Genomic DNA, 72,089 nt, shown 5'->3' with positions numbered 1-72,089 from the left:
CAGTGAGTTGGCCTGCCTCCACTAAGACAGCCTTGGCAGCCACAGTTTTATATTCTACCAAGCCAATCAACCCCAGCTAAAACGCATACTTTGTTCCAAGAGTTCCAGCTGAAGTCCTGGCATTAGCATTGACCAAGACTGCTTGGGTCATGAGCTCATCTCCATACCAGTGACTGTAGCCAGGGATATGGAATATGGTGATCACGCAAGCCTGATCCTTCTGACACCCTCTGGAACTAGGAGAGCAATCAGGCCCACCTCAATCACAGGAACTGCAAGTGGAAAGGGAAGACTCAGAAAAGGAAAACCTAGGTCTCCTACCAGAGAAGAGGAACAGTAGGTATTTGTTATATCTTTTACTCTGAGACTTCAAATAAACTTTTTCCCCATAGAACAGCATTTCTCTAACCATGGCTAATGGAACCAAATTTTATCACAGCTTTCAAAAGAGGGTCTGTTATCATGCTTTCACTTTTTCAAACCACTTGAACTAAGAAAGGGCATAAAAGAAAATTTTTTTCAAAAAAATTTGTTTTTTCCCCTATAACATGCTATAAAGAAGAAAGGGTGCATTTTTTTCCTCTATTGAATGATTTCTTTAAGCACTCTGCTTTTTTGTTTCAATTCCAAAATTCAAATTAACATTCTATACTTCTGGCTGACAAGAGGAAAGATATTCCCAAGTTGAAGAACATACATTTGATATATGTTTGATATATTTGATAGATGTTATTTATTACATACTTCTAGACTCTTGCCCCACATTGGGCTCCCCGCTCAGGAGGGAGTCCACTTCTCCCTTTCCCTCTGTCCTTCCCCCTTGCTTATGCTCTCTCTCTCTCTCTCTCTCTCTCTCTCTCTCTCTCTTTTAAATAAATAAAATATTTAAAAAGAAAAGAAGAAAATAGACTCTTCCTGGTATACAAAACTTTTTTTCTATACACCAAAATTTTTCAGATTTTAATTTTTTAACATATGAACTATTATTACTTTTTACCACATTTAATCTCCAAATTAATCAACTCTACCCTGGATAATTGAGAGTTGGCGCTTTTTTAATAAAGCAAAATAAAATTATAGGTGTCTAAATTGAATCTTCAGATGTTCCTGAAAATGTTCTCATACTCTTTCTTTCAATAATCATTCAACAAATACACATTGTAAGCCAATCACTGTTCCAGGCACTATGGATATAGCTAAAACAAATGTCTTACGCTGTGGACCTTACATTTAGTAGGGCAAACAGAGCAAATAAATAAATACATCATAACAAGTACTGTAATTATTACAAGAAAAACAAAGCAAGGCAAAGGATCAGAGAATGAAAGGGATATTTTAGGTAGAATGGTCAGATATAGGGGTACTCCATAAATAATAAACTCAAGTTGTGTTTCAACTGAGAAAAAAGCAAATAGGAAATAAAATATCACCTTTTTTTTATAACACTGATTGTGGAAAATGTGTCTGATATCTGTGGACAAGCAGAATCCCTAATATTAAAGTGCACAATTAGACAGACCTGCCAACCCAGTAATCATCAGAAAACTGCAGGCTTCCTCATAGAGTTAAACCTCCCTCACAGCAACATAGCACATAGGACGGGGAACTCCTGCAGGCAGTCAGATGCCAAGGAGGATGATGGAAATGTTCCCAATAGCCCCTTTCAATCTCTCAAATAAATAAAGTCACATCTCCTCTACTGCCATGTAAATAAGAAGCTGGAGACAGGACAGGTATGCTATTAAAGCCCCTACACATGGAAGAAAAGAGGAGGAGAGGGATAAGAAACATCTTCATGAAAAGTTGTGTTTCTCCAGTGGCTCAGGTGCAGATACAAAATGGGTGGACAGAGAGTTGCTTGTGTTTAACCAAGGATACAATCTCATGAGTGTTATAGAAGGCAGGGGTGCAGAGGAGAAAGTGAGAGGGGGTGTTGAGAGTGTCTGTGCCATCAAATATAAATTGGATAAGGAGAAAAGTGAGTCTATTACAACAGTAATACACAATGCATAAGTAGTATATTAAATGAATTAGATCCAAATGTAATCAAATAATGACAAAGACAGAATAAGTAAATGACCTGGAAATATAAGATAGTTGATCTGACAGAAGAAAATAATAGTCCACTGAAGACGTTCACATACCAATCCGCTGAACCTGTAAATATGTTACCTTATATGGCAAAAAGGACTTTGTAGATGTGATTAAGTTAATTATCCTGAAATGGGGAGATTTCCCTGGATTATCCAGGTGGGCCAAATATAATTACAAGGGCCATGACAAGAGGAAAGCAGAAAAATCATAGACAAATAAGAGATGTGATGACAGAAACAGAGAGTCAAATTCAGAGAGATTTGAAGATGCCATGGTTCTGGTTTTGAACGGGAAGGAAGGAAGGAAGTGAAGGAAGGAAGGAAGGAAGGAAGGAAGGCAGGCAGGCAGGCAGGCAGGCATCCCAAACCACAGAAAGTAGGTGGTCTCTAAAAGCTAGAAGAGGCAAAGAAACATATTCTTCCAGAGGGTCTCCAGAAGGAATGCTGCTCTATTGGTATTTTGCTTTTAGCCTCTAAAACCCATTTCAGACTTCTTACTTCCAGAAATACAAGATAAAACAATGGTGTTGTGTAAGCCACTAAGATCATTATAGCAGCAATAGTAAATACAATCGGTTAAAGAGTAGAATGTTCAAATTCAGTATGTTGAAGGTGGGGTACCTATTGGTAATGACAAAGTTCAGCACATAGACTATAATATGATCAGGAAAACTGAGGTCAAGAAGCTCATAGGGGTTGAGTGTGATCATCCACAAGGTTATTGAAGTCATCAATAATGAAAACAGTGATTCAGCTTTTCAAATCTTCAATGAGGTTTATAGACTACCAAGAAGGGAAATACAGTAATCTAGAAAAAAAACAATGAAACAGGAGAACATCTACCTCATCTCCAGTCTCCACTATATGTGGGAGGTGAGATTTTAAAATTGTAACCAGTAAAAAAAACTAGATGAGTATCAATATCCTCAAGAATGACCAGGTTTCAGGCACCTGGGTGGCCTAGTCAGTGAAGCATCTGCCTTTAGCTCAGGCCATGATTGCAGGGTCCTGAGATCTAGCCCTGAGTCGGGCTTCCTGCTCAGTGAGGAGTCCGCTTCTCCCTCTCCCACCCCCCTGCTTGTGTTCCTTTCTGTCTCTATCTCTCTCAAATAAATAAAATCTTAAAAAAAAAATGACTAGGTTTCAGTTAAAGAAAAAGGGTAAAGGGAATAATGAGAAGAGAGCTGCAGATATCAAGGACTTCAGATTTTCATGACACACTGTAAAAGCACAGTGAAAGAATTTGAAGTACAGTGTGGAGGCAAATGACTTGGTCATATCAGGAGATATTTGAAGCTTATGGAGCATGAGACCAGGTGATGATCTATGAATTGAAATTTTGGGGCTTCTGAAGGTGACTTAGATAAACATGAGAGTAAAGTGTAATGGGATTTGTCCTGATTTTTTTTAGAAGGGTAAGCAGTTCTAAATGCAGCATTTTTTGATGATTATTACCTTGGATACTTGTAATCATAAGATAAATGAAGAGTGATTGCCTTACCAGCAAAAAGTGAGGTCTCTGGGCTTCCTTCCCTTAAGCTTCTCTTAGTGAGATAGACTCAACAAATACACAGAGCTGGGAGGTCTTGCTGAAATCTAGCAGCCCATGGAACCCTCAGGCCTCCTTTGCAAATGCCAGAGAGTGGACCGTGGCTATGGGAGAGGCACTGAAGCTGTGGACCTCTCAGCGATCTGCTGTGGAACCTGTTGAGATCATGGTGGAGAGCGGGACAAGCCAAGAAAGTTAATGTAATCATATGAGGGTTTTCCTAGATCTGCAGTCCTATTATTTCTATGAACTCAAGTATCTTCAGTAAATATTCTATCTAGAAACAGAATCCGATATTCGGAGAAGGAATAATTTATAAGAAAAACTGAATAGGTTAAAACAATTGGAACAACGAAAATGAAAAAGAGAAAACACTGCAAATGAGAAACCGCACATATTGAAATGGCTTTCACAAACACAGAAATGAGAATGACTTTTTACAACCTATGAATGTTTGGGCAATCTTAAAAGCACAAACAGCGGTGGAAAAAAAATCCCTATTCACCAGAGAAAAAATATATTCATCAAATTTGTTCTAAAAGTGAATTCTGCTTCTTTATAACCAATAGAGCTACCCCAGGAGGACAGCTTAAAATTTTAGTTTGCACATTAAATTTACACATTTTAGTTAATATTGAAAGAAATTGTTAGTACTTTATTCCATAAGGTACAAAGAACTGTATACAAATTGTTCTCTTTGGGACAGGGGTTCTTAGCATGGATTCAGAATGCCTATGAAGCCAGTGAAATTTTATGTGAAATTACATGATAGGATGGATGTCAGTAAATACAGGATGAGGGTCCTCAGCTTCCTTGAAATCCTCAAAATGGTTTCATCTTAAAAACAAAACACCACATATACTGCTCTAGGACCTTATAATGTAAAACAAATTAATCTAAATATTGTTAATAGCATAAACAGATAAATCATAAAACATTGTGTTAAAATGTTAGACTTTCATTCTCAAAATAGTGAATGGAGAGGGGTGGGAGTTTGGTGGGTATCAAAGGAGAGGGGAGGGAAGGACGAATCAGAAGACAGAGGATTGTTAAGGCAGTGAAAGTATTCTGAATGATACTCTGGTGGTGGATACATACCATTATACATAAATCAAAACCCAAAGAATGTGGGGGGAGGAGTCAAGATGGCGGAGAAGTAGCAGGCTGAGACTACTTCAGGTAGCAGAAGATCAGCTAGATAGCTTATCTAAAGATTGCAAACACCTACAAATCCAACGGGAGATCGAAGAGAAGAACAACAACTCTAGAAACAGAAAATCAACCACTTTCTGAAAGGTAGGACTGGCGGAGAAGTGAATCCAAAGCGACGGGAAGATAGACCGCAGGAGGAGGGGCCGGCTCCCGGCAAGCTGCGGAGCAATGGAGCACAAAATCAGGACTTCTAAAAGTCTGTTCCACTGAGGGACATCGCTCCAGAGGCTTAACCAGGGTGAAGCCCACGCAGGGTCACAGAAGGATCGGGGGTGTCTGAGTGTCGCAGAGCTTACAGGTATTAGAACAGGGAAGCTGGCTACAGAGACAGAGCCGAGGAGTGAGCTCTAATCTCGGGGTTACCTTGAACCGGTCGCAGGCTCGGTCAGCTCGGAGCGCGGCCGGAGGCCAGGGTGACGGGAGTAATTGGGCGCTGTTCTCTGAGGGCGCACTGAGGAGTGGGGCCCTGGGCTCTCAGCTCCTCCAGGCCAGAGACCGGGAGGCCGCCATCTTCATTCCCGCCCTCCGGAACTCTACGGAAAGCAAGCGCTCAGGGAACAAAAGCTCCCGAAAGCAAACCCCAGCGGATTACTCAGACGGGCCCGGGTAAGGGCGGTGCAACTCCGCCTGGGGCAAAGACATTGAGAATCACTACAACAGGCCCCTCCCCCAGAAGATCAACAAGAAGCCCAGCCAGGACCAAGTTCACCTACCAAGGAGTGCAGTTTCAATACCAAGGAGAACAGCGGAATTCCAGAGGAGGAGAAAGCAAAGCACGGAACTCATGGCTTTCTCCCCATGATTCTTTAGCCTTGCAGTTAATTTAATTTTTTTTTCTTTTTCAATTTTTTGTCTTCTGCTGCTAAATTTTTTTAACTTTCACCCTTTTCTTTTTTAACGTTTTTTAACTAGTTTATCTAATATATATATATTTTTTCCTTTTTATATTTTTTCTTTATTGGTTTTCTTTTTTTAATTCTTTCTTTTTTTTTTTTTTTTTTCTTTCTGAACCTCTTTTTATCCCCTTTCTCCCACCTCACGATTTGGGATCTCTTCTGATTTGGCTAAAGCATATTTTCCTGGGGTTATTGCCACCCTTTTAGTATTTTACTTGCTCCTTCATATACTCTTCTCTGGACAAAATGACAAGGCAGAAAAATTCACCACAAAAAAAAGAACAAGAGGCAGTACCAAAGGCTAGGGACCTAATCAATACAGACGTTGGTAATATGTCAGATCTAGAGTTCAGAATGACGATTCTCAAGGTTCTAGTCGGGCTCGAAAAAGGCATGGAAGATATTAGAGAAACACTCTCAGGAGATATAAAAGCCCTTTCTGGAGAAATAAAAGAACTAAAATCTAACCACGTTGAAATAAAAAAAGCTATTAATGAGGTGCAATCAAAAATGGAGGCTCTGACTGCTAGGATAAATGAGGCAGAAGAAAGAATTAGCGATATAGAAGACCAAATGACAGAGAATAAAGAAGCTGAGCAAAAGAGGGACAAACAGCTACTGGACCACGAGGGGAGAATTCGAGAGATAAGTGACACCATAAGATGAAACAACATTAGAATAATTGGGATTCCAGAAGAAGAGGAAACAGAGAGGGGAGCAGAAGGTATATTGGAGAGAATTATTAGAGAGAATTTCCCCAATATGGCAAAGGGAACAAGCATCAAATTCCAGGAGGTTCAGAAAACCCCACTCAAAATCAATAAGAATAGGTCCACACCCCATCACCTAATAGTAAAATTTATAAGTCTTAGTGACAAAGAGAAGATCCTGAAAGCAGCCCGGGAAAAGAAGTCTGTAACATACAATGGTAAAAATATTAGATTGGCAGCAGACTTATCCACAGAGACCTGGCAGGCCAGAAAGAGCTGGCATGATATATTCAGAGTACTAAACGAGAAAAGCATGCAGCCAAGAATACTATATCCAGCTAGGCTATCATTGAAAATAGAAGGAGAGATTAAAAGATTCCAGGACAAACAAAAACTGAAAGAATTTGCAAATACCAAACCAGCTCTACAGGAAATATTGAAAGGGGTCCTCTGAGCAAAGAGAGACCCTAAAAGTAGTAGATCAGAAAGAAACAGAGACAATATACAATAACAGTCACCTTACAGGCAATACAATGGCACTAAATTCATGTCTCTCAATACTTACCCTGAATGTGAATGGGCTAAATGCCCAAATCAAAAGACACAGGGTATCAGAATGGATAAAAAAACAAAACCCATCTATATGTTGCCTACAAGAAACTCATCTTAAACCCAAAGACACCTCCAGATTTAAAGTGAGGGGGTGGAAAAGAATTTACCATGCTAAGGACATCAGAAGAAAGCAGGAGTGGCAATCCTTATATCAGATCAATTAGATTTTAAGCCAAAGACTATAATAAGAGATGAGGAAGGACACTATATCATACTCAAAGGAACTGTCCAACAAGAAGATCTAACAATTTTAAATATCTATGCCCCTAACGTGGGAGCAGCCAACTATATAAACCAATTAATAACAAAATCAAAGAAATATATCGACAATAATACAATAATAGTAGGGGACTTTAACACTCTCCTCACTGAAATGGACAGATCATCCAAGCAAAAGATCAACAAGGAAATAAAGGCCTTAAATGACACACTGGACCAGATGGACATCACAGATATATTCAGAACATTTCATCCCAAAGCAACAGAATACACATTCTTCTCTAGTGCACATGGAACATTCTCCAGAATAGATCACATCCTCAGTCCTAAATCAGGTCTCAACTGGTATCAAAAGATTGGGATCATTCCCTGCATATTTTCAGACCACAATGCTCTGAAGCTAGAACTCAATCACAAGAGGAAATTTGGAAAGTACCCAAATACATGGAGACTAAACAGCATCCTTCTAAAGAATGAATGGGTCAACCAGGAAATTAAAGAAGAATTGAAAAAATTCATGGAAACAAATGATAATGAAAACACAACGGTTCAAAATCTGTGGGTCACAACGAAGGCAGTCCTGAGAGGAAAATATATAGCGGTACAAGCCTTTCTCAAGAAACAAGAAAGGTCTCAGGACACAACCTAACCCTACACCTAAAGGAGCTGGAGAAAGAACAAGAAAGAAACCCTAAACCCAGCAGGAGAAGAGAAATCATAAAGATCAGAGCAGAAATCAATGAAATAGAAACCAAAAAAACAATAGAACAAATCAATGAAACTAGGAGCTGGTTCTTTGAAAGAATTAATAAGATCGATAAACCCCCTGGCCAGACTTATCAAAAAGAAAAGAGAAAGGACCCAAATAAATAAAATCATGAATGAAAGAGGAGAGATCACAACAAACACCAAAGAAATACAGACAATTATAAGAACATACTATGAGCAACTCTACGCCAACAAATTTGACAATCTGGAAGAAATGGATGCATTCCTAGAGACATATAAACTACCACAACTGAACCAGGGAGAAAGAGAAAGCCTGAACAGACCCATAAGCAGTAAGGAGATTGAAACAGTCATCAAAAATCTCCAAACAAACAAAAGCCCAGGGCCAGATGGCTTCCCAGGGGAATTCTACCAAACATTTAAAGAAGAACTAATTCCTATTCTCCTGAAACTGTTCCAAAAAATAGAAATGGAAGGAAAACTTCCAAACTCATTTATGAGGCCAGCATCACCTTGATCCCAAAACCAGACAAGGATCCCATCAAAAAAGAGAACAGACCAATATCCTTGATGAACACAGATGCAAAAATTCTCGCCAAAATACTAGCCAATAGGATTCAACAGTACATTAAACGGATTATTCACTATGACCAAGTGGGATTTATTCCAGGGCTGCAAGGTTGGTTCAACATCCGCAAATCAATCAATGTGATACAACACATTAATAAAAGAAAGAACAAGAACCATATGATACTCTCCATAGATGCTGAAAAAGCATTTGACAAAGTACAGCATCCCTTCCTGATCAAAACTCTTCAAAGTGTAGGGATAGAGGGCACATACCTCAATATTATCAAAGCCATCTATGAAAAACCCACCACAAATATCATTCTCAATGGAGAAAAACTGAAAGCTTTTCCGCTAAGGTCGGGAACACGGCAGGGATGTCCGTTATCACCACTGCTATTCAACATAGTACTAGAAGTCCTAGCCTCAGCAATCAGACAACAAAAGGAAATTAAAGGCATCCAAATCGGCAAAGAAGAAGTCAAACTATCACTCTTCGCAGATGATATGATACTATATGTGGAAAACCCAAAAGACTCCACTCCAAAACTGCTAGAACTTGTACAGGAATTCAGTAAAGTGTCAGGATATAAAATCAATGCACAGAAATCAGCTGCATTTCTCTACACCAACAACAAGACAGAAGAAAGAGAAACTAAGGAGTCAATCCCATTTACAATTGCACCCAAAACTATAAGATACCTAGGAATAAACCTAACCAAAGAGACTAAGAATCTATACACAGAAAACTATAAAGTACTCATGAAAGAAATTGAGGAAGACACAAAGAAATGGAAAAATGTTCCATGCTCCTGGATTGGAAGAATAAATATTGTGAAAATGTCTATGCTACCTAAAGCAATCTACACATTTAATGCAATTCCTATCAAAGTACCATCCATTTTTTTCAAAGAAATGGAACAAATAATCCTAAAATTTATATGGAACCAGAAAAGACCTCGAATAGCCAAAGGAATATTGAAAAAGAAAGCCAAAGTTGGTGGCATCACAATTCCGGACTTCAAGCTCTATTACAAAGCTGTCATCATCAAGACAGCATGGTACTGGCACAAAAACAGACACATAGATCAATGGAACAGAATAGAGAGCCCAGAAATAGACCCTCAACTCTATGGTCAACTAATCTTCGGCAAAGTAGGAAAGAATGTCCAATGGAAAAAAGACAGCCTCTTCAATAAATGGTGTTGGGAAAATTGGACAGCCACATGCAGAAAAATGAAATTGGATCATTTCCTTACACCACACACGAAAATAGACTCAAAATGGATGAAGGATCTCAATGTGAGAAAGGAATCCATCAAAATCCTTGAGGAGAACACAGGCAGCAACCTCTTCGACCTCAGCCACAGCAACATCTTCCTAGGAACATCGCCAAAGGCAAAGGAAGCAAGGGCAAATATGAACTATTGGGATTTTATCAAGATCAAAAGCTTTTGCACAGCAAAGGAAACAGTTAACAAAACCAAAAGACAACTGACAGAATGGGAGAAGATATTTGCAAACGACATATCAGATAAAGGGCTAGTGTCCAAAATCTATAAAGAACTTAGCAAACTCAACACCCAAAGAACAAATAATCCAATCAAGAAATGGGCAGAGGTCATGAACAGACATTTCTGCAAAGAAGACATCCAGATGGCCAACAGACACATGAAAAAGTGCTCCACATCACTTGGCATCAGGGAAATACAAATCAAAACCACAATGAGATATCACCTCACACCAGTCAGAATGGCTAAAATTAACAAGTCAGGAAATGACAGATGCTGGCGAGGATGCGGAGAAAGGGGAACCCTCCTACACTGTTGGTGGGAATGCAAGCTGGTGCAACCACTCTGGAAAACAGCATGGAGGTTCCTCAAAATGTTGAAAATAGAACTACCCTATGACCCAGCAATTGCACTGCTGGGTATTTACCCTAAAGATACAAACGTAGGGATCCGAAGGGGCACGTGCACCCGAATGTTTATAGCAGCAATGTCTACAATAGCCAAACTATGGAAAGAACCTAGATGTCCATCAATAGACGAATGGATAAAGAAGATGTGGTATATATACACAATGGAATACTATGCAGCCATCAAAAGAAATGAAATCTTGCCATTTGCGACAACGTGGATGGAACTAGAGGGTATCATGCTTAGCGAAGTAAGTCAATCGGAGAAAGACAACTATCATATGATCTCCCTGATATGAGGGAGAGGAGATGCAACATGGGGAGGTAAGGGGGTAGGAGAAGAGTAAATGAAACAAGATGGGATTGGGAGGGAGACAAACCATAAGTGACTCTTAATCTCACAAAACAAACTGAGGGTTAATGGGGGGAGGGGGGTTGGGGGGGTGGGATTATGGACATTGGGGAGGGTATGTGCTATGGTGAGTGCTGTGAAGTGTGTAAACCTGGCGATTCACAGACCTGTACCCCTGGGGATAAAAATATATTATATGTTTATAAAAAATAAAATTAAAAAAAAAAAACAAAGAATGTACACTACAAAGAGAAAACTCTTAACATAACACTATGAATTTTAGTATAATTTAGTATAATATAATATTTAGAATAATAATGTATCAATTACACCTCACCAACTGTAATAAGTATAGCACAAAAATGCAAGACATTAATAATAGGGGAAACCACTGGGTTCAGGGAGGTACATGGGAACTCTGTACTTTCTACACAATTTTTCTATAAACGTAAAACTGCTCTGAAAAATAAATCCATTGAGAAAAAAAGAAGATGATGCTGATCACTTTAAATTAAATGGACTGGAGTAGAGCTAGAATGGAAGAAGGAGTCCAATTAGGAGACTTCTGCAATCAAGAGATGATAATAAATTGGACTAGTATAGATAGGAACCAAAAGGGAAGAATCGGAATTATTGAGGGGGGTTGGTATGAGAATTAGCAGTAATTTGAATATGGGTTAAAAGGGAGGGAGATGTACTGATAAATGACATACATTTTTGGCTGTGTACTAGAAAACAAGTAAAATTCCAAAGTACAGATTTTTGAGAGATAGATGCTTTCTGAAGCCAGTAGGATGGGTCCATGGCAGCTAGGGATTTGTGAAAGGTAGTTAGTTCGAAAGAATGTTCATAAAAGAAGCAAAGAGAGTAATATTTTATATCCTACAATTGTTTTGATATTCTCATCCTATCCTAGTCAACTCGGGCTGCTAGAACAAAATACCATAAAGTAGGTGGCTTAAATAAAACATTTATTTCTTAAGATCTGGAGGCTGAGGAACCCAAGATCAAGGTGCTAGCAGATAAGCTTCCTGGTAAGAGCCAGCTTTCTGGCTTGCAGCAGGCTGCCTTCTCACTGAGTTTTCATGGAGGTGGGGGGAAGCACTCCAGTCTCTCTTCAAGCCCTCTTCCCCGTAGAGGATGTTAATCCCTCATAAGCCCCCCCACCCCCCACCCTCATGACCTCAGTTAAACCTAATGACTTCCCAAAGTCCTTAGCTACAAATAAGGTCTACCAGAAGGTGGGGGAGGAACAGAAAACTATCCCCCAAACTGAAGAGGTACTTTGAGACTGAAAAACAAAGCAGGTGACCCTCTACAGTTTACAATTTTATTCAGGGTAACTTACTGCCAGGATAGACTGGGCGGGTGATGACCTACCCTGCACAGTTATTCTCTGCAAAGTCTGGACCTTAGTCTATAAATTTTATAGAGCAAGGGGACAGATGGTGGGGCAAGGGTGGGGGGCTCTACAGTAAGATAAAAGAGTTTGCATGCATTTCAGAGGGTTGGCATACCTATGTGACAGCTAAACTTTATTAGATCTTATGGGCCACCTGTGAGTCAGGATTAAAAAAAAAACTCTTATCTCTAACAGATTCATGGAAGCCTGAAGCAAGCCTCCCTCCATCCCAGCCTCAATGGTTATTTCTAAGGTAATCTCCAAGAGGCTCAGAACATGTAACCCCAACGTTGTCAGCACTCCTACACTATCATCTTCAAGACAGGCTTCAGCATAGGAATTCTGAGGAGACACAAACATTCAGTCTGTAACACGCCTCTAGCCCTAAGCCAGGACCACATTATTGTATAACATAAATTTAACTCCATACAAATTAAGTACAAGATTATATATATAAAACAATACTTGACATTTTAAAAGCAACCAGTTATTTAAAATAATTTAAATATTTAACATTTTGGAATAAAACTTCCTCTCTCAAAGAAAGCCCAGTGTTAACAGATGCTGTTTGCAGTATTTTTATGTCCACCCCGTCTCTCTCTCTCTACCCCCTGCCCCAAAAGCTGACTTCCTAATAAGCAAGGACTCATGTAACCTATTCTCCAATTTCCATCAAAGTAATCTGAAAACCAGCAGCAAAAATGCCCCAGAACTCTAAATTTATAATGATCACATTAGGGGAGAATAAAGCAACCAAGATCCAGATAATTTTGGACTTTATAGTCCGCAGTCAACACCTTAAATCTCATCTGGAATCAGAGCAGATCACAGAGCAGTGATGTAATAGCTAATGAAAACATTATCACAGCTTGATTATGTAGTAATATGATGCATTTCTCATGCTGCTTTCATTAAAATAGCATCATACCCACAAAACTTTTGAATAGACCATCTCCAGAGAGAGTAGTTCAAAATTACCATCTTATTAAAAATATAACTCCTGCTTTGGTTGCTCTTACTTGCTTTCTTTAAAGTCTCAAACTATGGCGTATGTAGCCAGGAGAACATGGATTATCCCTGAGACCTAACGGAACAGGGCCTTATATTACACAGAGGCCCAAGAGTCTATTTACTAAGCTGCTGCTTCAAAATATATCCCCTTCACCTACTACCCGTCCATTCTATCCCCAGGGCATCAGCTTCTGAGTTAGAGTTGAGATGAACACTCCAGCTTTTATGCCTGGCCCAACCTCATTCACTTTAAGTCAGTTTTTTCGTTTTTGTTTTTGTTTGGTTTTTTCTTCTTTTAATCACCTCCTTTCTGTCACAGAGCCTCAGAGAGTTCTGCACCCCAGTGTCATGACTCGTCATGACCTAAGCTTGTGAGCTGGGAGAAATGGATGAGGCCAGCAGAAAGTCAGGAAAAAAACCTATGGATTAAAAAAAAAAAAAAAAAGATGGAAGAAGAGGAGGATATTCAGTTTTCCTCAACCTCTCATTTCCCCAAAAATACATCCACCGCCTGACAACTGTTGATCTCCCTTCATTTAACATTCACCGATCACAAGGATTTCAGGCAGAACGCAGGGGAAAGTTAGAGCTGTGAAAGGTCATTAGTCTTCTCCACATGGGAAGAGAAGGAATGTGTAGTCATCCCCTCATCCTCAGTGACCTGTTATAAATGATGATTTTTATGTCAAACTGAAATTTTCTTCATTCTTTCTTGTATAAATGTATAAGGGCTATTCTACACTAAGATGGGTCACCAAGGTAGCTTATAGATTTTCCTTCCCTTGAGACCTTTAAAGAAGATAAATATCAAACCGTCTTTGAAGGATGACATGGAATCCTTATCACAGGCTGAAGAATGAATTAAAAAACCTTGGCTGTCCCTAGTGCCTATGAGTAAAGGAAAAGCAAAATGAAACAAAACATTAGCTATCTTCACAATATAAAACAATTCCTTTAAACACTTTTTATTTCCAATACAGCAATTTTTCTTTTTTAAATGTAACTCTCTGCCACCCTGACATTAAATGTCAAAGTAGCACCAACTCTGTCCAGTTGAGCTACAAAATTAATTGACTACTATGAAAAATACCAATGTAGCATAAGGAGCCACAGAAAACCCATATCAATACTAAATTAGAAGACATAACTGCCTTTGAGAACTCAGTTATGCCCAAGTCTGCAGTGTCTAATAATTAATGCAGGGTGACTGGAATGTTTATTAAAAGTACTGGGATATCTGACATCTTCTGAGTAGACGTAGACTCTAAGAGAAAGATAAGGTCATCTCTTTAGAACTCCCAAGTACTAAGAGCTGATGAGTCTTAAAATAGCAACAGGTTACCAATGTCTGGTATATAGTAACTAAATGTTGAATAAATGGACTATATTTGTTTCTTCTATCCTTTGTTTTTTTTTTAAGATTTTATTTATTTATTTGACAGAGAGAGATACAGTGAGAGAGGGAACACGAGCAGGGGGAGTGGGAGAGGGAGAAGCAGGCTTCCCACCAAGCGGGGAGCCTGATGCGGAACTGGATTTCAGGACTCTAGGATCATGACCTGAGCTGAAGGCAGGTGCCCAATAACTGAGCAACCCAGGTAAGATGACTATTTACTGCCCTTCACAATATGCTCAGACCTTTCTCTCCTTCCAGTATGAAACTGGAATTAATACATCTTGCTTTCTTTTTCATTCAGAGTATAATTGCCTGGATAGCTACATGTACAAGAAGGAAAATGGACCACTATCTTACACCATATACAAAAATAAACTCAAAATGGATTAAAGACTTGAATGTAAGACCTGAAACTATAAACCTCTTAGAAGAAAACATAGGTAGCAAGTTCTTCGACATTGGTCTTAGCAATATTTTTTTGATTAGTGCCCTCAGGCAAAGGCAAAAAATGCTAAAATAAACAACTGGGATGGCATCTAACTAAAGAACTTTGCATAGCAAAGGAAACCACCAACAAAACATAAATGCAGCCTATTGAATGAGAAAAGATATTTGCAAATCATACATCTGATAAGGAGTTAATATCCAAAATACATAAAAACGTACATAAGTTATATCATAAAACAACCTGATTATAGACAAAGGGCTTGAAAAGACATTTTTCCAGAAAAGACATACAGATGGCCAACATACAAATGCTCAACATCACTAATCAGGGAAATGCAAATCAAAACCACAATGAGACATCACTTCACACCTGTCAGATCGGCTATTATCAAAAAGACAAAAATAACAAGTGTTGGTGAGGATGTGGAGAAAAGCTGGCCCTCGTACACTGTTGGTGGGAATACAAATTGGTACAACTACTATAGAAAACAGTATGGACGTTCCTTAAAAAATTAAAAATAGAACTACTACACAACCGAAAAATTCCACTCCTGTGTATTTACCGGAAGAAAACAAAAATACCAATTCAAAGAGACACATGCACCCCTATGTTCACTACAGCATTATTTACAATAGCCAAGATATGGAAGCAACCTAAGTTTCCATCAACAAATAAATGGATAAAGAAGATGTGTTTGTACGTACAATGTAGTATTACCCAGCCATAAAAAAAAATAATAAAATAAAATCTTGCCATATGTGACAACAAGGATGGACCTTAGTATAATGCTAAGTGGAATAAATCAGACATGATTCCACTATAGGTAGAATCTAAAAAACAAAACAAACAAAACAGAGATAGACTCATAGATACAGGAAAAAAACTGTTGGTTCCCAGAGTGGTAAGGGGTTAACCGATGAGTGAAGGAGTGTAAAAGGTACAAACTCCCAGTTAGAAAATAAGTAAGTCATGGGGATGTAATGAAGAGCATAGGGAAGGGGCTGCCTGGGTGGCTCAGTGGGTTAAGCCTCTGCCTTCGGCTCGGGTCATGATCTCAGGGTCCTGGGATCGAGTCCCACATCGGGCTCTCTGCTAGGCAGAGAGCCTGCTTCCTCCTCTCTCACTCTCTACTTGTGATCTCTCTGTCAAATAAATAAAATCTTTAAAAAAAAAAAAAAAAGAGCATAGGGAATATAGTCAATAATAACTGTAATAATTTTGTATGGTGACAGACAGTAACAGGACTTACGGTGATCCTCTCATAATATATAAAAACATCAAATCACTATGATATACACCTGAAACTAGTAGGATGTTGTATGTCAATTCTACTTCAATTTTAAAAAGTATAATTGTGGGCCACATGGGTGGCTCTGTCAGTTAAGTTTCCGACTCTTGATTTTTGGCTCAGGTCATGATCTCAGGGTCATGAGATCAACCCTTCCCTCCTAGCAGGCTCCAAGCTGAGCAGGGAGTCTGCTTGAGATTCTCTCCCTCTACCCCTCACCCCACTTATGCACATTCTCTCCCTCTAAAATAAATCTTTTTTAAAAAGTGTGATTGCGTATATCTAGATTCTTACTGGGTTATTTTATGCAGCTGAGGTTATGTTACCTTTGTTAAATCTTGAAATCAGTATGAATCTCAGCAGATCTTTCAATCATTGCTGAAATACATTTTGAGAGTTCAGCAAGCATATAAATTTTCTTTTCTAAATTGTCCACCATTTCCATCTCAACTAGAAACTGAACAAGTGGAGTATGAGTTAGACTAGGCCCAGATCCCACTGATAATTTCTAGCATTCATACATCAGTCTATAGTATTCAACCCTTGTTGGTTTGGTTTTTTGTGTGTGATTTTATTTATTTATTTTTTATTTTTTTATTTATTTATTTTTTTTGGTGTTCCAAGATTCATTGTTTATGCACCACCACTCTGAGAATTCTTTATAATAATTTAGCTGTAATAAAAATTTGCCAAGGTGTAAGCAGAGATATTTCTACTGCTAAATTTCTAGGGCTATGATCTGGATATCTATCTGGATAACCAAGTTCCAAGAATCTGATTCTGACATACCACAGCAATGTGAAGAATCATGTTACCAGATCTTCCCTTAATTCAGCTTTTATGAAGGACAGTCACCTAAAAGATAGAATGTTAGTGATTTGGGGGGGCTTCTTGTGGTTCTAAGATCCTGATGGAGAAAAAAATGAGGAATGCCATGAGCTTTCGGGCTTTTCTTAGTAGGTGACCTAGTATAATCAAGAAATGTTTCCACTGACTTGACGTCTACTACAAAATTTCACTTCCAAAGTTGACTTTATTTTGAAAAGCTAACATGAAACCAAAAAGATTATTTCTAAAGTAGTTCCTTTAGATACAGCCTTAATACTGAATGCCCAACATTCATTTATTTTATTCCCTCTCACTTAAAACTAATAGGAGATATAATTCTCAATTTTTCTAGGGTTATCACAAAATAAACAAAAGATGTTATATTAAAAAAATTTTTGATCTAATTCTCTAATGCAATGAAAATTTATAAAAACAGTGCCCCATAAGAGCACTATTCCTTTTATCAATTTGTCAATTAATCTACTAATATTTAAAGTTAATTTTAGGTTAGCTATTTTGTTTAAGTTGGTTTTCTTTCTTTTTTTTTTAAATGGATTTATTTCTTAAAAATTGCAAAGAATGAAACAGTCCATTAAAGACAGCTCACAGATATGTTCCACAAAATTATATAATCTAAAGTAGGAAATAATTTTAGCCCAAATCAACAAATGGAAACTTCGTACTTTGTATTTAGAAGACATTTTACAGCATTTTTGTCTTTCTTTCTCAAACTTTCCCAAAGCCCTTATTCTAAGAACTAATTTCCTCTCCCCTAAAGTGAAAAGTCCATCTTTTCATGTAGAATATAAAACAGGATCTAGATTTCTCTAATATGGTAATTTATGACTTAAAAACCCCTAGATTCAGTTGTTTCAATAGCAACAGCTATAATTACATCCTCTTTTTGACACTGCTTTCCTGATTTGATCCTATTTAAGCCTTTCAAGAACCAACATAGTGACAACTTGTTCATTCAGAAGAAATCAAGAAAAGTAGGATTATACTCAGATAAACATAAACTCATGTCATGTTCAACGAAATACTCTGGAAGCATTGAATGTTTTCTAAAATGTTAAATATTTCATGGTCACAAAGATAAACTTCTCTGTGTCATTCTAAGAATTGGGTTTGTTTGTTTCTACAATGCCTGTGCACCCTCTTATGGTCATTTTAGGATTTGCTTTATTGGGAGATTCAATTTATTCAAGGCTATTCAAAGGTTTCATCTTGTAAATTTGAATCTTTATTAGAATAATGACATTTACACACTTCACACCTTTAAATCTGTGATTTCATAATCCCAAATATTAATTGAAGCTCACACCTCTTCACACTGCTGAGAAAACCAAAGTAGATAGAGTTGAGGTTACCAGGATAATAATGAGGAAGCACTCCATACTTTCCAATTATGTCTGACATATTAACAAGCTAATAAGAATTTTAGATTCTGCCTCCTAGGCATAAAACAATTCAACAGAAAGGCCATGATCAGGTATCACAGTCCTTATTTCCTGAAACTGATATGACAAAAATCAACCTAGAGTTTGTTTGGGCCTGTTTATACACAGAATGAAAATGACTTCTGTAAGACAATAGTCTAAAAAGAACAGCAGTAACGTGGCTGTTTTTCATTAAAAAGTAGCAATAGCAAAATTAAACCCATACACACACACACACACACACACACATTTTATAGTTTAATTGACTCGTATGTTGTCTTGTAAACCTTAAATTCCTTTAAGCCTAGAGATCATAAAAAAACTAATGATCAACTGTTACCTATTATGCTTAATTTTTGACACCCATAATAAAAAGAAAGACTGCTTATTCCTTTCCTGACTTAAAATCTCTTTCTTTCTATTACTTGAAGTTCCATGTTTAGAAAACATTTAGGAAAAAAATATGAAAAATTATAATGATAAGCCTTATTTCGGTGTTCATGCTACTGCTAGTGATAAGGATATCGGCTTTGAGGTGAGGAGAAGCAACCGTTCAAACTCTACATGTGGCAGAAAAACTACTATTTAAAATATTTGTGAGAATTGTTGCATTTCCATATATTTTTCTCTTACTGAGGTGACTGCCTCACATTGTGTATTTTTAACTTAAAGTGTAACTTGAGCACTGTTACACTTTTTTTAAGTTCCTAAGTTATATATTTTGGATTTTAAGTTCCTAAGTTATATTACATTCATATTTTTGTCAGAAAAGTACTTTAGAACCAATAGATATATCTATAAATCAATAACTTTGATTTCAAAATACAACTAACATTTTTAAGGGCACAAAAGTGCACTAACCAAGAGTGCAAGAAATTCCACAACTGAAAAACACTTCAGGAGATAGAAAACACAGTTTCATCAAGCTAAAGTCAGATATTACACAGGATAATGTCCCAAATTTATAAGATTCTGTTAATTCCCAAATTACAAATGAAATCTAAAAATAAAATTTGGTGTGGATGAACTGAAAAATGCAATTATTTCTCACAGTAGATAACAGCACTTAAAAAGATCCCCAATGCCTGTAAGGTATCAATCCGTAAGTTTCCAGTATATTATTCAGTGTGTCAGATGTGTTCACAGAAAATACACACTTCAGAGCATTAGGTTATTGCCAGTTCCAGAAATGTTCTTTATAATTATACTTCCAAAGAATCTAAAATCCTACAAGTCATCTCTCTTACAATACAACCATGTGCATTGTCTAACATATCTTGTTCATGGGTCATAAACACCAAAACACCTGATAGGAAGTTGCCAAGTGAACCCTACCAGCACCTCCTTGGGTATGCATTCTTTCACAATAATAATAACCTTGGGCAACTGGAATATACCTTATAAAATATGTGTGTCTTTTTTTTAAAGAGTGAGTATGTCTTGCTAACGAGCATTGCGAATGTATTCTGTTCTATAAAAGTCTGATGTGTCCTACAAAATCTGATAATTTAATTGTGCATTCAAGGATACAAAACAGTTAAAATCTACTGGCTCCAACAACCACCTAGGAAGCCAGTAATGAGGGTTGTTGGAAAGCAGAGTAACCCAGGGGTCCTCAACTACTTAGCATAAAATTCCAGGCCCTCAAAATCAGCCATAGGACACTACTTTTCGTTTCTTCAGCACTCTTCCTTTGCACATCACAGTGGTTACACATTTAGCTCCTTCTAGCAGAAATAATGCCCTCCCTTATTGCAGTACATCTATATGTATTGGGACTTATCACATGGTAATGCAAATGATTTGCTTGAATGCCTAGCACTCCCAACGGACTACCATATGTAATTTCTTAAAGACCTTAGGAACTGAACTGATTTATTTTTATATTTCCCAGTACCTGAAAAGTACTAGGGGATGATGCAACAAGATGGTTTTGGAGTCCACAACATCACTAAAAAGAACTGTGTTTTAATCCTAGCTGCACTGAACTTTCCATTTTCCATATATGTAAATGATTACATATTTTATTCCTTGCAGGATTGCTGGGAAACTGAAAGATACCTATAAAATGACTAACTCAGTGCCTGGCACATAGAAGGCACTGTATGTACTCAGTAAATGTTAGTTGAATTGCTCTTTCCCTATAGTGCCTTCCGTGTATATATTAACTCAAAATCTCTCCAGGTTTTTCAAAATTTAAATAACTATCTCGTTCCTTCTTATGCTTTGTCATACACCATAATTTAAACATAATCATATCTATAAAGAATTTTACTGTATATTCAGGCAATTTAGGCATTCGAAAACACTAAGTTCAATTTTTTCCAGACATAAAATATCCTAAGAAATGGGAACTGAAGTTCAGGCCATTCAGCTTTATTTTCTGTTCTATTTCTCAATAAAAGAGAAAAAAAAATGTTTCAATATTTATAAGACTAAGAATAATGGATGTGCATAATTTTGCTTTAACATACATTTTTGCCTTTTAAACCCAGTTTAAACTCAGTGAAAGGCCAAGAACATGGACTTAATTATGCAGGAAAAAAAAAAAAAAAAGATGCTTTAACTGCAGTGCACATTGAATAGACAAAATCCAAAGAAAGCAATCCTGCCTGAAACGTTCACAAATCAATTCATTATATTGATTTGGAATGAGTTGTGCTGTAATTTAAAGCATAGATTACTGCAGGCCAAACTTGATAACGTTCTTTTTTTAAGGTACTTCACTTGGCTATGGACTTGACCTGAGAATTTTCAAGAAACAGTGACTTGCCTAGCCTTTAAAAAAAAAAAAAAAAAAAAAAAAAGTCTACTCTATATGTAAAAACTATATTTAAGAGGTAATGATTAAGAATTGGTCATAACTAAATTTCAAAAGTACAAAAAATTGTATCTGAGTTAACTAATAACTTTAATAAACAATTGATATTTTGAGAAAAGGCAATGTGTTTCTATTTCATAATGATTTATCCCACATACAACGGATAATGTTTCCATCTCATTTCCTAGTTCTAATAAAGTTCTGGAAGAAAAATTTAAGATTTGATTCTGTTATGTTTCTTCTTCATGGAAAAAGCTGTTCCACCATTGGGGAACGGTGATTACGCCTAAGAGTCCTTTTGTCCCACTCAACTCTCCTGATGACTCAGTGTTTTATCTCAATGCAACTTAAATATTTTGTCACTTTTTTTCACTTAATCTTAAAAAGTAGGGATAATAATAGCTGTCACTACATAGGGTACTTCTCAGAAAGCACTGAAACTAGGGTTCAGAAAAGCTCATCTAATTTTAATTACACATCAAGTATGAAGTCAACTATTCAGTTAATTAAGTGGCTAACTATGTGTTTCCTGGAGGAAAAAGAATATTTGTTAAAATCATTTTCTTCGTAATAAAATATAGGACCTAGTGAATGATACTGCCTCCTCTATTACCCTGTTTCCTCAGAGGGCAAGGGAACACAACAGGAGTCCAGAGAATATAAGTAAATAAAATAATAATTTTTAGCTGAATCATTCCTGAGTCCCAAGAATCAATGTAACAGGTCTTGCACAACATTAATTCTCCTTCAATGAAATTTCTCTTGGGCCTCAGTTTCTTCATCTGAGCAATGACCTTGATTTCCCAATTCTCTTGTAGTTTGAAGTGTTGTGAGTTCTTAATAAGTTAAATTGGACTAATAACAGAAATCAACTAGTCTGCTGTAAGCTAATATCTAGATGACACATGGATATACAAACATAGGAATGTTTAAATATGCAATATGTAAGTTATTTAAACACATGTATGGATCTATTAAAATTTGAGAAACAGTTAAGTTTTGATACATCTTCTTCAAAACTCATCATCTGTGGTAAAATGACACAAAAACTGTGGAAAACCAAGTATAATACCTCAGTGGAAACAAATTACTTTATTTCCCAGGTTTCTCTTCTTTAAAAGGAAAGCAGACTAACACAGCAAAATTATGATCTATGAAACAAATCATAACTTAAAGAAGAAATTTTCAATTATTTCCACAAATGCCTAAAGCTGTTTAAGCTTTCTAAAATGTATTACTCTGTTGAATAAGAGCATTTTAGCTCTATAAAAGCTTTCTTGAAGTTTGCCACAAAATTTCAAAATAACCACCTTTCCATCAACAGAAAAATAAGTGATTTTGCTGTGACATTTTTCCTGCAACAGGAAATCTTTCTAATTTTAAGTATTTGGTGTTTGTTTGTTTTTTTTTTCTTGTTGTAGAATAAGCAAAAAGCCAGGAAAAAATAAGTTGGCTTTTCTGAGTTATTGGTCCTACAATTAAAACAAAATTCAGTCTCTAAAACAGTATTTTTAAATACAATTTATCTTAATTCAACTGATTGCAAAAATAATTCTTGAAATAAAATGAATTAGTGATAAATGTAGGTCTCTATTTAAAGATTCCCTACTAACTTTTACTTGTGTAAATTTAAAAGATACAGTCCTTTCAAAGCTGACTATATACCGAAAGTCACAACCTTTACTAGCACTGCCACCTGCTGTTGATTCTAAATCATTTTTCAGCAAATATCTGAAAAAAACAAAATAGAATTAGCATGGGCAAATTGGTCTAGAAAACAAGTAGCAACACAGATTTTAGAGACAATCTGTGTGAAAGCCACAGATAAAGTTTTGCATGACAGTACCTAAAGTTATATCTATATGGTAAAATCCTCTTAGTATGCAAAAGGAACAAAATAGGTAACTGTAAAGGCCCTGAGCCTTTTTAGTTATTCACATTTGTTTGTGGTATAGTTTTAAAAGAGCATTATTTGTTTGCCAAAAAAGAGCGGGTTGCAGTCTCCAGGAATATGAGAGTAATAAAGTTCTTCCAGGAGGAATTATATGATTTCCTTCTAATTGAATAAACCATGTCTAAGAAATAGAGGAAGATATAAGCATGTAGGGAGATAGAAGTGAATGCGGCAAAACTGGTGAATCTACCTGAAGGATATAGGGGAAAGCACTTTTTGATCCTTTCAACTTTGCTTAAGTTTACACATTTTTTAAATAAAAAGTTGGAGAAAAAATTGTAACATGCTGATATTTTTTATCTGTCTTACCAGTGCAGCTAAACATGACAAACTTTAAGGGAACACTGATACTATAATAGACAAATTTAATATGTATTTTTAAGTCTGAGGAAGGTTGAAGAACTTTTTTTTAAAGAATACTGAGCCTCTCTTTTTCTCCCCTGTTCTAGAAAAACATGATATACAGCAGCCATGGGTCTCAGGGGAGATGGCCATTCGTGGAGCCAGAGCAGTGACCTAACACTGCCTCTTAGGGAAGGCAGGAACAAAGTGTATAAAAGAACACGAGTTTACCCAACACTTTTTTCTTTTATAATTTAACAGCTTCAAAACTGAAATGTTAGTTGCCTTGAAAGCTTTACCACTGTGCTTCCTTTTCTCTCTCTTATCAAACACTACAAAGCCATAATTGAGAACATCTTTAAAATATATTCATGAGGATTTTATTATTATTAAAAAGAAAGAAAATTCATTTTAAAGCTGCTAATTTTTTTTTTACCAAGAAACCTAACATTTGCGTAAAAGACAGCTTTTGGGTTGTCTGCACAACTCTCTTTCTGTGGATTTTTCCTCCCAGCAACTTTATCATAGAAATTCAAATTCCATGACTCTAGCCAGTCATAACCCACTGGGCAGTGCTTCTCTCTTCTGGGAGTTGAGAATTGGAATTCAGAAAGGATATTTTGGTCTCTGATGTTTTCTGAAGTGGTGACAGGAAAACTGAAGATGTATGGGATTGTCATGGAGTACAAAATGCATGGAAAAGCAGAGGGAAATGTCCATATGCATAGAGAAAATAAGGAAAGACATGTACAGAAATAAAGAAGAGAAGACAACACAGAAAGAGAGAGGGAGTAATGTCTTAAAGCTTTCCAGTTCCACATGAGCCCAGGAGTACTTCTTGCCCTTGGGCTTCATGACATTGCCTTGTATTCATTTGCTCCCCCCACCCTACCTTCCACCCCACACCCTTAAAGTCTCACTAGTTTACAGTGGGTTCTGTTTCTTAAAGACAAAGCCTTGACTCCAACAATTTGTTGACACAAGAGATACAGAGAAATTTTTGATACAACCAAAAAACTAGAACCCCATCTAATAATAAAAGAAAAATTAAAGATGTAGATATTGTGTATGAAATACAATTTTAAAGATAAGCAACCTCTATGGAAAACTGCAATATTTATCTTAACAGAGTCCCTACCTAGGAATTATAGTGGTGACTATGGCAGATTATATTATTTCTTTAAAATATTCATCCCTCCTCCTTTTAAATTCCCTCTCTAGTAGTTCTCCCCATGAAAGAAATATATTTCCCACCACCACAACTTCAGGTTTGGCTACATGACTTGCTTTGGCCAATCCAAAGTAAGGCCAAGCGACTGCCATTGCCAAGCGGGAATGTGAAGGCGATCTTCCGGTTTCACAGAGTCAGCCTGCCTTCCTTTCTCTCTGACCACAGGAAAAAAAAAACAAAAAAACAAAGCTGAGCCTGTGTTATAATAATGTGCAGGTGTGTTACGTGTCAATTTGCAATACGTATGTAACTGGAATAAGAAATAAACCTGTATGGTTATAAGTAACTGAAATTTTGGAGTTGATTGGTACCATGGGATAACCCAGCAAAAGCAGACTGGTACTTGTCTCAAATAGATACTCATTACGAATAAAGCCAATCAATAAGAAAGTAAATACTTTATCTTGGAGTTCATTTAAATATTGCCAATAAGCTTATATTTTAAATAAGCCCTTTTAGTTTTCAAGCTATCATACTGTTGATGATTTTAAGGATCCTTATAGAAAACGCTTACCAAAGGATAGATTTACTATTTCCTCTGTGTTTCTAAGAATGGTCAACAAATTAATCAAAAAGACATACTTCTTAAAATATTTCAAAGATATTCTAATTCTAGCCTCTGTACTTTTCCAAAACCTGTGAGTACGATAAGGTTTTTCAAAACAATGTATCAATTAAGAAAAAATTCTTAACCAATTTTATGCTTTCCTTCAATCTTATGAAAACAACCTGATAGCAAGGGTTCTGATTCTTCCAAAGAGTACAAACCAAAAAAAAAAAAAAAAATTATTAATACCATTCCTATTTCCTTGGTCGCTTTATAATACCAATGGCCTTAAATCCTCTATAATCTAGGTATTAATTTTGCTGTTGTTTAAGTATCTTTGAAAGCAATGTCCTATTTAATAGAGTTTTGATAGATGGAAACAGTTATCAAATAAATGTAAGATAAAATATGAGGCTAATGTTATGCATTCTGTCACTAAGATTAGCTATGTGACTTTAGGGAAGTCATTCAACCTCTATGAGTCAACAGAGAAGCTTAGAAAAAATGAGGATAATAATCTATGCCTACCACATGTTGTAGGAACCAAGTAATGCTATAACCTCTTCCCTCACCTAAAAAACAAAAGGGCACTTCTGCACAGAAGCAGAAGAGATGCATAAATAGAGTTTCCATAAACCTTAGTACAAAAACTAGATTGTTGAAGAATCAGGTAATGTTGGAAACTGCTTCTGCTTCTCCACTAACCCACTAACCCCACTCTTAAAAGCACAATAAACTGTATTAATAAGAGAATTTTCTCATGCAATTCACTTTTTTATTCTAGGTGATCATTTGAAAAACATCTCCATTTCAAGAACAAAAACACTTTCATGTCTTTAACAAAAGAGACTAAGAAATAATCTCAGTGTGTTTTAAATTGCATGTTAATATTTGTCTAAGCCTTGTACTTATTTTTACTCATTTAATCCTTATAACAATTCTATGAGGAAGTTACCATTAATTAGTCCATTCTTATAAGAAAACTAAGGCACAGATTAAGTAACTGTCCAAAAGTCACAGCTCTTAAGTAGCAGAGTCAGGTTTTGAAACCAGGCAGGCAATATTAAAACTCCATTTCAACCAAATATTATCATACCAATACAAGTGAACCAAAAAGAATTTGGGGAAAAATGCAAATGATATTGTATCAAAAATAAACTACTATTTCATTAGTACATATTAAGTCTGTCTTTTAAATAATCCCATTCACTTAAATTATTGACATTTTATATTGATAGAAATCATGTAAATGCATCAACTAACATAAATGTTGTTCATCTAAATCCATTACCTCTATTGCTACAATTTCTTCACCAGTGTGGCTGAGAAATTTTCATCTCTGAGCTAGACTGTGTTTTTGGTAATGAAAAAGTAAAGTTGAAAAAGCTAAGATCATGAACAAATAAAGGTATAGTAACTGTGACACAATAAACAGCTATGGCATCTCTCTAAGATAATACTCCACACAAATGCATTCCAAATTGGATGTATAGTATACATCTTTCATATCTTTTAATATCTTTTAAAGAATAAATACATAAAGATGGCAATGTTAAAAAAAAAAAAAGTCCCACAGAATGATGGACTTTTACATATCCAGAATGTGTAAATATATAACTCTCTGCAAATGTGAAAGAAACATATCTTAGATTGAGATTTGAATACTAATGGCAAGTTTTTATAAGCTATTACTTTTATATAGAAGATATGCCATTTAAACAGAGAAATTTCAACTCTGAAATTCCAACTGTGATTTGAGAAATCATTAACTAGCTGGAAAAAAATATTTTTCCAATTTGGAATTATATCCAAAACCTTCAAGAAAGACTCAAAAGATTCAGTTTAATTTAAATAATTTAAATTTGACATATTCAAATAACTCAGAGCTTTTAAATTTAAAGAAATGAAAAAGAAAATACCCAAGTCCCAATATCAAAGAAAGGTGACAAAAATCCATTACTTTTAGGAGAAAAGAGTCAAACATTTCCAAGGAGACAATTTGACTCCTTAGAAAAACTAATTTGACTAAAATGAGCCAGGATTTTATTATTGGTCTATTATGAAAAAGCAGATCTTGTTCATTTTATTCCAATATTTCAAGTGAGAAAATTCAGACAAATTAAATATAAAAGAAGGGTCTCTATATTTTTACATCTAAATTTGCTCAAGACAAGTTATCAACAGAATAGAAACTTGGTTATACCAATGTGTCACAGAATAATGATTACTACAGTGAAAAATACCAGTTCCTGTAAATTCTCAAAATAACCTTCATTAGTACTCTAAACTGCATAAAACTAAAAAAAAACAGCTGGGAAATTACTACATTTTAAAGAAACTTGGTGAGGGATGTTTTTCCACCCCCAGAATATATCTCTTGCTTTTCTAACAATATCACTAAGCCCAAGAGGGCATCTACATGCATTTCCAAGTTTCAGTAATGGTCAATGTATTAAATAACTAATCCAGTATAATGCACTATTCCAAAGTAGAGTGTTTGGCCAATGTACCTCTTCAGAGAGATACTGTAATTGCTTCACTCCACTTTCAATGAATGATCTATAATGAAAGTTGCTTTTCTAGGCTTAACCTAGAGCTGTACCCTGTGGGAAATGATGGGTCTTTGTAAAATGTGTTACAGTTTACTAATAAGGATGCAGAAGAAGCACAACTGATGAACCAGCAAATCTGCTCTGACTTATTTGGTCTTTGCTGCATGAATTTGAATATCATCAAAATACATTATCCTTATCCATAACCTGCTTCCTATGATTCACTCTATCCTCATACTCATTTCAAAAGGAACTTTAAGCACTTGAATATTTTACATACCTGTGCTGGCCCTAGGCATTACATAAAACAGAGTATTTTTTTTTTTTTAAAGGACAAAAATGAAGTTTTGAATAGGAAGAAGTAACCAGGTGAATATTTAGGAATTGGACAAAATCAAACAACATTTACATAGATATAGATATAGATATATAATTTTTTTTAGAGGAACAGGGTAGAGGCAGAGGGAGAGAAAGAATCTTAAGCAGACTCTATGCCCAGCTGTGGATCCCAATGCAGGGCTCAATCTCACAACCCTGAGGTCATGACCTGAGCCGAAATCAAGAGTCAGATGCTTAACTGATTGAGCCACCCAGGTGCCCCAACAATATTTATATTTGATACTGATATATAATCAGAATTTCTCACCTAAAAATAATACAAAGTTACCTTTCCTGAATATTTACCAATTGGCTATCAGGGAACCATGGAGATATGGATTAAGATTCTCTTTCCACCAATAACTGATTGTTTTATCTTGAACACACCTGTTAATTCTTTCCTCCCTCCCTCTGGATCCCTTCCTACCTACATTCCTTCATTCTTGATTCATTCATGAATTCATTTAACTCCTACAGTGGGTATAACATATGCTGGGCTAATGATTGCCTCTAAGTTTAAAAAGATGAACAAAATAGTTGTTCCCAAAGGAGATCCTAATCATTTGAGTGACAGAAAAAAAAAAAAAAACCTAAACTACAAAATATTATAAGATGGGTTCATTCAGAGTGCTCTTGAAACAGACAAAGGGATGTAAACTCAATTTCCCAAAGATGGTGACACATGAACTGAGCTTTGAAAATCAAGCAGGCATTACTGCAGAAGAGGCTGTATGGGTGAGGAGGTGGAGTAGGGTAGTTATTTTGACCAGAAGAAATAGGAGAAGAGACATGCCACATCTCTGAAATTACTTAGCTATGAGTCTAGGGTAGGTAGCAAATAAGGAAGTGATGGATTCTCCAAAGTTGGGTGCATATGCCCAAAGGTTTATAAGACAAATATAAGGGTATAGGAATAAAATATTAAAACTTCTTTTGCAATTGTTCTTACCACCTTTTTTTTCAAAATTCTCTTTTCTGAACAAATTATTTAATGAACATAATTTTTTAGTAAATAAATAAATATATACCAGGTATATGTTCTCCCCAAATTTTAATTAGTGGTATTGCAATTAAAGAAAGAGAAAGAACCTCATATTCTATATTATCCTGAAAGTGATGCATAGTAACAAAGCATTTTAAGCAAATAAGTAACAGTTGGATTTTAAGATTTTATTTATTTATTTATTTATTTATTTATTTGAGAGAGAGAGAAGGGTGGGGGGGATATGTGTGTGTGCCCATTTGCATTCACAAACTAGGGGAGGGGCATATTGGGGGGAGGGAGAGGAAAAGGGAGAGAATCTCAAGCAGACTCAGTGCTGAGCTCTGGATCTCAAGACCCCGAGATCATGACCTGAGCAGAAACCAAGAGCTGGATGCTCAACCACTCAGCTACCCAGGCACCCCAATGATTGGATTTTCAAAGGTCACTCTGACTGTATTCTAGAGGGTAAATTAGAAGATAAGCCCTGAGACAGGTAGAACAGTTATGAAGTCACTGTAGTAATCCTAATGAGAATATCTTAAATAATGATGGTGGCACAATAGGAATGCCATGGAGGAGGCAGAGACTAGTTGTAAGAGAAAAAAAAGAGTATAAAACTATAAATCAGATTGACTTACATCATTTACTACATTTCAGACCTTACACAATTCTACAAAGATAATTCACATACCTTTCCAAAAGTTGGCTTACAGGTCAAATTAAAATGTACTATGTCCCTATTTGAGATCATTAAAACTCAAAGATGAAATTATATTCTTATTTCCTGATTAGAACCAATATTTGAACCATTCTAGTTTTTCTCATGTAAGTTCATTTAAATATTACTCACAAAAGATGAGAAAGGGGGAAGGAAGGAGGGGAAGGCAAAGGTGAAGGTGAAAGGTACTGGATGACAGAAAGCTAAGATGCTCAAATCAGTATCTAATTATCCAACGCCACCATATTGGTGATAGAACAGAGATAGTATTTGCTTCCACTTTCTTCTCTGTTTTACCAGAAATGTTCAAGAGGCCAGGGGCTTTTAAATAAATCTGTGTCCAAATATATCACAGATTTCCTTTGCTAAGAACCAGAAACTAAACAAAAGAGAACAAATAATGAGATATAATTTAGGTAAGTTATGCTTTATCCATGGGAGTTTAAACAGTTGGCTTTAACAAACTTAGATACATTCTGTATAAGGGATCTCCATTAAGTTTAAATTGTGGAAAAGGAAGAGATTTGATAATAGAATTTGATTAAGTTGTACCTTCCAGTACTATTCTCCATTAACATTTGTAGAATCCCTTTCCTATTTCTGAATGAATAAACTACTGTTCAAATTTTATTTAAGATCAAAGTGCTTGGTTCTACATAAGAACTGTCACATGGGTGGCCCTGTTGCCAGAAAAACTCCATGTGATTTAAATTTGAAATGTTTTTGTCAGAGCAGATAACTTTTTAACTAGGACAAAATGGAATATTATATGAGATACCCTAGTGGCATTTTGTAATGGTTCCTTATCCTGGCTTCTTAAAGGGTAAAGTGTTTTCTAAGTACTTCATGTGGCCTTCAGTGGCACAGCTCCTCTCTTAAATTATTCTGGCTTTTCCACAATTCTTCCAATCAGATTTATATTGAAACTGGCTAACCAGTATAATGACAATAAATGGATTCTCAAGGATTTTTTTACAAGAACTTAAAATACATAAAGCATTTTTGGGGTGTCTGGCTCAGGTGACAGAGTATGCAACTCTTGATCTCAGGGTCGGAAGTTCAAGCCTCACAGTGGATGGTAGAGATTACTTAAAAAAAAAAAATAGAATCTTGGAACATGAAAACAATAAAATTAAGATGTTAAATAAAATTAAATTAAGAAATAAATAAAATACATAAAGTGCTTTACCATGACTGTTAAAAAAAATCACCATATAATGTTAAAAATGAGGTTTTCGTACCTTAAAAATGGTACTTTTGGAATAAAAAGAGGGAGAGGTGGAATATTTCTGTAATTTTTCAAAACTCTGGAAATTCACTGAATATGAACTGACAGCTCAGAGAATAAAAACAAAATGCCATCCCACAGATTCAAAAAGTGTTTATTAATCATTCTAAATTTCATTCCTCTTTTTAATGTATTCTGAGAATATCATGGCAATCAGCATTGTATTATTGTTGTAATGATAGCTTAGGAGGCAACAAAAATCCTCTCTGGGATACTGAAATCATACAAGTTAGAGACAGCTGACAGAGCACTGTTGGGGCACTTCGTTTAGAAATTACAGGTAAGGTGCCCTCTATAATAGTAAAGTCATTCCAGTTTTTCATTCCAAAATTCCAGATTTACTTCTGAACGAAACCTATATGGGGCTCAAAAACAAAATATATTCACCACCAACAATAAATTCACTGACATGTGAGCACATAACATGTGGCTTTAAATATAGCACTAAATTATTCGTCCTCCATAGAGATAGAATGGACTCTGATTCATAGAGCAGGTAACAAACCTAAGGCTCTCAATCACGGCTGAAGGAATTTACGTGCGCTGCAGACATTCACTCTCTGTAGAAGGTCATCGCTTCACAGCCTGGGAAATAATCCCTGCCAGCGGACTTGCAAAGTGCCCGAGGCATTGCTCCTGAGAGGCATAACTCCTCTTCTTTCAAGGCCAGAGGTCAGAGCCATGATCACAGCTCAGTCAAATTTAAAGGAAAATGTATCTAGGGTCAAAAATATCCTAAGGAAAAATAGAAGACTAAAACTAAAAAAAAATATATTGTGCTCCTCTGGGCTTTGGGATAGTGACAGGAAAACCTGTTGCAGAATATTAAATGCAGATCTTTTTTCATCTGATGGCTTCAAAATAGCTAAACTGAAACTGAATACGGAATCTGATGCATGTCATGCTGCAATCAGTTTTGACGACATTTTTAAATGCTACAAATCCATTTAAATCCTCATCAGCCTAGACCTTCTAAAAAAGAAAAAAAATCAAGCTTAAGTAACTTAAACATGAAATGTGAGCATTGATTCAGTGATTAAATTACTGCATCAATTGACTTGAGTACACAGAAAGAATGCTCCTCTTTCAAAGAAATGTTAATTCTGCTCCCGATCAGACAGACCCCTCCTCATATCATGGTTGTTGCTTCATAAAACACAACTCACACAGCAAAAGGGGAGAGATGATTTATAAATAAGAATAAACTGCTGTTTGGGAATTCTTTATAAAATACATAAACTAAATTGATGTTTATGTGAAAAATATAGTCATTTCCATATACTTCCAAGAGTGAAAAACTCTGAAAATTGTTTTTGAAAATCATAAGACAGATGAAATTACCATTAAACTCGACAAAAGTGGCTTGGTACCCATAAAAATCATAAATGAGTATATTTAAAGATTAAATGCATTTCTGGATGTACACATCGCAAAGGGGAAAGTATTTTATTTTGGTCATCTCTGCCAACTGCTATTACATGCTGTCATTTTCAGTAAGGGGAAATGTATTTGCAAAAGCAGAGTGAGCACAACAGGCCTTAAATCAGACAAGTTGGGGACTGCTGACAAAGCGTTGTCTGCACTCTGCCTACCAGGGCCCTTGAATATCAGAATTTTATGGTGTGTTTTCCTGACATATCTGATAACATAGTAAACTCTACCATCTCCTTAGAATCTGGAGTTCTAACCTACTTCTAAGTTTGCTCCTACTCTTTTAAGGGACCAGACTCCATCTTGGCAAGGAGGAAAGGAAGATTCCCTGATGAACTGATTTTGTCCTTTCATTATTCTTGGCCTTTCAAATCTCAGTTCAGAGATTACCTGGTCACTGTTTCCTGTATCACTTAGAACAGACTATGTTACGGTGAGGTAGCGACTTAACCCTGAAATCTCTTTGGCTTACACCAAAAGTTTTATTTCTCACTCATATAAAGTCTGTTTCAAGTCTGGCAGCCATCCATAGCAGCTCCCTCTCAAGGGTGAGTGCCAGTCCTATCTCCTTGTGACGTCGTTATCTTAACATGTCACACCCATATTGCCATGACAGGGTAATAAAGATATGGAGGACAAGGTAATAAGGAGAGAGCAATTAGAAAATCTAAGGGAGGGGAACCTGGGTTGTGCAGTTGGTTAAGCATCTGATTCTTGGTTTCATCTCGGGTCATGATCTCAGGGTCCTGAGATCAAGTCCTCTATGGGGCTCCATGCTTAGTGTGGAGTCTGCTTAAGACTCTCTCTCTCCTTCCCCCACCGACCCTCCCCCCTGCACTCTCACTCCCTCCCAAATAAATGAATTAATCTTAAAAAAAAAAAAAAAAAGGGAAGAAAATCTAAGAGAAGAATATTTTTACAGGAGGAAAAGCTTGTCCACAGTCCAAAGCAAACTTGGTATATTCAAGAATGTAGTATATTTGTATGATGTATGTAAATCAGAAACACCCCAACTATAGTTATATGTGAAATTATCTTTTATCAAGGATCTTATGTGAAGATACTTTTAAGGAATTCACCTCTATATTATCAAGTTTAAAGCACGGTTTCCATCATACTTCATCACTCTAACTGCCAACTTTATTAAGTGCCTTAGGAAAGAAAAGCAGCCATTATCATATTCAATTTTCTAAAAATCAGACCCTCTTCAATTAAAAAAACAATCTATTAGAGAATAAAGCAAAACCACATGAAGTGTTAATACAAAAATTTGAGGGGCACCTGGGTGGCTCAGTTGGTTAAGTGTCTGCCTTGGGCTCAGGTCATGATCCCAAGGTCCTGGGATCAAGCCCCACATTGGGATCCCTGCTCAGTGGGTAGCCTGCTTCTCTCTTTCCCTCTGCCTGCCACTCCCCATGCTTGTGTATTCTTTCTCTCTTTCTCTCTCTGTCAAATAAATAAATAAAATCTTAAAAAAAATACAAAAATTTGAAAACAATGTGTGAGTAAGAATAAGATATATCTCCAGAGAGTATAAGGCTAAATTACCAAATAAAATTATCTACATAAACTTTTATTTCTATATTATCTATAAACTAAAGTTTCTGTCTGGTTGAGGGAAAAATAACTAGATGGATTTTCACTAAATTTTCAGGATACAGTTGGCATATTTCTGTCTTAAGAAACAGTCTATGTGTTACACACAACATTCATTTGCAGGGCACACAAAAAAGGTAGAGACTAACCTTCCAGAGCAGCTAAAACTAAAAGTACAACAAAAGGTCCATGAAATCCTAAAGGGCTGGTAATAGTGAGGGATAGGCCATTTTGTAAAACAATGTTATAAATGGACAGGAAGAAATTCATGGTTTCAAATTTGAATTACAAATTATTCAACTCAAAGACGATCAATCCAAATTCCATGCACTGGTTTGCAATAACATTAATTCTCATATACACAAGAGAATATAGTGTGTCCCAGAATGAGTAGTAATAGGGATCTATTTATATAATAATAGTTAATGATTCTCCCAAACTTTCCAGTGGAGGCTAACTACCATACAACAGAGGTTCTGAACTAAAAAGAGGAAAAAAAGATTGTTTTAATTTAGGTTTTCCCAGAAGCAAATCCTGAGACAAAGATTCACATGTAATTGCTTATATAGGAGAAAAAAATGGTAGGGAAAGAAGGAAGTGAGCCTGGTAAGGAAAGGCAAGCATAAAGGGTTGGTTATTATTAATCATGTATCCACTGTGGATTAAAACCAACCAACAAACAAACAAACAAAAAAACCACTAATTCCACTCGGGATATCTGGCAAACAGTCTATAGCAGTCTAGCCAGTGTGTGAAAGACACAGTTATTTTATATATTCGTTCATGTCAGCCTTTAGCTAGGGCTACTTCCAGGCAGTATTAATCATCTGGCATTGCAGAGCAGAAAGACAAAGTGGACCCTGGTGACAAGAAAAAGCCCTCAGACAAAGGAATACAGTGGCTGGCAATTGGGATAAGAGCCAGCATACATTGAAGTGGCAAGAGCAAGGGGATACCAATGGTAAACTAACAATCGTGTGGACAGAAATAATCTAGAAGACCCAATAAGAGAGGGACTTGAGTTGGACTTTGAGAAATGGATTGGATTTGGTAAAGGGAAAGCATTTAAGTTAGGAAAAGTGGCATGAGCAAAAGGTCTGAGGTAAGATATCAGAAGAGGTATCCTAGGTCAGTTATAAGCCAGTTTGCCTGGATCATGGATATAATTAGATAGGAGATTCTTGGGAAAATATGGCAAAAAATATATGTTGGGTCCATATTAAGAAAGGTAGAAATGTTGGCTAAACAGTTTAAACTTTTTCTTCTAGGTATTAGGGAACCTTTAAGTTTCCAAGCAGGAAATTAATAAAATGAAAACATTATTTTATGGCATTAATGTCCATGTTGGCACCACTCTTGTCTTTGGAATGTAAACTTCTATTGGATAGGATCTGTATCTGTTCAATTTCCCTAGGGGAGGATTACATGCAGAGAACCGTTCAGTAACCTATTAGCAATGAGCACCCCAAATACAAAGAACTGTGGTATCTAAATACCATTTCTAATGTTCCTTGAAAAAAGTCCGGATTCCAGATCTGTGCAGAATATTTACAAGATGACTTTAAAACATTTTGTTATTCCAGAAAGGAAGCTGTCAAACACTACAGTAGCCTGGTCAAAAGAACAAAGGAGCTCACTTAGGGTTCCAACTGGCCAAAGAAACAATTTGAACATCAAAATAATAAATATTACAGAAATATGGGGTTTTTTTTTTAGATTTTATTTGTTTATTTTACAGACAGAGATCACAAGTAGGCAGTGAGGCAGGCAGAGAGAGAAATATGTTTTAAATAATATCTTCAATGACTAGAAATATATCAAAAATTTAACATCTATGAGTTCATAAAAATATTTAAAAACTTGAAGGATATTAGGGAACTAACTTATTCCTAAAACTAGAAAATAAAGGAAAATTGTACACTTATCCTAATTTTCCTATGTAAACTGTACTTACTGAGGTAAAGCTCTTTACTACAAAAAATAATTTCTCTTAATAAATAAATGTAGTATGGTCAAATTAGAATTTCATCATTTTGCAACTTCTAAAGAAATAATGGAACTAGACAATAATCATTAATGGCTGCTAAAACTATTAGCTGAAAAGTGATGGGAAAATTCAGGTTAACAATATTTAGACCCAAAAAGCAATTGCAACATGACACAGACAACCAGACAGTGGAAGCCTCTTAATGTAAAATAAGGGGAAGCAAATAATACCTATGAATTCTTTCTACCCATTGGAAAAAAAATGTTTTTTAATCTGAATAACCTGTAGATTTAACTACCAGTTCAGGGGCACCTGGGTGGCTCAGTGGCTTAAAGCCTCTGCCTTCAGCTCAGGTCATGATCCCAGGGTCCTAGGATCAAGCCCCACATTGGCCTCTCTCCTCAGTGGGGAGCCTGCTTCCCCCCCCCCATTTCCTCTCGACCTGCCTCTCCGCCTACTTGTGATTGCTGTCTGTCAAATAAATAAATAAAATCTTTCAAAAAAAAAAAATAACTACCAGTTTATAAGAAATAAGGCAAAAAGACACAGAGGAATACAATTTATAAAATTCAGAATATGGGACATTACAAAGCAGATAATCATTATTCTTAAATAAATCACAAGAAAAATATTATAGAAGAAACTATAGATCAAAAAACATCAACTGTAATGTGGAAACTTTGTTTAGAACTGATTTAAGCAAATCAAGTGTAAAATATATTTTAAAAAATTTGAGACAATTATATTTGATATTTAATGAGTCTTCCATATTACAGAATTATTATAAAAATTTTAGTTGTACTAACGATAATATAATTTTATTCTTTTTAAGAGCCATTTTACATTTTAGATATATATTCATAATTCCAAAAAGTTTACCCTTAAATATGTATCAATAAAATAATATGGTGCCTGGTATTTACTTCACAAGAATCCAAAAAACTGCCATGGCTATATATTTGTAATTGTTTATGCTAGATGATTAATATATGAGTGCTCCTTATACTAATCTATTAAATATATGTTTGAAGACAAAAGTTTGGGTATTTCAAGAGAGTTACCAAAACTTTGTACTTCTGATCTCCTGTCTGATCCTTGCTATCATTAGAGACTAAAGACAACTACCCACAGAAAGAAGCATAGGGCAAAGTTTTAAAAAGCAGTAATGATGGGGTGCCTTGGAGGCTCAGTTAGAAAATCGAGCAACTCTTGATCTTGGGGTAATGAGTTCAAGCCCTACACTGGGTGTAGAGATTATTAAAAAATAAATAAACTTAAAAAAATAAAAAATAAATAGAAAAATTTTAAAAAGCAGTAATGAAAGCACAATGCCAAGGAGTATACATAACTTCACTGTGAGAAGAAAAAGCTTCCAATGTCTCAAATTCATTCAGGAAGCAATGGTCAGCCTTAGCCAATTCAACTTAATGATTGCCAAGGTTGCAGTTTGTAAAGAAAAAAAGCCCTGGTCTAGGAGACTACCAACAGCTAGTTCTGCAAGCTCGGACTCACGTAACTTTAGGTTTTGGAATTTGAAAACACAGTAAGTGAAATAACAACATGAATGATAATTGCGTTGTGAGTACTAACTCTAAATTCTAAACTTCGTAAGAGCTTTAAACGCATTATCCTCTTTTAACCGCATAACCCAAGGAGGTGTTGTGGGCACATAATATATACTTTTTAAAGGACGATTAAATGAAGTAGGCAACAATACATGGTACCATTTTGCACATAACGAGTTTAGGTTCAGAGGTGCACACTGTTTTAAGGTCACGCGTTGGAGTAAGCTGGTCCAGCCAATATTCCAGTGGAAGAATGCTTTGAACATGCATGCCACTGCATCAGACCATACAAGAGAGGAGGTTAGGGGACTGGGTGTGAAACACTGGAAAACTTAAAAACCTCTTCCACAGACCTAGAGCTTTCCGTCGGCCGCACCACACTTCATAGGTCTCCGCAAGACCGGGAAAGAAAACCAGTCTTTCACTCACCCCCAAGAAGCTGGACCTCACAGCCTGGACCTCCCGCCGAGGTTCCCGAGCGCCTTCGCCCCCCCAAGCCCCTCCCCTTCACGGATCGCGCACAATTGGTGACCGTGAAACTACATTACCCATAAAACCGTTCGAGAACAGCGAACCTCCGCCGGAAGTCCGGAAGGCTGAATCCGGCGCCGGGAGGAGTGAGAGTGGGGTTTTCCCGGTGTTGCGGCTCTATCCTGCATTCCTCTACTCTGGTCACCTTTGGGTTAGTAGCAGCAATGAGTAGTTAGTCGGCCCCGGTGCCCTCCTTGGGGTGGGTGACCAATTCTCAGTACTTTTTGATCTCAGCGCTGTTGGCCTGGCCATGCTGGGTTGTTTGGCGCAGCCTCGGGATGCGGTGAGGGTGCAGGCGCGGGAGCTATGGGCTGGTATCCCGGCTTCACAGAGAGGGCAGGGCATGCCGCCAGTAGGCTGCTGTGGCCTTTGCAGCCCAGTCTCTGAGGTGGGGAAAACGAAGTGCTGCTTCCACTGTATATTCCCGTTTAAAAGGAGTCTCACAGGAGTGACAAGAAAGTAAACTATCTCAAGGCGTTTAAATGTTGGCAGAGACCTTGTGTAGGTGGCGCTTGACCACCTTGAATGCTGAAGGCCGTGGAATTCCTTAAATCGTCATTGACTTCACTGACGGATCTGTACTTGAACTCTGCCCTCTTTAACCATGTGACCTTGAGCGAGTCGTGGGCCCTCGGTATTTATCGGTAAAAGTGGGTGTGGTTTGGTTAAACGGCCTCTCAGAACGGTCCATGTTCTTTTTGGAAAGCAAGGACGGCATTTGGCTAAGTGAATCACCTCATCCTGCCTTCAGATTCTTACCTTGCGGAAAACCTGTCAATGAGAAATGAAAAAAATCCAGCAGCTGGATTGCAGATTCTGTGTGATTCTCTGGAATGAGAAATGGTTGTTTCTAGATGGCTATGCTGCCACCAAAAAAAAAAAAAAAAAAAGCTAAGGGAGAAAGTATACATTTTTCACTGCCTTTCTCCTGAGAATATTGTAGTCATAAGAAGTGCACTGGAGGTAGTGAATGGTACTTTATTTTTGGAGGACAGTTTTGCAGTCTGCCCTGTGGAGTGTCCTGTGGGGAGGGTGTAGAAATGACTATGACCTCAGAACATGAGACAGTAAAAAAATGCTTAAAGTAAACCTAACTGAAGAACCTGTGTGGTGTTTTTTGGGAAATCAATTTAGGGGAAAGGCAACTTGAAAGGGACACTATACATGAGTCAGTACACAGCAATGATTCCAAATGAAGTCCTGAACTGAAAAGTTGTAGCTTTTGTTACTGATAATATTTGTAAAGCATTTAGAAATCTCAGTATGAACAGAACAGCGAAGTAAATTCTACAGTAAAGAAATAGTTTTCTCATATAAAAGCCACTCCACTAATTTAAATTATAAACACATTTTCACCATTCCTGTGAGTAGTTTTTTAAGCCTTTTATTTTAATCCCAGAATAGTTGAGTTAAAATTAGTTTCAGGTGTACAATATTGTGATTCAGCAATTTTATAGGCTGTTGCGTGCTCATCCTGAGTATACTCTAATCCCCATCACCTATTTCACCTGCCCCCCACCTCCCCTTTGTGTAGTTAAATTTTACCTTTTTATAAGTAGCAGGAAGATAAAAACAGGAAAAGTAAATAATCTTTTCAGCCCATTTTTCCTTAAATTTTGTTCATACTCCCTCGACTATAAAACTGATCAACCAAATTGCAGTGTGGGAACGCTAGAGACAACAGCACTCAAAATGTATGGACTATAACCTTTTCTTTTTAGCCTGAATATCTTATTGCTTAGAATGATAGAAAGAAGTTAGAATCCAAATCGATTCTTAATTAGCATTTCACTAAACAAAAATTCATACCTTACAAAAAATATTTTGTTCTCATAGAGAACTTAAGTTTGAACCATTTCCACAAAGAATAGCTCAGTTTGTGCCCTACCACTTTCAATCCACATTGAGATGAAATTTATTAAGAGGTATGAAACATATTTTCTATATTTTTTCTTACTGAAACAGCGAATAACAATGCAAAGTTAATGGTTTAAAAAGCTTTGATTCAAATTTTGACAAAATGACCAAATGAACAGGGTTCAATAATTGATCCAAAATATATTGTTATCTGATTTATGACAAAGATGATAACTGCAGTGCAATGGGACAAATGGTAATTTCAAGAGTGGTGCCAAGTCATATGGATTATCCACTGGGATAAAAACGTATCTAGCCCCTACTTCACACTATGAACAAAGATCAATCCCAGATGGATTGTAGAATTAGTTGTGCACGGGAAAGCAATAAATTGTTTTCATGTGAAACTTAACACAAGTTTTGAATAATCAGCTGTAAGATAATTTTCCTAAGGGAAGGCACCTGTTTCTGGTATTATAGAATCTAGGAGAATACTAGTCATCATCTGCTAAAAAACCTCTGACTCGACTTCTGCTTTAACTCCCCTCATTCCTCTGGATCCATATTGAAATCCCTCCAGAATACTTCAGAGTCCTCCTCTTTATGTTTGTTACCTGACACTCCCTTCTCAAGGATATTCCCCCTTATCTTTATTACCAAAGTTCTTTATACATTGTTATACATCCCATGATGAATTATATTTAAAATTAAAATTATATTTGGGGCACCTGGGTGGCTCAGCGGGTTAAGGCCTCTGCCTTCGGCTCAGGTCATGGTCCCAGGGTCCTGGGATCGAGCCCCGCATTGGCCTCTCTGCTCAGCAGGGAGCCTGCTTCCTCCTCTCTCTCTCTGCCTACCTGCAATCTCTCTCTGTCAAATAAATAAATAAAATCTTTAAAAAAAAATAAAAATAAAATTAAATTAAAATTATATTTAAGACAATTTTGAAATGTATGCTGTGATGACAATTGAGTACTAATTACCTTTTGAAGAGTATGTAACTTTAAAAACCATAACTGTCCTAATTACATCTGTATGTAGATAATGTTCCACCATTGAACAAATAGCAATTGAAAATGAGTATTTTTTTTCTATTTTCCTCTTTTTAAGGAAGAAATGTCTTCTATAAAAAGAAGCCCAAAGGAAGAAATAATTTCCCAGTTTCACTATTCAGCAGCAGAAGGAGATATTGCCATGTTAACAGTAATCCTCAGTCATTCTCCATCTCTTCTCAATGAAACGTCTGAAAATGGCTGGACTGCTTTAATGTATGCTGCAAGAAATGGGCACCCAGATGTTGTCCAATTTCTACTTGAGAAAGGGTAAACATTTTAGGGACTACTACCTGAAGGGCTCTGGTTTAATTTCTGGGTTACATACGTCCTTTTATATTTTTCTTGTAGCCATATTTATACCATTGGGCTTGTAAATAATTTACTGACCAGTTTTATTATATAAAAACACAGCATAGTATCTAACTAAAAGCTTTTAACTTCATTTGTTGAGAGAGAAATCCTTCATACTTAATATCTAATCAAATTTATGAGTTAGTCTAATCCTCTACTCCCTAACAGAAAATGTAGATCTACCCACTATGACTATGAAGAACCCCTCATAAAATTTTAATTTCTTCTTATAACATATAAAACTTACTGTTTTTATTTTATAATTCCCCAGAAATACTAAATATCTATTATCTCTAACTTTTCATCATTTATTATTTCTTTTAACCTTCCCATTAGTAAATTATGTCCTAAGAGGAAAAAAAATCTACATAATAATCATTAGTGGGGCTATCATGTGCATCTGGAAACATTTTATTGTAATAAATATTAAAGAAAATGTTTATTTCCTATTTTATTTTTCTTTCCATCTGTAGGTGTGACAGATCCATTGTCAATAAATCAAGGCAGACTGCACTGGATATTGCTAAATTTTGGGGTTATAAGCATATAGCTAATTTACTAGCTAATGCTAAAGGTGGGATGAAGCCTTGGTTCCTAACTAATGAAGTGGAAGATTGTGAAAATTATTTTAGCAGAACACTATTAGACCGAAAAAGTGAAAAAAGAAATAATTCTGACTGGCTACTAGCTAAAGAAAGCCATCCAGCCACAGTTTATATCCTTTTCTCAGACTTAAATCCCTTGGTTACTCTAGGTGGCAATAAAGAAAGTTTCCAACAGCCAGAAGTCAGGCTTTGTCCGCTGAACTACACAGATATAAAAAATTATTTGGGTCAGCGTGAAAAGATCACCTTGATTTTTCTTGGAGTAGAACTTGAAATGAAAAAAGAATCATTTAATTATGATGGAGAAGTCCCAAGAGAAGAAGAAGATGGGTTGGTTGCCTGGTTTGCTCTAGGTATAGATCCTGTTGCTGCTGAAGAATTTAAGCAAAGACATGAAAATTGTTATTTTCTTCATCCTCCGATGCCAGCTCTTCTGCAATTGAAAGAAAAAGAAGCTGGTAAGAAGTGTATATGGTTTACCTATTGGTAATAATTACTTGTTGGTAATAATCTGGGTTTTGGAACTGGGTTGGAGTTATACATATCTTCATTTTCTAGGAGGCGTGCTTTTTTCAGTAAGCAATGAAATTAGGCTATCTTCATTAGAACTTTCCTAAATTTCTCATTCTAGGGAACTACTCTCCTAAGCAGTTACAGCAGTTTTAATCAGCCAAAATTATTTTCCCAAAAATTAATCCTAATGCATACTAGTGTTATTTGATTCTTCAGTGAATAATTATTGAGCACTTGCTATACACTAAGCATGATGGCAAAGACTTTGATTATTTTGTTTTCTGTTGCTGGGTATGCTAGTTTATGTGGGGCCTTATATGCCATGGTTTTATTCCAAATTCCATTTAAATGTTGTAACCTGACCTATGGTTTAAAAAAACAAAAACAAAAACCCTCACTCTGCCTGCTTTGTAGATCATGATTTGTAGGTAATTAAGTGTGAAGTCAGAAGTCTTGTTAAGAGGGGATTGGCGATTATAGTAGTTTAAGTAAGAGGTTGCAGTGGATTGGTTTGATGGAGCGAAAGAGAGAGTTTGAGATGTTCTGGAGGTAAAACTGATCAGGCTTGATCAGTCAGTAGAGGCTATTACAAGTGAGAGAGATGATGGTACCCTGGACCACAGCCTGAATTAAGGTCATAATGGTATAGATAAAGAAAGGGGGTTATGTTCAAGGTATATTTTAGAGAGAAAATTATCGGCATTTGCTGATGGATTGGGTATGGGGTATATAATGATGAAAGAAAAGATCAAGAATGATGGCTAGGTTTGAGACTTTAGTAATTTGATGTATAGTGATACTATTTCTTGATTAATATAGGGTGACAGGTTGAGCAAGTGAAGCGGGACAGTCTTGAAGTAAATAAATCAAGATTTTAGTTTTGGGCATATTCAGTTTTAGAGAAGGATATTGGAATCTGGAACACAGAGATGAGGTGTGAAGTGGACATACCCATGTGGGAGTCATCAACATAAAGGTGATATTTAGATCTCAGGAAACTGAGATGGGGAGTTGATAACAAGCAAGAAAGAGAGCCTCAGAATCATACCTGAATCCCCCTAAATTTTGAGGTCAGATAGAAAGAGAGGAGCCATCAAAGGTATTATTGACAGTGTTGCCATAAGGTACGAGGAAAACAGGAGAATGTGCTCATGGAAATCAAGAGAGCAGAGTATTTCAAGGAGGAAGTGGTCAAATATATTGAATGCTATAAGATAGACCATAAAAAAAATATATATATATATATATATATATATATATATTTTTTTTTTTTTTTTAAGGATCTTTCATTTTGGTAATAGGAAGCTGTTGATGAATTTGACAAGAGGTATATCGGTGAAGTGGAAAGAATATAAGCTAAATAAAGGTAGACTGAAAAGTTAGTGGGAGGTAAGGAAGGGGTCACTTGTCAATGTCCACCTTCCCTTAGGAGATGTGTGGTGGGTCCTTTCAGAGACCGCTTAGATTATCTCATCCCAAAGTCTGTATTGGTATGTTTTAGTCTCCACATCTATGGAGAAAACATTGCACTTTTTAAAGAAAATATCTTTTCTTAGGGCACTTGGGTGCTCAGTCATTAAGCGGCTGCCTTCAGCTCAGGTCATGATCCCAGAGTCCTGGGATCAAGCCCCTGCATCAGGCTCCCTGCTCAGTGGGGAATCTGCTTCTCCCTCTGCCCCTCCTCACCACTCGTGCTCTCATTCTCTCTCAAAAATAAATAAAATATTTTTAAAAAAAGAAAATATCTTTTATTTGTAGCTATGTAATTTTAAGATCAAAAGGGTCTCTCTCTTCCTCTCTTTTTACTAGCAAGAAAACGGAGGCCCTTTTATTCACTTGCTGTGTAAACTTCCACAGTTAACCTCTTTGTGCCTCAGTTTCCTCCTCTAGAAAAAGAGGATAATAATACCTACATCATAGGATTGATCTAAACATTAAATAAAATGAGATAACCTGTTGAGCTATGTAAGTATTTTTATTCATTTCACATAAAATATATTTGTATTATTTGTCATTCGTATTATCCATCCATACCCCACTATCCTCTGTATCAGATGGGCCAATAGAAATATAACTGTTTTGTTCTTCATAAATAAATAAATGATACATATGAAGATCTTTCTATGATCCTTCATACATAGTTGGTACTAAATAAATATTAACATTTCTTACTGAAACAATATTGAAATAATGTAAGTAGCACAAATTACATATTACAAGGTGACATAGTAAGGAAATATTTACTGTTGCCTACAGTTCATTGAATTTCATTATTAATTTGTTTTTATGCATGGTTTATTTTGTTTTTCCCAGTTTAAAACATTGTTATTGTTGTTTATGGTCATTTTGCTTTTTTTTTCAAAAATCCTTAACCCAAATAATGTGTTTTAGTGAGAGCAAGTGTCGGGCAAATGCAAATGTAACATTTCTACTTTTATTGTTTCAATTATAACATTTCTGATCAGGCCATATTCTTTTTTGAAGTACCAGGGTAAAGGCTATAGCCAAAGTATATATATTTTTATATATGTATATATAAGATTTATTCTAGTAGGCATTTTTTTCATGAACAAAGTTAACCATGAATGTTATAAATGAAGTATTTCTTTTTTAATATTCTGTGCAATTTCCAGTTGTAAACAGGATGTGTTTCATGGTGACATGGACCAGTACTAGTTTAGCGACCCAGGAAAGGAGAACTCCGGTAGTTTCCTATTAATATGTTCTTTATAGTCCAAGTCTAAATTAGGAAGTGTCTACATAGTGTATTTTTATAAGAATCACTATTATAAAATCAATATTTGTAAGATCACTAGAATACACTAGAATCTTGTGTATCTAAAATTTAAAAATCACCAATTGTAAAAGCTTGACCTAATATAGTATATAAGATAGGTATGCTAACATCTATCTTATATGAGAGTTATATCTTATTAGTTCAAATTAAAGTTAAATCAGATTTTCATCTGTCATCTATTGGATTAAATATTTTACTTCAAAAGAAACATACATCATAAAAATAAAAATATGAAAATTCTTGATCACTTAGCTATTCAGAAAATATAGTGTATGCCTTGACTTATGAACATTTTACTTTGATATTAATTTGTTTACAGTTTATCACAGAAATAAAACTTTTTTATGCTTCTCTTAAAGGGGTTGTAGCCCAAGCAAGATCTGTTCTTGCCTGGCACAGTCGATATAAGTTCTGCCCAACCTGTGGAAGTGCAACTAAAATTGAAGAAGGTGGCTACAAAAGAGTCTGCTTAAAAGAAGACTGCCCTAGCCTCCATGGTGTTCACAATACATCATATCCAAGAGTTGGTAAGTCTTTTCTTTTACAGTGAAATTTCAGACATCTGGAATCTTAGGGAATAAGACATTCTGGGAAGACAAGATTTTGAGTTGTTGAGGGGTTCACCTTTTTATTAAAACCACATTTAATATAACTTGAGACTATAAGTATTAAAGTATTAAATAGTTTCATGGCTTTTAAGTAAGGGACATTTTACATAATTAGCCTTTTTTTCTTTTAAGATTTTATATGTTTATTTGTCAGAGAGAGAGCACAAGCAGGGAGAGTGGCAAAACATAGGGAGAAGCAAGCTCCCCGCTGAGGAAGGAGCCTGATGCAGGGCTTGATCCCAGGACCCTAGGATCATGACCTGAGCCAAAGGCGAAAACTTAACCTTACTGAGCCACCCAGGCATCCCTAATTAGCCATTTCTTAACTCTGAGTTAATCAAAATGAATTTGATGTATTAAAATACATGATTTCAAAAGTCTACCAGTCTGGATCTGCTTAGTGCAGAGACCAAAAAGAATAAAATAAAATAAATAAAAATAGAAAACAACAATTCAGTGCCTGTTCAGGACATCACCAAAGCAGTACAGCCTGGAGCTAGCTTTTCATCACTGGTGTTGCCTACCTATACCTTCTCTCCTAATTGCTGCTTTGGAGCCTTCTATAGGTTTGGAAATCTGAGAACCTCGTCCTTTAAAACTTTAAAAAAATAATAATAAACTGATCAATAACTGAGGAAGTCTCCTGAGAGTAAAATGCATGACTTTGTGACACCTGGTTTCACTGCTCAGGAGCCTTTTACGTTTGATTCCTGTTTTCAGTCATGATCTAGCAAGGAGAATTCATTGCATTAATGACTTCTGGGAAATAAACTCTAAGTTAAATTTTATATTTTTAATGGCTTAAACTTAGTCATAGAACCACTTTAGCTTTTAAAAACATTTGTTCAAGATTGGGATGGAAGGGAGAGGAAAATTCCCATTACTATGGTAAAATTTGTATTTTCTTCATGCCATATAATACCTACTCTTGGAATGTCTGGGTAGCCCACTCATTACGCGTCTGCCTTCAGCTCAGTTATGATCCTGCAGTCCTGGGATTGAGTCCTGCCTAGGGCTTAGGAAACCTGTTTCTCCCTCTGCCTGCTGCTCCCCCTCCTTGTGCTCTCTCTCTCTCTATCTTTCAAATAAATAAATAAATTCTTTTAAAAAAGTGCCTACTCTAACATTTTTATAATTAAAATATATGCCTAGCATACAGTAAGTATATAACACATGTTGCTATTAAGAAGAAGACAAAATTGATCTTTCTTTACGTATAATATTCTTTGCAGTTTCCCTGAAATATTCTGTCATGAGGCAGAAAGAAACAATCTCATAATTAGAAAAGAGTCTTGTTCTTATAAGGGCTATACCTTTTTATTATACTATTTGACAATGACTTTACACAATGAGTCTAAATTATTTTTCCTATCATTCACTCATCTGATTTTTTTTAAAAACAGATCCAGTAGTAATCATGCAAGTTATTCATCCAGATGGGACCAAATGTCTTTTAGGCAGGCAGAAAAGATTTCCCCCAGGAATGTTTACTTGCCTTGCTGGATTTATTGAACCTGGTAAGCCTTTACTTAATAATTTTAATAATAATCTTCCTTTAACTTAAAATTTCCAAATAAAAATTTTAGGGGGCATTTGACAAATTATCATGCTATGAAATTGGGTATTTTTAAATATTTTCTGTGTATTTTGAGTGCTGTAATATTTGTTTTTACTAGAATAATTTTGTCCGTTTTAAGAATTCAACATTTCATCTTTCATATTATTGCTATTACCAAAGTATCTGCATGACTTATACCTCACTCCCTTCTTTACTAGACCCAACTATGTCACCTTATCAAAGAGGCCTTCCCAAATAGCCCCAAATACATTAGTTAGCATCGTACTCTGCATTCACAATTCTGTCATCCTGCCTGACTTTTCCCTATAGCGCTCATTACCACCTGACATGGTGTGTATGTGTGTATGTATTTATGTATGTATGATTGTATTTATGTATGTGAGATTGTATCTCTGTGTTTATTATATGATGTATGTATGATGTATCTATTTATCTATCTACTCTTTTTTCTTATCTTCTCATACCAGAATGTAAGTTCCGTAAGGGCTGGGATTTTATTTCATTCATCATTATAGCCCACACCCTTAGAGCACTGCCTTATATGTAGTAGGAGCTCAATATATATTTGTGGAATAAATGCGAATTGATATATATGTTTAATCTTAACTTCCAGTATTAATCTGCACTGATAATAATAGTAGTAAACATAATTTGTGCACACTCTCTTTTGAAGGCTTCCCAGATATTGAATCATATGATCCTCATACAGCCTTATAAAGTAGGTACTTATTACAGCCGTTTTACAGATAGGGCGCTGTGGAACAGGGGCTGAATCACTTGCCCAAGATCAAACAGCTAATCAGTGATAGGGCAGGAATACAAACCTGAGCAATTTGGCAGAGTCCATGCTCTTAATCACTATGCTGTCTCTAATAAATCTAGGCCCTTTTTTTTTTTTTAACTGCTGTGTACCATTTTATTTATAAATACTCTTCAATTCACCCATCTGCTGTCGGACAGTTAGTTTATATCTGTTTTTGCTATCGCAAACAACACTGCAAAGAGTATCCTTATACTGCTCCTTGTGCACATTTGCAAGAGTTATCAATGGTATATACTTGAGAGTAGAATTGTTGGCTCATAGGATATGAGCATCCTAACCTTTCATAGACATTGCCAAGTTGCTCTTTGAAGTGTTCCTACCAATTTATAGTCTAAAAGCACATGAAATGTTCTATTATTCCACATCATCACCAAATTAGGATTTTCATACTTTATAATGTCCTAATCTGATAGGTATGAAATAGTCTCATTGTAGTTTTCATTTCCCTGCTGATGGGGCATCTTTGTCAAATGTGTTTTAGGCATCTGATTTTCATTTTCTCTGAATTTTACATGTTTATATTCTTTGCCTAATTTTTTTTTGGTTGTTTATCCTTCTTTTCTCATTTCAGGTGTTTTGTAGTATGTATTCTCTAGCTATGGTCTAGCAGATATCTTAACGCTAGTCTATGACTTACCTTTCCACAATATTTTTTTGGTGAACATGAGTTGATTTTAACATGGAAATATAGCATCTATTTGAAATAAAAAGTTACATTTAAATAGCAAAATATTTCTAAACTTTCAGATAAATTTAGAAACAATTCTCTTTATTCTATTTCTCAATTCTAACAAATCAGAATTAAAAAGCACATTTTGGGGCACCTGGGTCACTCAGAGGGTTAAGCCTCTGCCTTCGGCTCAGGTCATGGTCTCAGGGTCCTGGGCTCGAGCCCCACATCGGGCTCTCTGCTTGGCAGGGAGCCTGCTTCCCCCTCTCTCTCTGCCTGCCTCTCCACCTACTTGTGATCTTTCTCTCTGTGTCATATAAATATATAAATATCATATTTATATGACTTACATGATATTTATATGTTTATATATATTATATATATTTGTATATTATATATGTCATAAAAATAAAAATATATATATTTATATATCTATAAATAAAAATAAAAATATTTTTTAGAAAGTACATTTCTAGGCATTATTTTATCATAACTGAGTCAATAGTCATCTAGAAGAAAAAAAATCATTTAGAAAGAAAAAATACTGTTTCTTATATGGTTTTTAAACTTTTAGTGTTAATGTAATTTTCAACTCTTTTCAAGAAAGTTATCTGCAGTAATTTTTTAACAACATAAAACAATTTCAAAATTTTAGTAAGGAAAAAGCCATTTATAAAAATCTTAGAATGATAATTTGTAACTATTTAGTGATAATATGTAAATGAGATAATATATAAAATATTTGCATAGTGTTCAGCTAATAGCAGGTGCTGGATAGTTGTAGATGTTACCATTTTTACACTGTAACCAAAAAATCTGGACCTTCAAGAAAAATTTTGGGGCATTTGATTATGTATGTGGTCATATACTTTTAAGAAATAATTTTTTTTAAATTCCAGTCTAGTTTTAGGCTTCTGCTTTCTCATGCTTTGAATTGGGTTTCTGTCCAAAGTGATTTCTAAATGTTTGAACCATTCGGAGCACAGAAATGTCCAAGGCATGTTCATCAGCTACTTGTTCTTTTGCCCCATTTGATTAGGAGAAACAATAGAAGATGCTGTTCGGAGAGAAGTAGAAGAGGAAAGTGGAGTCAAAGTTGGCCATGTTCAGTATGTCTCTTGTCAGCCATGGCCAATGCCCTCCTCCTTAATGATTGGTTGCTTAGCTGTAGCAGTGTCTACAGAAATTAAAGTTGACAAGAATGAAATAGAGGATGCCCGCTGGTTCACAAGAGAACAGGTAAAGTTCAATTTAATTTCCTCCTTCTATTGATTGTTTTCTGACTGTATCAGTTTGGGCATGCAGCAAGGATACATGTTTTCACCAAGTTGAATGAATGGTATGGCCCACCCATCATGCATGGATTATAATGTAATTGATGTGTCCTATATCAACTCATTCTGTGAGGTTCTTTTAGTTAATGATTCTGTGCCATTTTCTAATTTCAAGTGCCATTCCTTCAGATTAATGATGCTTTTCAATGGTCTTAAAATAGGTAAACATTATGAGAAATATGAGAAACAGGAAGATTATTCTGAGATATTTTGTATTTTAGTTTACAGCATTAAAACAAGTAGTTCTCAAAAAATATCAGTAAAAATGCTTAAAATTTTTGAAAAGTTCTTGTTCTTTTTAAAATGTGCTTAAGGACACAAATAACAAAACTATATACCAAAGATATATTCACAAAAACTTTTTAAAACATCTTCCTTCAATAGTATAATGAAAGATAAATTACTTGTCTGTGTTTTGCTTAACCCAAAGTATTTGTAGAGAAAACAAATGGATGCACTGTTAGTAATGAAGAGTGAAATCATTTCTGCTTTGCCTAAACAAAATTTATTTTATGTTCAACTTCACAAAGGACAAATTAAATGTTTTTTGGAATTTTATAAAAGGGAACCTGTTGGAAAGTTGATTTCACTTTGAAAATGTGTGAAGCATGTACTTTTCTTTTTCATGTCCTTATTTTCATAAGGGAATATGCTCTTCTGGAATATTTTTGCAAATTGATTCATTAACTCATTGAATCAACTAAAAGTACTGTACTAAATTTTGCATGTTGAACATGGATGTTGTCACTTTGTACTGTTGTTATTCACTGTAAAATAATCACATTTTAGTTAAATTGCATAAGCATAGAATTAGTACTTAAGTATGACAGTCTTGAAATCCTAATACATTTTATTATGGTGTATTTTAGGTTGTGGATGTTCTGACCAAAGGGAAGCAGCAGGCATTCTTTGTGCCTCCAAGCCGAGCTATCGCCCATCAGTTAATCAAACACTGGATTGGAATGAACCCCAATCTCTAAATCAAATAACTAGATTTTGAGTATTAATTGATTTCTAATAACTTATTCCTCAAGTGAGATTAGAAATATTTAGTGCTCTTTGGAATGTCACAACACAGTATTGGATTTCCGAAATATTTTCAACACGTACTTTCCATCTTAACCATAGAATCTGTGTTTTTGTAAGTTACAACACTGCCTCAGATTTTGTTAAATCCAGGTCAGCCTCTCCAAATATTTTTTTGGTTGTGCTCCACAACCAAAATACGGTTTTGTGGAGCAAAACCATATTTCTATTACGAAAAATCATGTTATAAAGATGGATACTCTAAAATGTAAACAAACCTAAATTCCAGTGCCTCTTTAAAGCATTAGACTGCTCACTAAAGTTCTATTCTTGAGAAATAATTTTAATGAATTTTAAGCTTCATTTCCAGTCATTGTATTACCATAAAGGTTCTTTCAGCCGTCAGTAGCTGATTTTTGTTCACTTCCCATTGTATTCCACTTTTTTTCCTGGTTTCACTGTTCTAGCAGTGGTGCTGTTATAGTGCTACCATGTGTCTGTTTTGATCAGTGTTAGAATTTTCTACTTTAACAACTCTGCTAGTGATCAGAATACCATGCCTTCGTGAAAGGAGAGTTTAAGTGAGAGCATACCATTATGTATGGGACCTCCCCCTTAAACCTAAAATCAATTAATATGTATAGTTATCTGTTACACTCAAAGTTGTTTTTAAGACAAATCAAAATTCTCTGCTTTCTCACTGAAATCAAGTTTATTTAAAGAATTCTCAAAGATCAGATGTTTAATATTTCCCAGATAGGTTTACATATTCAATAAAAACACTGGCTTTATGTCATTTTGTGATAAGGGATTTATCTGTATTAGCAAAAATTATGTAATCATTACTAATTGTATTTACTAAACTCAAATGCAACATTTTGATTTTGGCCTTATTTCAACACATTCTAAGAAGCCTTTATAAAATAAGTATATCTTAGAACTGAATCAGCAAGATTCAGAGAAAAGTAAATTGTAGTAATTCGCAATTTCACAACATAGAACTGTCATATTTTATAAGGCTATTTTGAAATTGTTTTAAAAGCTAGTCTATAAATGTATAAGTTTACATAATTTGGCTCTTTAATATTTTATGTTAGAACTGGAAGAGACCATAAGGATAATATATGTAGATCAGTGACCTTTTATAGATAAAGAAAAAGAAATCCTGAAAGGTGAATTTAATTAATTTAACTCATTAAAGTTGAATCAATTAATTAATCGATGAAAGTTACACAATTACAACTTACCATTGTTCATACAATTAATTGTAATTATAGTTAAATAGCTTAATTTTAACAATCTGTCCTATATAGCCTAGTGCAAGACTCTTCCTCTAATAGGAAGTAGAAACTACTATTTAAATTATGGGTAAAGTTAAGAAATTAAATGACAAGAAGGAATGATAAGATGAAATTAGTAATAAATAAGGAATAAAAAGAAAAAATTTACCAATATTGTTAATTAAAATTTTAGATTTTAATTATTAATTAAAATTAATTAAATTTAATTAAAATTAAATTAATTAAGTTAATTAAAATTAAAATAAGTATAATTTTCTTAGATTAAGAACTTTACTAATGAACAATGATTTTCTTAGTAACAGATGAAAGTTTATTGGGATCAGGACTTTGGACAAAATTGACTTACATTGGACATTAAGATACATAATAAAATTTGAACTACATAGAAAACTATGTGCCTTGATTCTTTTTTTTTTTTTTTTAAGATTTTATTTATTTATTTGACAGAGAGAGATCACAAGTAGACAGAGAGGCAGGCAGAGAGAGGGAGGGAAGCAGGCTCCCTGCTGAGCAGAGAGCCCGATGCGGGACTTGATCCCAGGAACCTGAGATCATGACCTGAGCCAAAGGCAGCGGCTTAACCCACTGAGCCACCCAGGCGCCCTATGTGCCTTGATTCTAATGAAGTGGGATAACTTAAGGTTCAGTTTTACTCCAAATTTACTTAGAGATTCTAAGATTACATCATAAAGTTCCAGGTTTCCGTGTACAGGTAGCAAAGTAAAATATAAAATATCAACAAAATGTAGTTATAAATTTTAGTTTTGGTTATTTAATCCTATACTCAGGGAAAATCAGTAAGTAAATTATTGTTATTAATAATCATTCTTAACATTGCTAACCTCTGAGGTAAATAACTGCATGTAAGTAAAAGGAATAGCAAAGAAATTTTAGAGGTTCAAGTGCCATGAATGTATTCTAATGGAAATGAAGGTAACAATATATTAAAATATTTATCCATTTATTCTGTTTTGTGTGTTATGTATTTTTTAATATGTTTTGATAAATGTCTTCTGAAAAATGAAAAAAGCCAAATTTTAGTCATCCTCCCTTGTTTAATGATGTGTAAACAAAAAGTATAAAAGCCCTTTTAAAAGTGGTCCTATCTAGAAAAATTAAATCTTTAAGTCATATGTGTATATATACACACATACAGACTTACATGTAGACATTTGTATACACAGTCAATAATTTTTCATCATCAGATTTGAAGTTATATGACTAATGTCTATTTTTATTAATTGTCTCAAATTACCAATCTTTGCATTTTGAATTTTCCACTGTTTACTGTTCATGGAAGGGCTAAAAGAATTAGAAGCACACATATTTAGTTGGAAAAATTACTAAGTAACTCTTTCAGAGATCAGGTTAGAGATTTGGATGAAGACAAAAGAATGGAACAACAAAGGGTGAGACCATGAGGTGGAAGGAGAGAGTATGTTTGTTAATAAGCCAAATAAACCCAATTAAATCTCATATAAAAGTAGACAGCTGGTTCTAGAACTGTGTTGCTAATGTGTATATAGCAAAATAATAGGTGAAAATGTTCTGTAAAACAAATCCATTAATTATTGATTAACACAACACAAATTTTATTAAAGATGAGAACCAACTATTAGGTTCTGAATATATACATACATATATATAGACGCATATATATGTGTATGTATGTACAAACATATATACATATATATGCGTGTGTGTGTGTGTATTCAAGCAAGGGAGGAGTAATGGCTGTTGAAATTTATGTATGTGTTGTGGCAAAAGGCACAGTTTTTTCTAGTAGAAAAATATCTAGGACAAAGTAATCCAAAAGTGCAAAATCATAAGTATCTGTCTATACATGTAAAAGAGCTAGGTCTTGAGGCAAACCAGAAGTTCTTGCAGCAAATGGGTTGAAAAAGAGGGCAAGAGAGTTTGACTTCAGTGCTGGTGGAGGGTGCTCAGTCAGGGGTTCACATCCTAGGGAGCTTTGACATAGAGGCAGATGTAATACACAGAGGGTATGTTTCAAGGAAAGAAGGATAATGTCACCAGAGCCTGCATCTTCAAAAAGCCTTACCAGTCAGAAGAGAAATGGAAAGGAGTTTCTTTGTGAAAATAAACTCAATGCTGAAAATGATTTTTCCCCCTACACTATGCCTTGTCCTTTTTCTTCCCAGGACACTCAGGTAGAATTCAGAACAGCTTCTGTAAGAGCAAGCACAGTTTATTATCATCTACAATAGATTTTCAAATGGTTCATTTTATTTGCCCAAAGTAGAATTGTCAAAGGGAAAGTTATTCAAGTAATAAAGATGGCATAGGAAAAATGGGTAATCAGAAGCCTGAGTTCTTTTATTGTTTGGGAAACATTTTTTCAACTATAAAAAGAACATTTGGTTATGTTAATTGGGCTAACAGGCAAATTCCTCATCCTGTTTTTACTGAAGGATATCTACATATAATTGTACTTACTGGTGGAAATAGCACTTTCAACTTTTCTCTATTCTTTCAATACTATGTTTCTCTTATTGCTACGCATACAACACATTGTCCAGCATTGGACAATGGGTATTTCTTTTCACAATTCCCATTGTAATGATGCTGTACAGAATAGTCAGGGCAGCTGTAAAGTTTTAAAACCGATTTTAAGTTTAAAAAGAAGACTTTCTGCTAATGGAAACTTTTTTTCTTTCTAACTAGAAGTCTATAAGAGACAGACAAAATACAGCATAAGGAGCAAAAAAAATATATCCAGGCTTTCCAGTCTTAGGCTCATGGAAACTCTACCAGACCAACTGTCTCACCCCCTTATGGATTAAGAACATTCTAACCACTTAACTTGTGAGGTGGTTTCATTTTTAGTGATGTAAAAGTTCCACCCAGAAGCAGAAATTGAAAATAGTACTTGTATCTATTTTAGAACAGCCAGTGTAAATGGACAGATGATGTTGTCTGAAGTGTTTGTTTCCTTTTTTTTTTTTTTTTTGGTTTGGTTTTTTTACTTTTCATCCTGTCCATTTTACTGTACCCTGAAATTGTAGTCTACTGGAGCAGTGTGATGTTTTGAACACCTCAGTAGAGTACCTTATAAATATTTATACTGCTTTCAGGTAGCAGTGAGCTGAAGTTATCTCTATCAGTGGAGCTAAAAACAATTTAAAATGCCATTTATCCAATGGCTTTGCTGCTAAGAGTTATTTTGCTGGATTTACTTGTGTTTTTGAAACAAGTTTGAGTACTCTAATGCCAGTTTGGAGGATTTGGAACTCCAAATAACGTGCACAAATTCATGCATGCACAAATCTCAGAGGCTGCCTTGGTCCTGACCATAATCTGCTCTGCATTGTAGTGAGCTCTTTACTGGGAATGTAGCCATGAGTGGTAAGCCAGTAGGAACTCTGCGTGTCCTGGGAGGCACTGTCAAGGATGAAAAGAAAATAGGCACGTGTCAGTGTGGACCTCAAAGTTTCATTGCTGTACAGATGTCTAATTATAATTAGTTCAGAAAAATATTCTCATTTTACACATACTACTGGGTTTGTCATACTGATCTGTTTCTTTAGTTTCCAGTGATTTCATACATCCTCATGAATCATAAGCATTTTTCATTTTCTTATGATGATAAATCGTAATATTCTATATGATAATAAATCCTAGTATTCTTTAATGATTTATCATCATTCTATTAAGATGATCACATAGAATGCGTTGTTTGGTTTTTACACCATGAAGAGGGTATGTATATTTTCCTCTTCAGTATACCTAACATTAACACGAATAAGTTGTAAGTTTAATTCAAATCCAGATTTCTGAACTTTGTGAAAAGTATTTGTTGCCTTTTCTCTCCCAGCATGTTTCTCAGTACTACTTATGGATCTTTACAACAAACTCCTAAGAAAATGAAACACTTTGATTAGCTTATTCTCATAATCCTAATAATATTTATATAGGACTTTATATATAAAATCTGGACAATTATTATTTCTTTTTATCCTTAACCCTGTGAAATGAATATCAATATCATTATCCCCATTTTACAGTTGGCTAAGTGGGGTTAACTTTTTCAAAATCACATTGTGAATAAACTGGAGAGCCAAAATTTGAACCCAAGTATTTCACTTCAAATCCTTTCATCTTTCCATTTATCAGAGCTACCTCACAGAATTTTCTTAATAATGCTGCATTGAGAACTTCTGTTTCAGATTTCTCTTTTAGTTCCTTCAATTTTGGTCATTTTTCAGGTTGGACCTTATATTCTTGTTACTGTGGACATTTCTGTAAGACCTTCACTACTTGTTTAATTATCAGATTTCTATCTCCACCTATCTATTAGGCATACCTGCTGGGACATTTCACTGCCTCCCAAATACTACATGTGTACAATTAAAATATCTTTTATCCCAAGTACATTTCTGCTTCTAATCATATTTTAATAATCTTGCAATTTCTAATATGGAACTTTTAGGTATTATTGTCTACTTCATTCCTTATCTTACCCCACCCTACAGCCAAGCAATCTCCGTATCCTATTTCTTTAAGTTCTTGAGTCTCAGTATCTTCTCTTTCCTTCCCTCTGCTTCTTAATATTTATTGGATCTTAACACTTCTTGTCTCTCTGTCCATTGCCACCATCTGAACTCAGGCTACTCATCTGGTTTCTGCATCAGGTTCTTAAATTGGTCTCCTTCAGGTTTCACTCACAATTCCTTCTTCACAATGCAACCAAAGAGATCTTGCTAAATTCTTCAGAAAGACTCCACTTTGGACAAAAGATCAAGTCCAAATTCCTTAGTATAGCAACTTACCTCTGCAGTTTGGACTTTGATCACTTCCCTTCCTTCCAGCATCATATATATCATAATTTATGTGTTTGCAAAAAGCTACAGACAAACCTTCTAAGTTTTTATTCGACATTAATAAGAATCACCTATATAATTATGAGCCATGTCATTTGCTACTACTTGAATAGAAATGTCTCATTTGTTTCAAGATTCTAAACTCTACTTCTAAACTAATTTCATTTACATATTTCATTTACATATTTCATTGGATTTCAAAAATTCTAAATAAGAGCCTATATTATTTATCCCAGTTTTATAGATGAGCACATTGATTCTAAGAAAAGTCAAATGACCCTCAAAATCAATATAGGATATGAAAATGTGACTCAAATTTAAATCTTCCTCATCAAGATCTACAACCTCTGCCACACCATACACCCCATACCATACACCAAACTGTTTCTGCCCCTGTATCTATCTCACAAAGATAAATGAGTTACCTTATAATTAACCCCACCAGTGTCAAGAGCCAAACTAGATCATTTATGTTCTCCTTGCAGGGGGGCGGGGCGGGGACAGTTATTCCACTCCATTTACACCACATGAACATCATAGCTATGTCTTGAAGTACCCCTATCCAAACTCCTAGGCCACAAAAGCACACAGTACATCATTCTTCACTAAAGGTATATTTGAAAACCAACAGACTGAAAGGAATGGTTAGGACAGATAATAATAGACTGATTAAAAGATGGTAGATCATTCCTGACACTCCATAAGATTAAGTATGCTAATCAGATTTTGGATTTAGACAACCCAGATAAATCCCAAGTAGAACAAGAAGAAGTATTCAAATCTTTACTTCCTTTTCTTGTTTTTCAAAATACATCTTTGGGTTTTATCTATGTCTCCTTCAGAGCTGAGGAATTATGAAGGCTTTGCCCAGGTGAGTTGATTAAATGTTCTTTTTACTTTCTCTTTTTTTTTCTTTTGCTGTTTTGAATGAAGTATCCTCTATTTTAATCCCTGCTGCCCTAGATTCGTTGCTTAGCAAAGGATAATAGCAAAAGGGAAATTATTTGAATGTTATATATGAAGACAATTTAACAACTCATTTCTTTCCAGTCACAAAAAAAATCCAACAGCTGTTTGTAACTTGCTGTGTTACCAAATAGGATGGATACAGAAAAAAGATGGATGGGGAAGAAAAATTCTAAATAGTCAGTGTGTTTAGGCCTCTTTTATTTATGCTAAGAAAGACATCATATGCACATTTGAATAGCTACCATCCATATCCTAATTTGGTTATTTGAAATAAATTGTGCATTTGGAAAGCAAGGAAAATGCAACTGACAAGCTAGGCTTCTAAGCATAATTGAAATTCATTCTGAATTCATGGAAGGTCAGTTTCATTTCAAAGCAATAGCCCTTGTTTTGAATTTCTATAATTCTGCTTTGTTTCCATTGCAGCATTAAATTTACTAATCACCAAAATGATTTTCTCATCTGATTTAGTTAATAGAATTTTTCTTCCTTAATTTTATACTATATGAAAGTAATTTTACCTATATAAAAGTTTATATTTAATTTTTTGAAATATATTGATCACCCAAAGCATTGTGATCTGATCTCCAGAAAGAAGACATTAGGGAATAATGTTTTTCCTATAAACAACTGCAGTTACTATGAGATTTGGACCAATTTCATTAGCAAAATATTCTGGCTGATATCTTTTGTATAAATAATACCAAATCAAAATTTGCAAAATAATATATTTGTAATTTCACGATCAGTTGATCTTTAAATGACATCTTCCAAGATTCTGATGTCAATATAAATTTACAAAGATTTCTCTCACCATTAAGAGTTCAGCCAGTCCTTCTTACCTTCCTTAATCTCACTTAGAACTTAAATACTAGATGATTTTTAGCCTTCTTTTCTTATCCCAGCATTTAAACATTAGTGATTTTTTCTAGTGTCAGATTGCAACAGTGTTGAATAAGTATCCTAAAACCCTTCATTTGGAAAGTAAACTGAAAAATAGATCTCTATTTTCTACTTTTGGTTTTCCCAGATATACTCTCAATTCTAGTAATTCCCTTTTTAAAAAAATTCTGGGTGCAGTAATTTAACTTCTCAGAAAAATCTGTAGTACCCATGTGATGAAATTACAATCAGGATGCTTAATGAATAGCCTGGGTGTCTTTAGGGGAAAAAAATTATTCAATAGCCAGGTTTTCAAAAAGGTCTTTAAAATAACACACCAGGAATTTAACTGTGATGGGTCAAATTCTCAACTCTTTCAGTTATGATGGCTCTTTCATAGACTGGTTCTTGATTATTTTTGTAAAAAGCAGAATGAAAATTCTGAATGTGCTGACTTGTGAAGATGTATGCTCATTACACAAAATACACTGATACATTGTTCTTATCTCATGTAACTGCCCAGATCTCCATGAACTTGAGGGATGGGATGGAATGTTAGCACTGATTATCTGCCCAATATAAACCTAATCATAAAGTGATTAAATTACCTGGCAGATTAATTCTAAGCATAATTTCTCATTCCCTCATCATTGGCCAGATTGCAATTTACACACATTTTTATGACAGTGGGCAAACTAGAGCATAGTTGGTAGCCTAAGTTATGTAAGAGAAAGGTCAGCAGAAAATATGAAACATAAAACATTTAAAATAAATGCCTTTTTGTTGCTTTCAAAAACCTGCATTAGAATGGATTAAGCTATGAAAATTTGTTTAGAGAATTAGTAAAATGAGCATAGAAAATTTTTTAAAATGTGATTTCTGAAATTACTGAAGATGATGTCTCTAAGTTTTTTTATTGAAGCATCTTTGTAGACCTTATATCTTGTTAACATTAATAGTCTCACCAAATTACTTTTTTCAGAGGTAACACAAGTAATTTTAATTTTAATTTTAAGGCAATTCAAGGTATCTTGAATTATGAACTCTAAACCGGTGATGCCTAATAAAATAAAATAAAAATGCCCAATAAAATAAAAATAAATAAAAAATAAAAATGCCCAAAATGCCCTAATAGAAATAAAAAGTTGGCTGTTCATAAATAGCTGATGATGATAGCATTTCCACTGAATATACTCATTGCTTATTTCTGAATATGTATATACATTTATAAATATATATCTATATAGATATATACAATATATAGAATATATTCATTACTTCCTTCTGAGTGACTGGAAGAAGTAGAAATTAACCTATGGCCATTTTTTAGGCTAATATGAGCAAAGTACAGGTTTGCTTGGGGGTAGGAAAAACTATTTTGAGTGTTTAAATGTTGACTTCAGCTTTTTCTCACTCTTTAGAACTTAGTAGTGTGGTTATATATTGGTTTTCCTAGGTTCTGTGCTGAAAAGGGATGAAAATGTTACACATTTTCTATTTTGAGCTATCTAAAACTCTGTTGTCAGCAGAACTGATGAGATCTGCCCCTGAGGGATAAGACATCTCATTGAAAGAATCACAGGGATTTCATGTTTGGGGGAAATTACACACAGAGGTTTCTATATGAAGATCAAGACACAGTATATTCAATCACTACTTCAAACTGAGGTTTAAGGTTGAATGCTTCAAAATTAAGAGGATGTTATTTAAACCCATCAAGAGTTGGTATTTCAGCAATTATTAAGTCTTCAGAGAAGCATAGCTCTTCTGTAACCTAGTGAAGTAGTGTGGCTCCACTTCAGTAAGTGAAAAAGGAGACAGCATTCCTCTTTAGAAAACTCAAAGGCATTCTTCATTTAATTAATAGGTAGGGAAAGTCTTGAGCAGGGAAAAAGTAGTCCCTGAGATCTATTCAATTATCCTTTTGTGCCTATTCTTGGCCAATTTTTCAAACCATCTAATGACATATTTAAGTGCACATATGTGCTTTATTTTTCCTTTTTCTTCATCTAATAGAAATACACCTGTTTAGTAAACTTTATTCTTTGAAATATATAAATGTTGCAATAAAGTTGTCACTCTCATCTAGTTGCAGACAGTATAATTAGTGGAAAAGGAATGATGTGAATTGTCACTTAGGACTGAGAGAATGGAAATGGGATTCTCAAGATAGAGTCTGTAGGTCCCTGTGCTGGTCAAGGTCAGAGTAGGAGAAAACCATAATTACAGATTTCTCAGACCTAGCAATTGAAAAAAAAATTTAGAGTAGCTCAGGTTCTAATTGTAGTTGAATAGGGTGATTCCTCTTCGTACAATGATATTTAATTCATGCATCATTCTGCACATGGGATTAGCAAAACTTAGAGTCTAATAATCATCCCAAAGCCAAAAAGGAAATGAAGCAAGGCAAAATACAAAACAGATTTCTAGTCTAATAATGTCATGGTAATAGCACACAGCATATGACTTTATCTTCTCAAGCAAGAGGCAACATACCACTGCTGGTATACAGAATGGTTTGGGGTGGTACAACATAAAGACATTTTCTTTTTAGTAGTTATTGTTTTTGTTTTAATGTGCAACAGCTACAACCCAGAATTTCACATACATTATTACCTAACGTGAAGCTAAAGTAAAATTTTAATGAATCAAGAAACTATTAAGCAAATAGCATGGATATTTCAAGGGAATAGTCAGAATCATGAAGGTAGTATACAAGTGACTGAAGTCCGGAAACAATAGAGCAAGTTTTACTCTTTCATCCACCCTAAAATGCTTACAAACTACTGTGTTTTTCCACATATGTAAAATAGAAACACATCAAAGTATAAGATAGACAAGTTCTGTGTCCTTGTGGATCCTGCATTTCAGCCCACAACCCTAATGATTTCTCAGGAGACTGGGATAATCAATGGCTGTATACCTTGGGGGCATTCTATCCACTTTTGCAGGGCCCCAAATTAAATTTCCTCTAAAGCTCTGTTGGCTCAAGTCAGGTTGACTGTGGAACAGCCAGAGGTCTGGTTCAGAGGAGGAGACTAGCCTCACTAGAGGTGCTTCCTAAAGAGCCACGCCCAACAAAAACCAGTATTCTCAGGAAATGAGCTGATGGATGCACCATTATAAATAGGAAGATCAAGGTCTGGGTATCTCATTCACTCTACCAAGTACCCTCTGTCTGAATACTTCCACTACACTGTAATGCCCCATGTACCTGCCAACCATTTTGGCTCTTATAAACAAAGTCAATCCCAAAATACAGGAACCCTTTAACTCTGAGAAGTCAAATGTGAACATGGGAGATAAGCAATCAAAAATATGTGCCATCTTCTTCCTCCAGAGGCTTTGGCCTGCTAATCTGACTTGCTAGATTTTTATCACAAATTATGATTAGCACAAGATAAAAGAAGGATATTGGAGAGTTAATACCTAAGATTGATTTAGGAAACAACTTTAGCAGAGCTTCTTTACATGGGGTGGAGAAAACAAAAAACAAAAACAAAAACCAAGTGATGTCTCAAGGAGTTTTCTCCCTAGAAGCTTGATAATACAGAAAGAAAAACAATCTGTGCTTAAACCAAAACAATAAAAAATTTAAACCTTGGGGCGCCTGGGTGGCTCAGTGGGTTAAAGCCTCTGCCTTCGGCTCAGATCATGATCCCAGGGTCCTGGCATCGAGCCCCTCATCGGGCTCTCTGCTGGGCAGGGAGCCTGCTTCCCTTCCTCTCTCTCTGCCTGTCTCTCTGCCTACTTGTGATCTCTGTCTGTCAAATAAATAAATAAAATCTTAAAAAAAAAATTAAACTTTAGTGCATACCAGTTGGGAGAGGAAGAAAATGAGGTGGCATGAAGTGAAACTGAATTCATTGCAAGTTTCCTCAGGACTGCCCTACTTTAAACTCTTAAGGCTGTTAAAGATTTCCTGAATGAGATCCCATCCCACCTACCTAGTTATATCTGCTCCAGGGGGGTTTCTGAATCAGAATCACTTGGTTGCAAGGAAGTAGGAGAGTGAGTACTTACTAAAAATGCATATTCCTCTGTCCTGCCTCAGAACGTGAATCTCTAAAGTGAGGCCCCAAATCTACATTTTTAGCAAGTTGCTCAGTGATATTCTGAGCACTCTCAAGTTTGAGACTCCCTGTGCTACACTGTGAACTCCTTGAAGTTTGCATTATATTTACGTTTCCACGTTAAGTCCAGCTCAGAACCTTGAGCCCAGAGCATCTCTGCAGGAAAGCTACCTCTGTGGGATGTACCCTGGGTTTTCCCAACTATAGTTTAACTCCTTTCATTTTATAATAAAGTGAGAGAGAAAAGGGGTAGTTTCTGAAGCATATGAGGAAGAGCCTCTACGTTTAACACTATAAAGCAATAAACATCTTTGAAAAATCTTAGGTTAAAAAATTCTTCGCTTTCAGAGTCTTGCCATGGTGGAGAGGAAGTGAGGCAGGCTCTTAGGGCTACATTTCCTTGGGCCATTTGCTGCCTCTCCATTTCCTCTGATGAGACAGGAGGGAGTTGGGTAGGTGATCTCACACCCATCTATCCTGGAACAAACAGCAGACACTCTCAGGTGTATAAGTGACTTTCATTTTTTTTCCTCCTTCCCTTCCTTGACTGGTATTACTTAATTTATCAAACTTCATTAATGAATACTGAGCTCAATTTCCTTTTGGTTACTAATATAAATTTTTCCTTACCCAATTTTTAAAACATTAGTAACAGTAACATGAACAATAATAAGTTCCACACTGCAGAATGCTCTTCTCTATCTGCATTTCATGTCATTTCTGCAGATTCTCATTTCACATATACAGGGCGTGCCTCTTACTCTCCAAGCATTACCCTCAACCTCTAAGTTCTGTTTGATCGATTATGGGTCAAAAAAGGTGAGGGCATTCCAACAAACCTTATGTTTCAGGATAATAATTTTAGTACTGAGGTTCTTTTATGTCTACTGGACTCACAACCATTACACATGATGTCCAGTGATCACCAAGAATATGGATACTACCTACGAGCTTCAACAACTTATTGTGTGCTTAGGGAAAGGAAAAGCTGGTTTCGCTGGACGTGAGATTTGGATGTTTCTATTTTAAAATGATAACCTAATAGATTCCAGTGTTTTATCCGGGTGAACGTATATAGATATAGGTAGAAACGCATTTACACTTTACTGTTTTCAACACGGGGAAGAAGTAAAGGCGTAAAGGACAACTTGAAATAGTACCAAGACTGCCTTAAATGATCTTAACTAAAGCTGCTTAGTTTCAAGACACTAGCAAACTATTCATTAAGAATTATTACGCAGCGACCAAGTTTGTCAACTTTCATCCTTGCAGCTCCATGGAACCGGAGTGCAAATTTGAAGTGATATATGGGCATTACTGAAATAGCCATTTTCCAATATTAGTCTTCTTAGCCTTATGGAATTTTTAAAAATAAAGGCCAAAAGAATATAGTTTGAAATCCATGCCACTAAAAATCAGGAATGACAGAAGACGGGCTGGTACACTTTCAAAAGTAAATGGAAACTTTAGAATTTTCTTTTCTTTGACTATTTTTAAGCTTAAACGTTCTGTGGTGTGTTTTACATGTATGAATTTCCTTTAAACATTTAGTACAGAGAACATGGGCTTTGTGTTAAAATCAAGGACATAAAACCATAAGAAATACACTAAGATTTCTTTCAAATTCTACAGAAAACTGGAGCCAATGGATAATAAAGACATTAAAGAGAGATAGTACACTACCCTGGAAGTTTAACATTTAACCTTCTGAATTTCTTTCTTTTTTTTTTCCTTTTTTTTAAATTGAAGTATGATTGATATCATATTTAGTTTCCTTTTAGAATTGTAATAGTGATCATTATGTACCCTTTTATGACTCTTTCTCTTCTTATTGCTAACAGGACATTGCTTTTGAATGTTCCAAGGAAAACATTTCAGCTTAGCAATGCTATAGAGAATTTTTAAATAATTTGTCAGAATAGTGGCACCAGTAAAATTTTCTAACAATACCTTTAAAGAAATCTTTACCATCTACCAGTTTTCTCAGGACAATTGTGTCACTATCTAATTCTGCAGCAGAAAGATATTGTTAGTATTTCCTGTTTATATTTTTACTCATTCTTCTGTAAATTATAGTAATGAGTCAAAACCCAGTTAGATAAAAGATCTATAAAATCCAATATAAAGATCTCAAATGTGATAAGATTCAGCTGATATATAACAGCAATCATGGTAACTTTTCTAAGCTTTATTACCAATTTTTCAGAACAATACCAGAACAAATAAACATTTATGAAAAACATAAATCCAGGGAATCTGTAATGGGATGGATACCTTAATGTACATCCCAAGGTCTAATGATGATATATTTTACTTGTGAGTAAAATTAGATTTAATGCATATGTGTTAAAAAAGCATTGAAATGCTTAAATTTTTTTCCAAGTGGAATGAGAGGCCATTAGATAATTTTAAACAAGAGGAGGATGACAATATTTAATTTATATATTTAAAAATTCTGCTGGCTATATGAACAATCAATAAATATAAATACATGCATATTTACTTTAAATAAATATTTTATTATATATTGTATATAATATATAAATATAGAAGAAAGTCAGAAAGTTATTGAAGTAGTCTAGATTTTTAAAATATACATATATAATGTAATATATACCTATTTATCATGTATATATACATTACATATTTTGTATATTTTGTGCACATTTATATATTACATATGTTATATATGTATAGTTATATATGTTATATGTATATGTTATATATGTATAGTTTAAAATCTAGATTCATATACATACACATATACACACATAGATATACACACATATAGGTAGAAAAGGGGGGAGGTTTAGATTGGAGTGGTAGTAAGGAAAAGAAAATAAATGGATACATTAGGATAAGAAATTTAGAAATAGTGTAAGGCAAACTGGCTAGTGGTTTTGAGGAGGAAAGTGAGTTAAAGGAAGAGTCAAAGGTGATGTGTCAGTGTTTGATTTGAACTAGACTAATGCTAAAGGTGTTGGCTGAGACTGGAAGGAGTCAGGATTCACTGGACTTGGGAAGAAGTCAGGAGTGGAATTATGAATCTTAGAGTCATCCATATAGATGGTCTTAAAGCCATGAAAATGGTTGAGATTTCCTAGGGATAGAGGTGATGAAGAGGCAAAAAGAGCACTGAAGTTGGCAAAGACTAGATCCTGAGCAAAAGCATCTAAGAAGAATGGTCAGTGGGGCAAGACAAGGACTGGGAGCACATGGTGCCATGAAATCTAAAAGAAGAAAGAATCAAGAAGAACAGAATAACCAATTGTCTCCAATTCTGCTAAAAGTGTGAAAAAGCTGACCAAAGGGAAGGGACAACAAGACTTGGCAATATAGATGTCCCTGGTGACTGAGGCAAGAGTGCTCCCAGTAGGATGGCCACATAACAGACTTCTTGGAGTGAGTTTGGAGGAGATGTGAGGAGATAAAGTGGAATTTAATAGATAACGCCTTCAAGATGTGTTGCTGTGAAGGTGAACAGAGCCAGGTGACAACAGATGGAGTAGTCAGGGTATGTTTGTACTCTGACATGAGAATGATGCTACAGAAGACAGAAATTGACACTACATGAGAGGAGAGGAATAATTGTAGGACAATGGTCCTAGGGACCATTTCATCTTCCAAATAAGAGAGATTTGATTGTATATGATACAAATGACACAAAGAAGTTCACAGCTTTGGTACTGGGAAACAAAGAATTTCACTCAGCTTCTATTTCCTCTGATCATATGTCCACATCATCATGGAGAGTGGGAAGAAGGGCAGGGTTAAGAGGGTGGAAAAAAGAGAAAGTGTGAAATACTTGTTTTAGAGATAGGAAATATGAAAAAAAAATTTTTTAATTTATTTGAGGGAGAGAGAACAAGCAGAAGGAGGGGAGAGTAGTCAAGGGGAAGGAGAAGCAGACTCCCTGATGAGCAGGAGGCCTGATGCAGGGCTAGATCCCAGGACCCCGGGATCCTGACCTGAGCCAAAGGCAGATGCTTAACCCACTGAGCCATGCAGGACCCCTGCAAAATAATTTTTTTTCCCCGAGAAGAAGCTTGCATGTCTGCATGTGTGCATGTGGCAGGCAGAGGAGCTCAGGGAGAGGGAGAGAGAATCTTAAGCAGACTCCATGCCCAGCGGAGGAGCTGAGGCCAGGCTCAAACTCATGACTCCAAGATCATGACCTGAGTGGAAATCAAGTCAAGCACTTAATCAAATGAGCCACCCAAATGCCCAGTATGCAAATACCACTAAATCACTGTAGGAAAGCTTTGAAACGATTGTGATATTGATGTGAAATTAAAAATTCTACAGCATGTGGAAGGAAATTTAACAATATTCTGATTTCCCCAGTGATGACTGCTCTGAAATTTTTTGAAATATCAAATGCCGAATTCTTTAATCTTTTAAAACTTTGGTGCCCCCTGCTTTCTGGTGTCCTAAGCAAGCACTGTCTCTATGAATAAATTTATTAGGCTCTTTGTGAAAGAAGGGAAGAGGCAGGGGAGAGAATACAGTGATTTGACTAGAAAGAAGAGGGTCCCCACAAGAAACAAAGAAACAGTAGACTGGGACGCTAAGGAACACCTTCCACTCCTCATTTTGCTCATGGTCAGTTAAGACAATGTCCCTGTAGCCATGCCCTGTTTAGCAGGCAAATGGGGGAAATCTTTGCTTCTGTTTAAGTAAACAAGTAAACTAGAATTTGTAGCACCCATGAGAGACTGCTCATGAGACTTACACCAATTTTTCTAGGCACTACCATTGATTTGGGTACCTCTTACAGCAAGCAGTACAGAGCAAGAGAGATAACTAATGGGGGAAAAGATCAGCAGTGTATTTGTTTAAAAATAGACCTTTATTGGGGCACCTGGCTGGCTCAGTGGGTTGAGCCTCTGCCTTCGGCTCAATCATGATCTCTGGGTCCTGGGATGGAGCCCAGCATCAGGCTCTCTGCTCAGCAGGAGCCTGCTTCTCTCTCTCTGCCTGCCTCTCTGCACTTGTGATCTCTCTCTGTCTGTCAAAGTGAATAAATAAAATGTTTTTTTAAAAAATCAAATAAAAATAGACCTTTATTAACAACCAACAAATTAATACATAGTAATAAGAAAGACTACTTTTAGAAACACAAGAGGGTACATTATTAAAAATATAATTAGATGCAGATTGAGCTGACTATCTAATTCACTTAGTCATACATATTTATTAGGTGCCCATGATGTGTCAGGTACTGTGCTACATATTACGTACATATTCAATGTTCAATGGTATATTCAATTTCCTGGATCAAAGTTGTCATGCTCTTTATGACCCTAAGTGCAAAAAAAATATAAAGTTTGCTCTGTATGATCAGAAGCAATCTCAGGACTCTATACTCTGCTGGTCTGCTCAAAGAGAGAGTTAGCCCAATTCCTAATAGCCTGGGTTCTAGTCCTGAGTTTACCACTGTTAGTGTGATAAAGGAAGCAGGGACTCTCTGGGTATCCGTCTTTCCTGAACAAAATGAGACTTTTGAATGGGATGATCTTGAACACTTCATTTAGAAATTCTCACTCAAAAAGAGTTGATGGTTGGATCAGCTTTACCTAAGCTTTCATTGCAGCTCTGATGTGATGGATATTTTCCGCGTGTCAGGCACTGCTCAGCACTAATGTGTATATCTAACAGATATGTAGATACCTTGACCTACATAAGGTTAAGAATGATAGATGCCATTTGACTGGAACTATTTATCACACATTTTCAGTTGTTTCTTCAGAACCACTCTAGAAGGTGAAAATTGTCACATTTCTGTCTCAGAGTCAAAGGAAACAGCCTCACAGAAACTGCATGACCTGCCGTGAATAAGCAGCAGAGCCAGAACACAGCCTAGACCTTCTGAGTCAAAGCCCAGAGTACTCTCTACTAAACACAGAGGAGCCCCCTACATTTTGCTGTTCAAACTACACAGAGAAATAATCGATAACCTAGTCAAGTGTTTTTGAAGCACTTCTTAAATTAGAAAACCTTTTATGTTTAAGATGGGAATTAAAAAAAAAAGAAAGATATTAATTATGTGTTTGTAATCCTCTCCCCAACCCAACCCCCATATTGGCCTTCTAAAAAGAAAGGATTATTGCTTGCTTAGTCAGCCATCGGAACTTAATTGTGCCTATTGGGGGAAAGAATAGAAAGGATAATTGGAAGACACCAAAAGAGTGTCAATTATTCCATATAAAACAGGTTGCCTAAGGAAAAAGATTTTTCAGAAAGTTGAGATTTTGAGAGTTTATGGAGGAAAAGCATTTGAAATCATCACATACCATGATTTAGGGGATTTTGAGGACAGAGAGAAGTTAAGAAGAATTTAAATAAATTTTTGCCAAAACTGACCACAAAACAGCCCCATTTTATTTGAGTTTTGTGTAAAACAGATAAAAGTTGAGCTGCTCTGCTGAGGTATCTAAAGGCAGAGTCTACCTAAATACACCCAAAACACAATTGCTTCAGAGTGAAGGTATTTCTCTTTGCCTCTTTGCATAGTTTAATCCTCTAAAAGGAAAGCAATTGAATCTGGCATAGCTCTAAGCACAGGCAGGTGCCTACGGAGGTGATCTGAGGAAGTTAGGAGGCTGCATCTCCCCCAATAATTTTCCCAATACTTTTTATCAGTTAAGACATCATCAACAGGGAAAATAACTATTTGTTTTGCAATAAAACTACAGAATTAATTTTATCTTCTACGAGACTAAAGAGTACATATCCAATCTTAAAATATTTAAACATAGTGTTTATGGTGATAATGTAATAGAGGCAAACCATCTCCCCCTCACCCTACCCCCCCTCAATTTGGCAGGGCTATAAATTTGATGATAATAAATGTATGTCAACCCACAAAAATAATATTTCTATTATGCTAAGAAAAGTTAGAATATAAAAATCATCAGTTAAACAGAATATGATTTTGCATCCTAAATGTCTATACATATGAAAAAACACATGTTTGAGCATTCACATGGGATATAATAATGAACTTAAATAGTTGGGGTAGAATTAAATAGGAAAGGAAGATATAATCAGGATAACACAACGTATTCAGAGGAGAGCACTATTGGATACCAGAGAAAGATACTATATTATTAAGTGAGCAAATGAGTTAAATTAGTATTCTGAGGGCAAAATAATTTCAATTTTATGCTTTCAAAGGACAGTGAAAACTGAAGATGCTCAGCTCCCCAAAATGAGAAAGGAAAGAAGAAAAGTCTGTAAAAAATGGAAAATCTTGAATCCCACAGTATGTAAGTCTAATTCATTGGTTTTATAAGTATGTATAAAATGAACTACCCAGCTAAGTACTTTGTTTTTTTACCACAGAATGCCTATAAAAGAAAGAAGATAAATCTATATAAATGTTATGAAACAATTTAGAAGTTTGGTATATATGTACATATTGCAAATAATAAAAATTTAAAACAGAAATATTAACTTATTAAATAAGTAATAATTATTAAGACCCCTGTTCGTAGAATCTATTATTAATGGATTATTATATAACTATCTCAGTTCTATGTTGCTAGTTGTAGAAACTGAAGTATAGTCAGTTGAAATAGGCTATAAGCTATAAAATTATGAAATTGAAAAGTCTATAAACTGAACCATTCTTGGCATGAGGGTGTTATTTTAAGGATAAACTGTAATCTATAGTCTTAGAAAGCAGTCCACCAGTATATAAAGTACATTCATGCTATATTGTAAATGGGTTTTAGAGAGATATGTTTCCATGTCTTATCTGCCACGATTTCTATACTACAGCTCTCAGGTTGTAAGCAGGCCTGCTGGGAACTCTTTCAGTACTTGCTATGAGAACAGCCATTCCCTCAGACTAGCAGAGAGGTGAACTGGAACTCCATGGAACTCCAGGATACCTGAGAACCTCAAGTTAGGAAGCAGTAATTCCTAAACCTATGATTCTTTACTTGATTCTAAAAAAGTAGTTCTATCTCTACACCCCATACTTGTATGCTACCTCCAGCCAAACTTTGGTAGGATATTTTTCTTTTAGTGGTTACAGAGAATTTATTTATCCTTTACATAAATATTTATAAAAAATATGATTTTACCTGTACTTATGTATATTTTATTAATCAATTAAATCATATTTAAATTAAGAATATTTAAAATAAATTATAAGTAATCTTTTCCAATTTTTAGCTTAATCAACTTATTAAAATTATTTTCAT

The 72,089-nt window shown here is 35.4% G+C and overlaps 1 protein-coding gene across 3 annotated transcripts; it reads left to right on the top strand.

Annotated features, from left to right (window-relative positions):
* The first annotated feature begins 38,668 nt into the window (after positions 1-38,668).
* Positions 38,669-53,246, top strand: LOC111148306 (nudix hydrolase 12). Of its 3 annotated transcripts, none has more exons than XM_022504799.1 (7): positions 38,669-38,746; positions 41,563-41,774; positions 42,332-42,921; positions 46,133-46,300; positions 47,785-47,898; positions 50,493-50,692; positions 51,657-53,246. In XM_022504799.1, exons 2-7 carry the CDS (start codon positions 41,569-41,571, stop codon positions 51,765-51,767), a joined length of 1,389 nt encoding a protein of 462 aa, XP_022360507.1. In that variant the 5' UTR covers positions 38,669-38,746; positions 41,563-41,568; the 3' UTR covers positions 51,768-53,246. The 3 variants fall into 3 exon arrangements, with proteins under 3 accessions (XP_022360507.1, XP_022360506.1, XP_022360508.1); XM_022504798.1 differs by having other exon boundaries at positions 38,704-38,746; positions 41,567-41,774; XM_022504800.1 differs by lacking the exons at positions 38,669-38,746; positions 47,785-47,898 and having other exon boundaries at positions 41,374-41,774.
* The last annotated feature ends 18,843 nt before the right edge of the window (positions 53,247-72,089 follow it).

Source organism: Enhydra lutris, unplaced genomic scaffold (genome assembly GCF_002288905.1).
Source record: "Enhydra lutris kenyoni isolate GAN:26980312 unplaced genomic scaffold, ASM228890v2 scaffoldscaffold19, whole genome shotgun sequence".
Classification (NCBI taxonomy): Eukaryota; Metazoa; Chordata; class Mammalia; order Carnivora; family Mustelidae; genus Enhydra; species Enhydra lutris.
This window is presented reverse-complemented; position numbering and strand designations above follow the sequence as displayed.

Bases quoted from the DNA above. Each gene is read 5' to 3' on its own strand.
- LOC111148306 (XM_022504799.1), top strand. From the start codon at position 41,569: ATGTCTTCTATAAAAAGAAGCCCAAAGGAAGAAATAATTTCCCAGTTT. The intron at 41,775-42,331 runs GTAAACATTTTA...TTCCATCTGTAG, and splicing joins CAATTTCTACTTGAGAAAGG to GTGTGACAGATCCATTGTCA. The intron at 47,899-50,492 runs GTAAGCCTTTAC...CCATTTGATTAG, and splicing joins TGCTGGATTTATTGAACCTG to GAGAAACAATAGAAGATGCT.